This window comes from Eulemur rufifrons, chromosome 19 (genome assembly GCF_041146395.1).
Source record: "Eulemur rufifrons isolate Redbay chromosome 19, OSU_ERuf_1, whole genome shotgun sequence".
Lineage (NCBI taxonomy): Eukaryota > Metazoa > Chordata > Mammalia > Primates > Lemuridae > Eulemur > Eulemur rufifrons.
In genome coordinates this window covers 56165269-56227964 of record NC_091001.1, presented here as the reverse complement: position 1 = coordinate 56227964, position 62696 = coordinate 56165269, and the positions used below count along the sequence as shown (strand labels likewise).

Genomic DNA, 62696 nt, shown 5'->3' with positions numbered 1-62696 from the left:
GGGAATAATTTTCCTTCAGAATTTAAAGGTGTTACTCCACTGTCGTTTCCAGTGGTGTATTGAGAAATCCAAAGCCATTTGATTTCTGCTCCTCATATGAATTTCACAGTGATGTGCCTTGGTGTGGTGTGGGCCTATATTTATCCATTGTTTTGGGCTCTTGGGGAGCCCTTACAATGTAACTCATTCTGTCAGTTCTGGGAAATTGAGCATTCACTGACTTAGTCTCCTCTGCTTCTTCCTGAAACTAGTATTTGGATGCTGGATATCCAGGACTGGGTATCTATTTTCTTACTCCCCACCCCCTTTGATTTTTAGCTTTTTCACTCAATCTCCAACTCTTCTTTGCTATTATATTTTAAAATCTTAAGAAGCCTTTTTGATTTGTGAAAGTTTATTTTCTTATATAGTACCCTCTTATTTTATGCTTTTATCTATGGATTTGTTCTCTTACCACTAAAGATATTCATTATAGTTTTTGTATTTTTTTCTTTTGAAATTGTTTCCTTGCATATCTGTTTTTTCCAAATTTCTTCTTTCTGTGTGTGTGTATTTCTGTTTTCTATATTTTAAGCTTTTCCTGGACATCTGGTAATCCTTCAATCTTACGGTGGAATGGAGGACTGAAAAGCTTGGAAAACCTTGGATTTGTGGGAAGGGGTTGTCCTTAGGGTTATCTGGATGGGCTTTTTTGGGAGTCCCCACCTCCATGTGAATATCTTGGTTTGGTCAGATTCTCTAGATTAGAGGCTTGTAATCTCCCTCTCGCAGGGTAAGGTTCTATCTGCCAAACTGCAACATTCAGCTGCTTCCTTGATCTTGTTCACTAATGGTAGTTACACAGCTATCTCACTACTTTCAACAAGCAGTAGACATGCCATCTTTCACTTAAGTAGGTTATTTGCTGAGATTGCCTCTCAGAAGTGTTAATAAGAGGCTATTTTCTATATTTTTCTTCTCTTGTTAGAAACTTGTTCTTTTTCTACCTTGATAAACACACTACAACCTCCTTGACAGAATGGTAGATGGATATATTTTAAGATCTGAAGCTGTGCAAATGTATGATCAGTTCATAAGCATAGGTGCTCAAAAACACCTGACCAGTCATGTTTTTTACTCTTTAAGTTTAAAATTCTTATGAATTTTTCCCCAGAAATCAAATCTTAATACTTTAAATGTGCATAATATAAACTTTTTTTATTATGGTAGGATGTATATAACAAAATTTGCCATTTTAACCATTTTAAATGTACAGTTTAGAGGTCTTAATTATATTCACAATGTTGTGTAATTATTAAGAGTATTTTCAAAACCTTTTCATCACTCCAAACAGAAACTCTGTAACCATTAAGCAATAACCCCATTCCTCCCTCCAAGCCTGCGGTAATGTCTAATTTACTTTGTCTCTATTAATTTGCTTATTCTAGTATAGATACTTTTTATAGGTGGAATCATGCAACATATGTCTTTTTATGTCTGCCTTATTCACTTAGCATATGTTTTCAAGATTCACCCATGTTGTAGCATGTATCAGAATTTAATTCCTCTTTATTACTAAGTCATATTCCATTGTATGTACATACCACATTTTGTTTACCCATTCATCTATTGAACACTTGGGGTGTTTCTGCCTTTTGCTATTGTAAATAATGTTGCAAGGAATATTGACATGCAAATATGTGTTTTGGTCCCTGTTTTTAAATTCTTTGGGGTAGATATATTGAGTGCAATTGCTAAATCATGTCATATTTTCTAATTTCTCTTGTGATTACTTGTTTAATCTGAATGTTGAATGTGTTAGTTTCCACGTACTTTTGAATTTTCCGGTTTTCCTTTTTTTTTCTGATTTCTAACTTCATTGTGATCAGAAAAGATACTCAGTTTCATTTTAATCTTTTCAGATTCACTAAAAATTGGTATGTGGCCTAACAGATGGTATATCCTAGAGAATGTTCCATGTACACTTGAGAAAAATGTGCTTGTGCTGTCGTTGAGTGTAGTGTTGTATGTATGGCTCATAGGTCTAGTTGGCTTATAGTGTTCTCTTTTTCCTTACTGATCTTTTGTCTAGATATTCTATCCATTATTGACAATGGAATATTGAAGTTCAACGACTTTGGTAGAACTATTCCTTTAATATTGTCAATGTTTGCTTTATATGTTTTGGTGGCTTTGGTGCATAAATGATTATACATCTTGATGAATTGACCCTCTTATCAATATATAATGTCCTTTGTTTCTTTTAAGAATTTTGGGCTTAATGTTATTTTGTCAGATATTAGCATAGCTACTCCTGCTCTCTTGGTTACTATTTGCTTGGAATATCTTTTTCTATCCTGTCACTTTGTGTAGACAGTATGCTGTGTGCTCTCTTGTAGACAGAGTGTATATAGCTGGATCATGTTTTGGTTTGGATTTTCCATTGTGCCAAACTCTAACTTTTGACTGGAAAATTTAATCCATTTAAATTAGTATAAGGAAAGACTTCCTTCTACCATTTTGTTATGTATTTCTGTATGTTTTATACTTTCTTGGTCCTTCATTTTCTTTTTTATTGCTTTTTTGTGTGTTGATTTTTTTTGTAGTGAACCATTCTGATTCCCTTCTAATTCCCTTCTGTGTATACTTGTTAGATGTTTTCTTTGTGGTTAATATGGGTATTACAGTTAACATCCTAAATTTATAACAATCTAATATTAATTGATGCCAAATTACCTTTAATAGCATACAAAATCTCTACTCCTATAATGCTCTGTTTCCTATTATGTTATTGATGGCACAAATTATATCTTTATGTATTGAGTGCCCAATAACAGATTTATAATTATTTGTATGCATTTGTCTTTTAAATCATTTAGGAAATAAAAAGTGGAGTTACAAAACAATTACAATAATGCTGGCTTTTATATTTGTCAGTACATTTACCTTTACTTGAGATCTTTATTTCATTATACAGATTTGAGTTTTTGTCTAGTGTCTTTCCTTTCATTTCAACCTGAAGGATTCACTTGTGCATTCTTGTAGGGCAAGTCTAATTGTAATAAACTCCTTCAGACTTTATCTAGGAATGTCTTAATTTCTTCCTCATTTTTGAAGGACATTTTTGCCAGATCCAGAATTTTTGGTCGACAGTATTTTTCTTTCAGCCCTTGTCAGCCCATTGCTTTCTGACCTCATGGTTTCTGATGAGATATTGGATATAATTTTATTGAAGATCCCTTGTTCACGAAGAGTCCCTTCTCCCTTATTGCTTTCAAGATTAGCTTTGTTTTTGTCTTTTGCCAGTCTGATTATAATGTGGCTCCGTGTGGGTCTCTTTTGAGTTTATCCCACTTAGAGTTTGTTGCATTTTTTGGATTTGTAGATTCATATCTTTCATAAAATTTTGGACATATGTGTCCATTCTTCAGATTTTTTTTTTTTTTTTTTTTCTGTTTCTTCTCCTTTCAGGACACTCATAATGCACATGCTGATCTGTGTGACGGTGTCCCACCAGTTTCTTAGGCTGTGTTCCCTTTATTCTTTTTTCTTTCTGTTCTTCAGTCTTGATCATTGTACTTTTCCTTTTTTTCAAGTTCACTGATTCTTCTGCCTGCTCAAATCAGCTGTTGAACTCCTCTAGTAGTGCATTTCAGTTACTGTAATTTTCAGCTCCAGAATTTGTTTGGTTCCTTTTCATAATCTTATGTCTTTATTGATATTCTCATTTTGTTAACATATCCGTTTCCTAACTTCCTTTAGTTATTTGCCCGTTTTCCTTTAGCTCTCTGAACATATTTAAGACAATTGTTTAAAGTCTGTATAGTAAGCCCAATGTCTGTGCTTCTTCAGGATGGTTTCTATTATTTTGTTCCTTTGGGCAATACTTTCCTGTGTCTTTGTGTGCTGTGTGATTTTTGTGGTGTTGTTGAAAACTGGACATTTGAACATTATAATGTGGTGACTCCAAAAATAAGATTTTCCCTCTATCCCCAAGGTTTTATTTTTTTTATTACTGAAGGCTGAAGTAGTCTACTGTTTTATTTTTGCAAAGATTATTCCTTGCTGTATGTGGTCACTGAAGTCCCTGTTCCTTAATTTATGTTTAATAGTGTTTTGACAGATATTTCCTTGAAAGGAGCTAAAACAAACATCTCTCCCAATCTGTGCAGATTGGCTCTCTGTTGGGTTCCCTCAGCACTTAGCCAGGTTTACAGTGAGTCTAGAGATCAGCCCAAAAGCTAGGGTCTTTGCAGGTCTTATCTGAGCATGTTTCTTGCTCTGTGCATGCGTGTGGCTTTCTGAATTTCCCCATATGTGCTATTGAATGACCTAATTTCCCCAAGAAACTCTTCTGCAGCTTTTTCTCCCATACCTTAGGTGATCTATTGTGTATCCTTTTTTTTTTTTTTTTTTTTTTTGAGACAGAGTCTCACTCTGTTGCCCAGGCTAGAGTGAGTGCCGTGGCGTCAGCCTAGCTCACAGCAACCTCAAACTCCTGAGCTCAAGCGATCCTCCTGTCTCAGCCTCCCGAGTAGCTGGGACTACAGGCATGCGCCACCATGCCCGGCTAATTTTTTCTATATATATTTTTAGCTGTCCATATGATTTCTTTCTATTTTTAGTAGAGGTGGGGTCTCGCTCTTGCTCAGGCTGGTCTCGAACTCCTGAGCTCAAACGATCCGCCCACCTCGGCCTCCCAGAGTGCTAGGATTACAGGCGTGAGCCACCGCGCCCGGCCTATTGTGTATCTTGACCATAATCTTTTTCCCTGGGTATTTGCAGGTTGTTAGTTTACCTTATACTTTTTTTCTAACAATGCCTGCTGCTTTTCTGGCCTGAATTGCAAGTTAGACAAAACAAAGATGAGTGCTCTGTGTTAATACTCAAGTAGATCCCAGACAGGCTAGAATAAACATAAACAAGAATTTGTAAGTTCTCTGCCTCCTCTAGAAACAGGGACTAGGATCCCACAATGGGAGTGCAGCTGCTTGTCTTCCAGGCTGCTGCCACACCAGGGAGGCTGTGGGAAAGGGCAAACAATGTCACAAGCTTTCATACCATTTTAAAGTTGCCCTTCTGCTGATTCAGCATTTGCCTGGTTGCTATAAACTTTTTACTATTTTCCGGAGGCCTGACAAAGGTGGCTGTGACTGTTCCTGCTTGTTTTTCAACGTTTCTGTGTGAGGGTGAGATCTTGGATTTGCCTCCTCTGCTATGTTGCACAAATGTGTACTTTTAAAACCACCATTTATTGTTGTGATGGGACAATTATGAGCTTAAAAGAAATAAATCCCTGGGCCTTTTGTATAACTCACAAGAGTTCAAGTTAGAAGTTTCTCCCATTAGAAGGATTAGAAAAATGATCTATCTAACTTTTACCTTTTCAGGGATAGGCTATGCTATGCCCTATTAGAAGTTTCCTATGTCCTGGACACTGTGCAAGACATTTCATGTCTCTTAATTTTTACAACCACCTTGTGAGATAGGTGTTTTCACTCTTATTTTATCTATTTTACCAATGAGATAGCTTCAGAGAGATAAGCAGCTTGTTTAAAGTGGCCCAGGTGGTGAGGCTGTTAAAACTCAGAAGTATCTGAGTCACATGAGACAGAACTTTTTTTTTTTTTTTTTTGAGACAGGGTCTCCCTGGAATGCAATAGTTATTCGTAGGTGTGATCATAGCATACCACAACCTTGACCTCGAGGTACGGTCAAGTGCAGAGGTCTTCCACATCTTTTTTTAATTTATTAAATTTTTATTCTTCATTATAGTTTTTTTCCCCTTTCAGATCTAGACCTACAGATCTTTCTCTAGAATTGTTACAAGGTAGTTGATGTTTTTGCTACTGAAAATGTTATTTTTAAAATTTAAGTTTCTAATCAGATCATCACTAGCATGCCCTAGCTTTGATTCTTGTTAAGATTTTGCTAAATTCACTTTTTTTTTTGTAGACTCCATAAGGTTTTCTGTGTAAACACTCATATCATTTGTGACTATTGACTATCTTAATCCTTGTGTTTCAATGTTTACACCTTCTTTTTCTTGACTGATACTATGTAAGGCTATGTCCTCAGGAACAAAGTTGAACAGAAATGGTGAGAGCAGACATCCTTGCTTTAGTATTTCACCAGTATGTATGACATTAGGTGTAGATTTTTTTCACAGATTCTCTGTATCAGATTGAGGAATTTATATTCCTAGTTGGCGGGGAAGTTTTTATATTGTGAGAGGATGCTGAATTTAGTCAAACAATTTTTCCGTGATAATTGAGATGACTGCTTCTGCAGTGATTGAGATGTTGGTTTTTTCCTTTATTCTGTTGATGAGTGATTGCACTGATTGACTTTCAAATGTTAAACCAACCTTGTTTTCCTGGAATAAGTCCTATTTGGTCATGATGTATTATCTTCATCTTTAAATACATTGCTGGGTTTAATTTGCTAATATTTTTAGGACTTTTATTTCTATGTTCATGAGGCATACTGGTCTGTTTCTTCTATTTTTCAGATTTTATATCACATGGTATTTCTTAGGAGTCATCTACTTATTTTGTCAAGGACCTAAGAAATGCAAAAATCAATTGTTTTGAGATGGTTTTTCAATCATGAAAAAAATTTTTTTAAAAGTCATCTGTCTGATTTCTGTGAAAATTTCACATTCTTTACGTAAACAAAAAGCTGAAAAAAATCCAGGGAAAGAATTATTATGTGAGATTATTTGCCAACTCAATGTTTTGTTCTTGCTAGTTGTGTTCATCCCCTTCATTCTATTCATTTCATAGTAATAGGGAAAAAAAAATTTGCATTGAGGATTATGCAAGCTTCACAAAATTTTTTGAATTACAGGGCATGATAAAAACTTTGAGGTTCAAACTCCAGGTATAGGGAAATTTAATAGAAAATTATAGCAGTTTGTCAATTTGTAGTTTTGAAAGCCATTCCACTATTTCCATTCTATGAAAAGCAAGGAAATTCTCTCTGCCCAACTTAAAAATATAACTTTAATTAAAAATCCAAAAGTCAGAGGATAATTTCTGTATGTATTTTAATAGTAAAAAAAAATCTACAAACTTCATATGCAGTAAAGTATCTACCATTTATGTAAAAAACAAAGCTTTACATACACATACACTTTTGCAAATAGTAAAAAGGTCTAAAAGGATAACATTAAAATCAAAAGAGCTGTTACCTCTGGGGACAATAGTGTGAGAATGCTAAATGCTTTTCAACAATGGTTTGAATTTTTTAGATGAGATTCTATTCTTGTATAATTTGTGTAGCTAATATTAAAAAATCCTTTACACCAGCAAATCACAAGTCTTCACTGCAGTAGAAATAACACACCCAACTGTTAAATTATATTCAGGTTCAAAAGTAGGGGTGATATAAAAGTAGGCCACACATTCAAATCCTATAATATAAATAATGTTTTCCAATTATCTTTTGGGCAAGAATTAGCAAAACATATTTCAGTTGCCTTTGAGTTATTTAGCAAATAGGCTTAAAAAAATTACTAGTAAACTCTCACTTTGAAAGATTTTCTTAATTTCTTTTTGATTAAATCACCCTTCCCCAGACTTCCTTAATTAGATACATATTTTATCAGAAAATGAATCACATGTTCTGAATACTTAAAATAACCGTTACCACCAGTGTCAAAAAACATGAGCAGTAACTTGCTATCAAGTTACTTGCTATCAAGTGACTTAGTATACAAAAAAACAGCATACACAAAATTAAAAGAGAAGTGGCAAATAAGGAAAACTATTTGCCACATAGCACAGGCAAAAGATCAATATCTTTAAAATATAAAGGTCTTATAAGCCCATAAGAAAAAGGTGGATATATCAAAAGTTATTACATATGGCCAAAACCAACACATGTTCACTCTCTAACAGCCAAAACAAAATAAGCAATTAAAATAAGATTCTTTTTACCTATCAAATTTGCAATGAGTTTAAAAATGATAATACTTTTTGCTGGTGGTGGCTATTCATTGGCACTCTCTTACACTTGTGTTGGTACAATGAATTGGCACAGATTTCTAAAAGACAATTTGACAGTTATCAAACTTCTTAAAAATGCCTTGTTTAATACTTAACAAATAATTCATTCAATTAAAATTTCCACATTTATTTTTAAATAGAGGTAGTTAAAATAAACAGAACTAAAAGACATTTTTACAGTTCAGTACAGAAGACTTAGTAAGTAGCACGCTCTGCTAAGCCAAAACAGCTATAAGCAAGGTTTCTCCAGCTCCCCTCTTAAATTGGTAAAGAAGTCAAAAGAATCAACTCTTACTGTTGATTGAACTCTTACTGTTCCTATGCATTTAATTCCTGCAAACATCACAGAATCAGGCAGCCTTTCATTAGACCCGAAGGGAAAGCATGGAGGGAATGGAGGGGTGGAGTCCTGCGTTTTTCCCATTAAGGGAATAAAGAAGAGGCAACAGGTTTTTATTCAAGCAAATGAACTGAGTGTAATTGTATTAAAATCTCATTTTAGCACTCTTCTATAAAGTTTCCTCAAACGTTTTTAATCAGTGATTTAAGATGGTCTAGGTGATATTCTTCTATGAAAGATTCTGCTTGATTCAACGCTTTTATTTTCACCAGAATAAGAATTATTTCTTTAACTTCATCCCTGAAAGACAAAACAAGAAAATATTTCCCCTCTGTAAAATGCAGTGTATGAGGACACAGTGGTAATTCAGGACCTAATCATCGTCATTAATCTAAAACAATAGTTTACCTTATTAGCCAGTATCTAAAGTAGCATAAAATACAGAGAGATGCTGCCTTCTCCACTTAATTATGAAGTTCAAATACAGGCTACCAGTGGATGTATTCTGAAAAATTTCAATGCTAACTACTGTAAAAAGTAGAAAGGAATAGAGTAAGTCGATAATCAGAAATTTTAGTAGTGCTGCGCCGCTACCAGCTTGTATGGGACATTATGGTGGGAGTATTTACACCATGAACATTAGCAAATGCTACAAATCTGGGCTTTTTTGTTTTTATTTTTATTTTTGGAGAGGTGGTTTACAAGAACACCACTGTATTTATGCCCCTAAACATCTCGTGTTGTGAAGGATACATTCAAAATGGAGATCCAGCTACCGTTGGGTAAAACCAGGCTGCAGACTTGTATCTGACAAGTGTTGAGTCTTTAAAAATGGCCAAGAAAATTAAAACACATTTTAAAAATGCTTAATAAAATTTTAGATTTACAGTTTTAATTCTAAATTGCCCTGTGTTTATGTTAGTTTTTCAGAAGTGCTTATTTTGGAAAACATTTACATTTTAAAATATGAACATGCATGACCATCCCAAAAGTAACCATAAAAATATCAACTAACTCTGTCAAAAGGCTCAACAAAGATTTTAAAGTATAGTAAAAATACTAATCTTTGTAAAAATTGCTGAGAGCATGCAGAATCCTTGAACTATGCTTATGGGGGTGAAAATAAAATATGCATTACCTGAATTCACTTCTAGATAATTTATGCGCAGACTGCAATAAAAACTGAATGAAGTTTTCTAGCTGGGGAATAGATGTCCTCATGGCAGAATTTTCGAACCATTTTTCTGGTAGACATGCTGCTATCTATTAATCAAAACACACGGCTGGTTTACAAATATGACAGTTATCTAAGGACTATTACTAACATAATCTCATAGTGATACTGAAAGTTGAGTATTAGTCTCCCCATTTTATAGTTTATGGTTAAATAAAAATTTTTTAAAATTTCCTTTTTTCAAAGGTTATATACATTTAAAAAAATCCATTCTTCAATAGAACATAAATAGAACATAAATAGACTACTGTGAATGTAAAATAGAACGTAAAATAGACTACTGTGAACATGCCTCAGTATACTTGTCATTCTTTCTATATTCTTGTATTCCTGAGCCATTAAATCTGCACAAAATATAATTTACAACTAAAACCTAGAAACGTCTAGAAACAAGACAGTTTTAGTCAACACAACTATAAAATACATTATTTTTTCATAAAGAAAATGGGTATATGAGCTATATAAACAAATTAGAGTTAAGGAATCAAATGGGTGATTTTACTAAGATACACAGAATGAAAAATAGATTAATTATGGTTTTGATCTTCTACCAATTTAATACATTGTCTCAAATGTCCATGGCAGCAAAGTGAGTCAATGTAGGTACATTCAATTTTAGGGAGAAAAAATAACATTTTATCATCATCATCATCCTAAGAATAATATAAGATTTGGGGGGAAGTTTTGATAAAAACAGAAAAATGTTAACAAAATTAAAAAAAAAACAACAAAAAATTCCTCATAGCAGAAAGAAGGAAAGAAAAAAGAGAGAAAAAGGAGGAAGGAAAACCTGATATCACTATTAAAAGAAATTTCTGGACAATCAAATAGGTTATATTACAGCTGGTAAGGTCAGGATCAATATTTATAGAAAGTAGAGAGTTGGAGAAAAAATTAAAATGTACCAAATATGTATTATAAAATATACTAAATAAAAGTTATGGAATGCACTTTTTCGAAAATAAATCTGGTTGGTTAGCATTAAAAACATGGTTGAGGAAAAGACTTATTTTATTCCTTAATCACCTTTTTTAATTATTCAGAAAAAACAGAAACATTGATTGCCTAAGACAGAAGGTCCTACAGGTTTTGTTGCACAAACTCTCTCTCTTTTTAAAAGTTTTAAAACCAGCCTTAATGACTTGGAATTTAATATCATTTGCACTTGCTTTCCTCTTGTTTGGTATTATAAGCCTCAAATAAAATTCTCATTTAACTGTGTGGCTGTTCCATAATGATCTCAGGACTTAAAGTCATATTTTGTTGGCCTGGTTTTCTAACCACATGTTGTGGACAGAATACTGTGTAAATATATTTCCTCGTCTCTACTTCATAGTAGACAATTATGATCAAAGGGGACAGTTTAACAACATAAAATGGACGATGACTTATATTTTTGATGTATGTTTAAAACTGCATGATATAAAAACTACAGCCAGAAAAATCATGGTTGGCTAAGAACTGATATATAAACTTTCATGTGTTGTTTATTTTTAAAATTATATTATAAAATATATATTTTCCTATATTCTTAAAATTCTTCAACAATATTAAGTTTTATCTTATGAATAGACCATAATGCTTTTTGGGACATTTAGGTGGTTTCCAACTCTCTTCTATTATAAATGATGCTACAATATTCTTTTATCTTAAAATCTATATGTGCATCTCTGATTTTTGACTTAGGATAAATTTCTAGAAGACTTAGTTTGGCTAAGTCAAAGCATATAAATTTTAAAAGTTTTGTAACCATCATGCCAAAATATTCTCCAGAAGAGCTACTGCATCCCTCCTTTCATCAGTGCAGGAGACTGTTTTCCATAACTACCACATCGAACATTCCAGGTGAATGGTGCCCTGGGAATGACGGGACTGTTGTTTCTCTGTGCTTATGCAACACTGGGAATTATAACTAAAACACCAGCCAAAAAATGCTTGCCAACACTACTGGTAAAATAAATATCTTTCTTATAAAATAATTTGCATTTCTCATTATTAATTTGCATTTCTCATTATTAGTATTGTTAATTATTTCCACATGTTTAAAGGTTAGTTTTTACTTATTCTTTTTAAAAAAAAATTTTTTTTTGAGACAGGGTCTTGCTGTGTTGTCCAGGCTAGAGTGCAATGGCATCATCATAGCTCACTTGCAACCTCAAACTCCTGAGCTCAAGTGATCTTCCTGCCTCAACCTTGAGTAGCTGGGACTACAGGCATGCCACACCCAGCTAATTTTTCTATTTTTGGCAGAGAAGAGGTCTTGTCATGTTGCTAAGGCTGGTCTAGAACTCTTGGCCTCAAGTGATCCTTCTACCTCAGCCTCCCGAAGTGCTAAGATTAGAGGCATGAGCCACCACGTCTGGCTTACTCAACCTTTTTTGGTGACTTGACCATTCTCATGTATTTGGGCCATTTTTAATCAGAATATCTGAATTGTTTATTGATTTGTAAAAAGCTTTTTTATTTAATGTGGGTACTAAACAATAATAGCAAGAATAGTATAGTGAACCCAATGAACACATCCCCCAGTTTTAATAATGAACAATTAACCTTTTTGGCTTCTTTTTTTTTTGATCTACTGAAGTTTTACATTTTTGTCTAATCTTTTACTTTTTTACAAATCTTCTTTTGCCTTTAAGTTTAGAAAGGACTCCCTCACTGTCACATACAGTCATTTATCATTTTAGTATACCTTATAGATTTCTTTTTACATTTAGTTTTTTATTTCATTTGAGATTTATATTGATATATAGTAAGAAGTGAGGATCTAACATTCTTTTTGTAAACAGACAGTTGTTCGAGCATCATTTATTAAGTAATTTTTCCTTTCCCTACTGGTGATATTTCAAACCAGTATACTATTACTTAAATACAGAGGAGCTGCTCTGGGTTTCTAATTTGTTAAATTGATATGTCTACTTTTATGTGAATACCACAATTTTAATTATTTTTGCTACAAAACAGATTTTAATAGCTAATTTTTTAAAATGATAAGAATTAGTTCTGACACAACTTACCTGTTTACACTTTTTAACAGCATCTGGCCCAGGTATGGCATTTTGAAGAGCTATGATAAGATAACGATTTAGCAGCTTCACTAGTCCTAACTCTCGCAAGGTGTCATCTGGGAGGAGTCCGTTCCAAAGAAGAATGTTGCTGAAGAGCTAAAATATCAAATATGCACCTTTTCTTGAAAGAGAAACTTTTAACAGTCTCTAAGAAACATAAAGAGTTGGTCAAACTCTTAAACTCTCACTACAATTAGCCCTGTTGGAACTGTCAATTTTAGTATAGAACATCTCTGAATAAATACCTGATTCTTTCCAACCTCCATGTATTTGCTCATCTTATTTTTTTAATATACATATATTTGAAGCTATATCTATTCAAATCTTTTGCCCATTTTTAATTGGATTCATCTTATTTAAACGTAAGAGCTATTTGGATACAAGTTCTTTATCAGATATGTTTTGTAAATAGTCTTGCAGGTATTTTTTGAAGTGCAAAGGGTTTGAATTGTTTTGGAGAAAATATGAACGTTTTTGATTTTGTTGTGTTTTTTTCAATTGTCGTAAAATGTGTATAACATAAAATTTACCATCTTAATCATTTTAAAGTGTACAGTAACGATGTTAATTGCATTCCCATTGTTGTGCAACAATCTCCAGGACGCTTTTCATCTTGTAAAACTAAAACTCCGCCCCCCCCACCCGGGCCCCACTTAAACACTAATTCCCATTCTCCCCTCCCACAATGGTACCACCATTCTACTTTCTGTCTCTGTGACTTTGACTCCATCTTATGTTCATTTCACCTCCAAATCTGTCTCAAATAACTTCACTGGAGCATTTCCAGAATAATAATCTTCTTCCTCAACCCATTCTCTCTCAGAGCCTGGGGCTGTTGAGTATAAGACCACCAGACCCCAGGATTCATAAAGGACTGCTCAAAGTCAGTGCCGCTGTTACCTATGTGTGACCTCGAGCAGTCAGTCAATGCTGAGAGCTTCATTGCTCTGATGTATAAAATTATCTTCAAACCTGTGAGTTTGAAGATAACTTGAGTAAAGTACTCACAATAAATTCTAAAAAGATAAATATCAGTTGTCTTTCCCTCTACTACATTTAGATCTTTCTGTTAATTTTATGGTATTTCCTACTTTCTTTCCAGTACTGTATTACTCTGAGTGCTATCCTACATGCAGTTTTATCAACATGTAATGCTTTTTCACACCTTATGTCATTGTTGATGTTGCTCAGACTTCCTAGAAAGCCTTTTCCTGACTCAACCACATCATAAACATTAATTCACCCTATTGAAACTATTCTTGCTGGGGTTATTTATGTCCTTCTAACTGACAAATCCAATAAACATTTTCAGTCTTTCTCCTCATTCTCTTTGGTGGCATTTAACACTCCTCTTCATTCTTGAAAATCTTTCATTTTGCTTCCTTGAGGCCACTCTCTTGTGACCATTCTAACGCTCACAATTCATTCTAAAGTTTCTTTGAACTACTCTGCCTCTACTTTCTCTGCCCTGCCTCTTCTGTCAGTATTCCCTTAGCCTTCTTCTCATGCTTCATCCAATCTTCTCAGAGCTTGTCATTCATGACCATGGCTCCAAACACTGCCTACATGTAGCTGACTCCCACATTTCCAGCTCAGATCTGTCTTCAGAAATTCAGACTCGAACATCCAACTACTTCTTAGTCCTCTATGTCTCTATATCTCTCACAGATATCTTCAACTCGCTAGTTCCAAAACAGATCTTATCTTCCCTTTCAAACCTTTTCTTCTTCCTGTATCCCCTACAATGCCCTTAAAGAATGTCATAAGTCACACCATGTTGTCAAACTCTGAAACGTGGCTATGGCCCTACATGCCTCACATGTAATTAGTTATCAAGGAGTCCTTTCAATGCTCAACTTAAACATCATTTGAACCCATCTTCTCCTTACTATCCCTACATTCACTGACTTAGCAATAACTTTATCTTTTAGACCAGGGGTTAGCCAACTATGGCCTATGGTTTAAATCCAGCCTTCTGCCTGTTTTTGTAGGGTCCATGAGCTAAGAATGGTTTTGACATTTTTAAATGACATTTAAAAACTGTTAAAAAAATATTTTGTAACATGAAAACTGCATGACATTCAAATTTCAGTGTCTCCATAAGTAAAGTTTAATTGAAAACATAGCCATGTTCATTTGTTTACCTATTTTCTATGACTGCTTTTGTGCTACAGTGGCAGACTTGAGTAGTTCAACAGAAACTATATGACTTGCAAAGCCTAAAATATTTACTATTTGGTCCTTACAGAAGTTTGCTGTTGTTTGTTCTATAGTAAACTGGGTTAAAAAAAACAAAAACCTAGATTTTATTTTTGTAGTTTTTGCTTACCTTTAGACCTGACCAGAACTGTCTTTCTTGAAACTTTGAATGTGGTGATGTTTTGTTTTCTATAGCACTAATTTGAAACAAAAGAAGGAAATGCAAAGAGATGTTATTCTCTCAGAACAGGTTTTTTTAAAACATTTTTTTTTAGCCAACCAAACTAAGCCTTAATGGAATATAAACAGAGGTGCTCTGATGATTACAAATGTATGCGTGCTCTGATCCAACAATTCCATTTCTGAGAATGCCTCTTGTAGATATACTTTACATGGGTACAGAACGAAATGTCTATGAGATTATTTACAACATCATTGTTGGTAATATTTTGCTGCTTACATGCCCATCAGTCATAGCACATCTATCTATGTGATGGCATAATGTGCAGCTTAAAAAAGAATGAGGTAACTATTGATATGGCTGATGACATGAAAAGATCTAAAAGCTGGTTACAACTATTTACACTATACTTCCTCTGCAGTAGAAAGCAGGGGAAAATACGATTACAGCATACCTAAGTATTTACTTCTATTTGCATGAAGAAATTATGGAAAGATAAGCAAAAATTACCAACGGTGATTATTATTACAAGCATGTATGTGTATACAGCGGAATGGCAAACACTGAGTGGAGGGAGGTCAGGGGTGGGAGCAAGAAAAACTTTTCATTTTAAATATAAATAGATGAATGAATAAACCATATCCATACTTTTAACCATTTGAATGTATTACTTATCTAAAACATTACAAAACAAACTTTACTAGGGCAGAATTTTTATATCTCCTCATGACTCAAAATAAATCAGAAAGCTCTGAGGTTCCTTTTTCCCCCACTCAAAGCTCTTTCACCCTGTGAGTACTCACTGGATTGCTATAGCTCATGAATCATTACTATTAACTGATGTCTTCTAAGTAAATGTATGACCATGCATCAAATACTACTTGTTTCATAAAGTGAATACAGAATTCCAGTTGCAGTTTCTGGTCCCTCAGTGATGTTCCAGACCTCATGCTGTGCTTCCTCTCTGCTACGCACTGCTCTGTTCTGAGGACTCTCCATCTCCCTAATGTCTCGTGAGGTAGGCACTAATTTTATCCCCATTTTCTAGATGAGGAAACTGATGTATTGAAAGGCCCATGGTCAAGTATCTACTCATGGTGGATGTGGGCTCTAGAATCTGTGCTTTTTACCACTATATGTCACCTCTCATGTTCCTAAGATACATTAAAAAAAAATACTATGTCCAAGTGCCAAGCATAATGTATGGGATATATTTAGATGGCAAAGAAATATTTGTTGAAATCTTAATTTGCATCTTGCATTCACAGAATGTGTATGCATGTTTTGAAAATACTTACTATAGCTTCTTTTGCATTACATTCTTAAATCTGTATTCTATGTTTAGCTATTTCAAACAATCTAGAAATTAACAGCTCTTACCTCTTTGGATAAAGAGGAATAAAAACATCATCTTCTATTGCCTTCTTCATTCTTGAAACAATCGATTTAAATAAATCCTATTATTTAAAAATTTCAAAAGCATCAGTTATAGTTCGTCATAGGTAGAAATATATTTACCAAAAATATAATTTTCACAAATTTTTGCAAACAGAATCAGCTGTTAAAATAACTGTCAATTAGATTTTCTTGTACCTTATTCATCCATGTTGTATATGGCTATACTTGGATCATTTTCATTGCTGTATAGTATTTTGTTACATAAATACTACTGATGGGACACTTAGATGGTTTCCAGTTTGGGGGCTAGTACAAATAATGCTGCTATAGAAGTTCTTGTATATGTCTTTTTTTTTTTTTTTTTGAGACAAAGTCTCGCTCTGTTGCCTAGGCTAGAGTGCCGTGGCGTCAGCCTAGCTCACAGCAACCTCAAACTCCTGGGCTTAAGCAATCCTTCTGCCTCAGCCTCCTGAGTAGCTGGGACTACAGGCATGTGCCACCATGCCCGGCTAATTTTTTTCTATATATATTTTTAGCTGTCCAGATCATTTCTTTCTATTTTTAGTAGAGACAGGGTCTCACTCTTGTTCAGGCTGGTCTCACACTCCTGACCTCGAGTGATCTTCCCGCCTCGGCTTCCCAGAGTGTTAGGATAACAGGCGTGAGCCACCATGCCTGGCCTGTATACGTCTTTTAGTATGCATGGGCATACATTTCTAATGGGTCTATACATAGGAATGGAATTGCTGGAATATACCTCATGTCCATATGTCCAATTATATATTACACAAAATACCAAACTGTTTTCTAGAGTAAGAACATAACAAGCTGTTGAAAGAAGTCCTGTTTCTCCACATGCTTATCAAAACTTGATAATTTTTTTGTTTTTTAATGTTTGCAAATCTGGTGGGTATGCAGTCATATCTCATTGTGTTGTTTCAATTTTTATTTCCCTATTGTGTGATGTGATGTTGGGCATCTTCTCATATTCTTATTTGCCATTTGGCAAGCCCTTTCTGCAAAGTACCTAATTAAGCTGCTTGTCTATGTTTCTATTTTTTTTAAATTAGATTCTGTCTTTTTATTGATTTGTAGAAGCCTTTGATATACTCTAGCTATGGGCCCTTTGTTGGTTTGTCTGTGTCCTATGACACAGCAAATTCACTTTGGCGAATTCATTTTGTTTGTATATCAAAAATTAGAAACAACCAAACCATTCAATCATAGGGAATTTTAAGGGCATTATCTTATATCCATCCACTGTATGGAAATATTAATTAGCTAAAGTTTATGAAGACTATAGTAATATATAAATGTAAATATGCAATAAGATAATGTTAAACAGACATAGGATACAAACTTACTTGTCTATTAGGGTTATAACTTTGAAAAAAAAACTGGATGAAAATAACCTATAATGGTATCAGTCCTTCTATTAGGATGAAAAGATAATGGGAGTTTAAAATATTTTTTCATGTATCAGCAGTATTTCTATAATGACATTCTTAAAAAAGAATCCATATTTGAAAGATGAAAATGGCATACTATACACTAGACTAAAAGTTATTTTTTAAGTCAATGACAATATATGTAGCACAAATTAAGCTGTTACATACTTTATACTAAATTATGCATAAATACAGAATTCAACCAAACATATTTTCTCATGAAAAGTATACTGAAGTCCTGTTTCTCTTTCCACTTAATTATCTATAATGTATTCCTCAAGCGGCCATATATCAATATTTAATTAACATTAAAAACAAATAAAACCTCTGTTTTACTTCATTTCTTAAACATTATGAATTCTGTTAAAAGAAAAAAAAGATCATTTTCTAGACAATATCTCTAACAAATAGTATCTGAGGTTTATGTAAATGTTTTTTATTTTTGGTACAGGATCTATGTTGCTCAGGCTTAAGCAATCCTCCACCTCAGCCTCCTGAGTAGCTGGGATTATAGGTACACACCACAGCACCTAGAAATTACTGAGTTATGTGTCTGTTCTAGAAAAGAAAGCTATGCTTTGATTTCATTTAATTTTAATAATTTTGAATGCCAACTTTGACAAATATTTCCATATTGTTCAAATTTTGTTTCTGAAAACAGTTCTCTAAAATAATGCTATAATGGACCTTACTGAGTCAACTGACAAACATGGACTGTGGAAGGTAGATCAAGTGTTGATAAATTTACTGAAATTGCTAACTGCACTATGGTTATGCAACAGAACATCCATATTCTTGGCAAATATGCACCTTATTCTCAATGTGTTCAAGAGAAAAGTATCATTTGTGTATAGATATAAAATGGGAAAGCAAATGGGCAAAATATTAATGACAAGTGAATCTGGATAAAGGGCATATGGGCATACTACTCTTATTCACGAAACTGTTCCGTAAGTTTGAAATTATTTCCAAATACATAGATTAAAACAAAACATAAAGTCACATATTTTAAAACTATGAGTTCATCAGCTTTTCTAAGTATTAAAATAACATCATATATTTGGTGAAAAAAAGGTTCTCTCAACAGTAGTTACGACAAGCATTCTGAACCGCATGTTCAGACTCTCACGCACACACAGTTCTCTGTATTTATATATGCTTTAAAACAGCTTTGAAGAGGCACTTATATACACTAGCTGGTGGTTTTTGATGCTGCTCTGTATATCCATGGAGGTAATTTCAGGGGGGCTGGGGAAGATGTGGGGTGGTCAGGGAAGAATGAGGGCAGGTGCTTGCTATAGCAGAAGCAATTTTGCTTTCGTGTGTATGTTTGTGTGCTGGGTTGTGTAAGATTTATTTGAAATAGGTTCTGCTGATTAAAAAAAAGTTTGAAAATCACCAATCTATCTGAACACCCAACTGATGGTTAGATTCATTTTCATATCTCTACTAACTAGCCAATCACCTATGCCCAAAAACATTTAGTGATAGGGAATCACTATCTCTTGAGGCTGCCCACAACTTCGGACAGCTTTTGACTATCAGGTTTCAGTTAACAGTGAGAGTTAACAAACTTCTCTCTCCTACACCTTCCACTCCTTGGTCTTAGTTTACTTCTTGGGATCATACAGAATAAATCTGATCCCCCTTTCATATGACAATTCTTCAGATTTTGAGATTGATATCATACTCTTCTATATCTTCTCTTTTCCATACCATGTTAAGGCACTCTTTACTTAATATGCTTACACCCAGAATTAACACAATATTCCCAGGAAAGTCTAATTTGTGGGGTAGAGCACATACATACCATTTTTACTCAAAACAGAACACACCTAGTAGGATGAACTCCCATTAATTTTTCAGTTACTCAAATGACACTGTTGACTCATACTGGGTTTATTGTTGATTATTATCTCTCCCTAACCCATGCTGCTTCAAACCTGTGTCTCTCCTATCTTTTATTTATGCTTTAAATTTTTAAGGACAAGGGTAGGTGCATTTATTCCTTTTACATCTTTTGGGTATCAGTCCATTTTCTCCAATCTTTTGAGATGCTTTTGGATTCTAATTCTACTATTCATAGGTCTATGGTAGAATTCTTTAGCTTTTGTCATTGAAAAATTTTATTAGCATATATTTTACATCTTTATCCAGTTCAATAAAAATACTAAACAGGGCAAAGCTGAGAAGATACCTAATACTTACAGACTCCCCACAGGCAGCCATAGCCCTGCTGGTCAGAAATCTTTAGGTACATTCCACTAGTTTCTATGTATCTAACTATACCACTGCAAGCTTATACTTCTCCATTTAATCTACAAGAATAATCATAACACATTAAATGCACTTTCTACTGTACCATATCTATAAGTAGGTAACCTTATTTATCAGTGAAAGTAAGCTAGATAAAATGGGAGAATTTGCTTTGAAAAACAATGTTAAGTATCATTTGTATTTAGGAATCCTATCAATGACTGATCATAGTAATCACTGCTTTTTTTTTTTAAGTGTTCATAATCCACTTCTGTAATAATTTACTTTAGAACCTTAACCAAAATGAAAACTATTCTCACCAGGCATTAGCTTACAGAATGCATTTGCTCTTTACTTTGAAAATAAGAACTCTGCTGTCTGACTCCATTCTTCAAAACTGTTCTCATTCTCTTCTGTCACTGGAAAAAATACAAGGGCCTCACTGACAAACCACATTATGTAGTCCATTGATTCCCCACCAGGAGTCATTTTGCCATCTCCAGGGAATATCTTACGTGTGGAGACATTTTAGGTTGTCAAAACTGGGGAGTGTCACCAGCATCCAAGCAGACAGAGGCCCGACAGGGGTGAGGAAACTGCAGCCTCAAGGCCACAGTGTGGCCCTCCACATCCCCAAGTGAGACTCCTTGACTGAGTGTAGACTTTACAGAACTCCTTGTAATAACTGGATTTGTTCTGTGAAGTTTGGATTCAGTCAAAAGGCCGCACTCAAGGATCCAGAAGGCCATATGTGGCCCCAAGGCTGTAGGTTCCCCACCCTGATTCAGTCCAAATGTCAACAGTGCTGAGATTGAAAAACCCTGATGTAATCCAGCCTCCTGCTAATGGAAAGAACCCATTTTCTACATTCATAGTGGAGGGATTTCAGAATAAAAAATTTCTAGTATAAAAACTTCACAAGTGAATCTGTAACAATGGTGAAAGGCTTTAGTGATTACAAAGTGCCAGGTCTGCCACTTAGTACTCCAGTGGTCTTTTGCAAGTGACTTAGCCCTTCTGGGCCCTGGCTTCTTCATCAGTAAAATGCAATTAAAATCAACACATTTCACAGGGTTATGAGGATCAAGCGAGACAATGATAATGTATTTAATAACTGGTAAAGTACTATTTATATTTAGGTTATAATTACATGGTCCTATATAGAAAACAAATACAGGATTATATATCTGCTTCCTTGCAGCTTTTACCTACTAATCCTGGTTCTACGCTCTGTAATAACACAGAATACATCTATTCCTTCTTTGAATACAAACACCATCTCCGTGCACATCTTTTAAGTCAAATCTAATTCCTGCAATGGTTTTCATATATTTTCCTTGTGTTTTTATCCTTTGTAGGTAAGCAGGGAATATCTTTTCTCTATTAGTTGCCACATGTTCAAATACTATCCTTCAGGTCCCAGCTCAAGTTCCACCTCTAACATAAATTATTTCCTATTCTCCTCTGCTGAAAGCAGCTTCTCTCCCCCAAAGCTTTACAGCACTTTATCTGTGCAGCTCATGGGGAGCCAATGTGGTCAGTAAGACAAACTTGGGCTTTAGAGGCAGACTAACCAAGGTTCAAAACCTAGCTCTAATTCATGGTTTACTGTGAACAAGTTTTCGAGATTCATTTTCTTCATCTGTAAAATGAGGCTATCACCCATATTTTATAGGGCTGCTGGGATGAAGTGAGATGACAAAGGTTCAAGACCTAACAGAGTACATAGCAGGAATTAGGTGTTTCCTATCTTCCCTGCTTCTCCTTCTTCCACTTCTCGCTTCCTGTTTTAAATTATAGTTTATGTACATCTTACTTCCTCTAAAAATACACACTTCTTGAAGGCAGAATCATGTTGGTATTCCTCTTCTCCCTTTCACTTATAGCTTTCCTCCGTTGTGATCACAATTCCAACGGCTAAAATTCAATGGCATTCGTAATATAAATATGACATGCCTCCTTGCTTTTCAACCACTGCAGTCATTCTACTCTGGGTGCTCTTCAGTCTGATCCCTCCTTTAATTTCCTAAAGCTCAACATAAAATCAGTTTACTCATATTACTGCATGAGAATACAACAATCTCTTCAACAGAAAAATAAAAAACAGAATACCACAATGAAAGTGAGATTCAGCAGGCACTCAGCAAGGCCTCTGTAAAAAGTACCTCGATACGGTCATATGTTTCATAAACTCAATTCTTGATCACTGTAAAATGAAGATCTCACCAAACTTTAAATCTTTAAAGAGATCACTACTTTTAACCTTAAGAGATTACAAATAGCTAGTTAATATAATGAATGTTAGCCTAATTTTGAAACCATTATTATAACAAGGCCACAATGCCACTAGATTTTTGCCAAAAGAACAAAGGTAATGAGTTTTGTTTTGTTTTTTTCTGGAAGAAACGAATTTGCACTAATGCATTTATGCCTGTTCATCTCTGCAGGGCTAATGTATATTAACAATCCTGAAAGATGGTTGTCTAGGCCATGAGAACAGAAATCAGATCATTAGAGAGAAAAAATAAGCTAATCAGAGTAATAATCTGGGTCTTATTACATGTATCTGTATACTTTAATTAATAATGATTATATAATTCCTGTTACAGCATTCTTTCATCTTATTATTTTAAAGAGGAAAAATGGCCAATCCTAGTTTCTATAAATCAGAAGTAAATATATATTTCTCTAAATAGTTTCTTGACAATTATTTCTGCATCTTCTATAAACAAAGATCTGTAACAAAATTAAATTGATTTACAAATAAATCAAGAAATTCATAATTCTAGAAATCATTACCTGTTTGCTTTTACTAACTTCATTTTCATAAGTGGAATGTTCTTCAAGAATTACTCTGCAGTGCGTTATTAAACTTGTTGTCTGTGAGGTTGACAAGGGATCCCAAATGAATTCTACAAAGTCTGAAACAAATATTTCAGTGGTACACAATATATTTATTAGATTGTTTTGCTTCTCACATACAAGTAACTGAGGGCTTTAGCAAAGACTGCTTCCCTCCTCAGTTTAAAATCCATGACCAATCATTAATTATTTTCATACATCGGCAAATTCCTTGTCCTTCTTGGACTTTGCTGAACTCATCTGGCTAAACCACAACCCTGGCTAAATTTTGCAACCATGCAGCTAAAATGTGGCTAGAAAAAAATCATACTGATTACCATAAAACTCGAGCCCTTGATGCTGCCCAGCAATCATATTCTCTCTCCCTGGTCCTTTCACTTTCCCTCTTGCCTCGATGAGTATTTCATACCGTCTCCCTCCGTCCTTGCTCTCACTCTCAGTTGATGGATTTTACACTTCTAGATGACTTTTTTTTTGAAACAGAGTTTCACTCTGTCACCCCAGGTAGAGCGCAGTGGCGTCACCACAGCTCACTGCAACCTTAAACTTGGAGGCTCACGTGATCCTCGTGCCTCAGCTTCCTGAGTAGTTGGGACTACAGGTGCGCACCACCACGCCCAGCTAATTTTTCTATTTTTGGTAGAGATGGGGTCTCGCTCTTGCTCAGGTTGATCTTGAATTCCTGCCTTGGCCTCCCAGAGTGCTAGGATTACAGGCGTGAGCCACCTCGCCTGGCCGATCATTCTTTCTTTCTAGAAACACTTTCTTTACTTGGCTTGCAGGATACCACACTCCTGGTTTCCTGCCTACCTCTCTGGTGTTCTTTGCTGGCTGTGTGTTACCTTTTTATTCCTAAATGCTGCATCACCGCAGGATTCAGGTCACTTACCTTCTCTTTCCTATTCACATTCACTCACTTAGTATTTAAAGTCAGTTTTATGGCTTTAAGTGCCATCAACATGCTGATAAATTCCAAATTTATACCCCTAACTGGACCTCTGCCTTTAAGACTCATTTATTCAACAATCTACTTGACATTTCCATTTAATTACAGGCATCTGAAACTCAACATGTCCCAGAGACTGAGCTCCTGATATACCTCCCAACTCTAAGCTTATTCCTTAGTCATTTTCCTTTCAGAAAATGGCAACTGTGTCCTTGTAGCTGCTCAAGCCAAACCCCATAGAATCATTCTTGATCCTTCTCTTTCTCTCTCACCCCACAACCAATCCATTAGCAAAAGTGTTGGTGACACCTTTGAAATAGTTGCAGAATTCAACCACTATAGGAACCCAGTCAGTATTAATTTCTCATAAAGCAACTTATCTGTGGAACTGTTTAATCATATGTATTTGGATTTTTTTTTTTTTTTTTTTGAGAGACAGGGTCTTGCTTTGTCACCTAGGCTGGAGTGCAGTGGCGTGGCAGGATCATAGCTCACTGCAGCCTCAAACTCCTTGGCTCAAGTGATCTTCCCACCTCTGCCTCCTGAGTAGCTCAGACTATGGGCATGTGCCACTATGCCTGGCTAATTTTTTTTTTTTTTTTTTTGTTGAGACAGAGTCTCACTTTGTTGCCCAGGCTAGAGTGAGTGCCGTGGCGTCAGCTTAGCTCACAGCAACCTCAAACTCCTGGGCTCAAGCGATCCTACTGCCTCAGCCTCCCGAGTAGCTGGGACTACAGGCATGCGCCACTATGCCCGGCTAATTTTTTCTATATAGATTTTTAGGTGTCCATATAATGTCTTTCTATTTTTAGTAGAGACGGGGTCTCGCTCAGGCTGGTCTCGAACTCCTGACCTTGAGCAATCCACCCGCCTCGGCCTCCCAGAGTGCTAGGATTACAGGCGTGAGCCACCGCGCCCGGCCTGCCTGGCTAATTTTTAAAAAAAAATTTTATAGACATGGAGTCTTGCCCAGGCTGGTCTTGAACTCCTGGCCTCAAGTAATCCTCCTTCCTTGGCTTCCCAAAGTGCTGGAATTACAGGCGTGAGCCACTGCACCCAGCCAGTACTGGGAATTTTCTGAAGAGTGCTTAAATAAGGCACATGTATTCTATCGCTAGTAGAGCCAGTTAAAGTAGTAACTTTATACCCCACAAATGCACTGTACGTTTCTAAAGTTTAATCGAATTGGCTGAGAAGCAATATAAAGCTGACTGCTTTGTCATTTAAAATAGAGTTCTGGGCCGGGTGCAGTGGCTCATGCCTGTAATCCTAGCACTCTGGGAGGCCGAGGTAGGAGGATTGCTCGAGGTCAGGAGTTCGAGACCAGCCTGAGCAAGAGCGAGACCTCGTCTCTACTAAAAATACAAAGAAATTATCTGGACAGCTAAAAATATATATAGAAAAACATTAGCTGGGCATGGTGGCGCATGCCTGTTGTTCCAGCTACTTGGGAGGCTGAGGCAGGAGGATCGCTTGAGCCCAGGAGTTTGAGGTTGCTGTGAGCTAGGCTGACGCTATGGCACTCTAGCCCGGGCAACAGAGCAAAACTCTGTCTCAAAAAAAAAAAAAAAAAAGAAAAAAGAAATAGAGTTCTGTAGTCTATGCTGTCAAATTCTTTCTCAGTGACATTGTGAAATAGATCCTTATTAAGTACAATTTCAGAGAGACCGGATTAAGTATGAAGCACGAGCATTAACATTAAGTGCTTACAGTTGCTAGTGGCAGGTATGAGGGAAATGCAGTAGTGTCTTTTAAAGAAAAGGAGAAGAAATAAAGAAAAGAAACAATGAGAGATGTTAAGGGAAAGAAAGAGATGTGTAGTATACGTGGAACTGTGCTGCCAGCAAACAACTGAAGTGTCACAGATGCAGCAGTAATGTCACAAATAGTAAAGGCTCAGAGCATGAGCAGTTTGGTAGTACTTGCACAAACAAGCATTTTTTAAAATTCCTTTTATTTTTAAATTTCAGAATATTAGGAAGGTACATACATTTTGGTTACATGATTTGCTTTTGTGCAGTTTGAGTCAAAGTTCTAAGTGTGTCCATCACCAAGATAGCGTGCACTGTTACCTGTTAGGTGTGTATTTATTTACCTGCCCCCCAAAAAATAAGCATTTTTTTTAACCAGCTTAAATTTGGCACTTATTGAGTTTTACTGCATATGACATTCCCTGTTTCAAAAGCTGAAAAAAATACATGTGAACGTAACAAAAATTAATGACCTTATACTCTGTCAAAAAATAATTTAATTTTATCAAGATTATGAAGCAGTACCTGTAAGTCGGGGAATAACTGTTTTGTTGATGACAGCGGACAAGATTTTTTTATCTGAACTATCTTCCTTCTTTGAATCTTCCATAAATTCTTCTACAGATGTGAACCATGGCATCTGTTTTAAATCTATGGAATCCAACTTACAAATGAAATGATAAAAGTTATAAATAAATTCTTAAGCATACTTTAAAATAGTTAACTTTTTCAGTAATCACCAGACCCTTTTCCAAGGATCCAAGGAGAACAATTTCATATTTTAAGACTGTATATTGCACTAGAGCACTAAGGCTAGGCAAGGTGACAAGACTATGACATGTTGTCTAAGCAATATATAATACCAAGAAGCTGCACTTCATGCATTCATTCGTGCAGTAAACACCAACTGCCTACTGTATGCCAGAACCTTGAGAACCTACCACATGGCAAGTACTCTGTTAGGAGCAAAATAAACACTTGTTAGGCACTTGAAATAGCCATGGAATTTTATAAAAATTTATTCACTTCAAGCAAAGTTTACTTCTGGCCCTTTCAATTCTCATAAACATAAACATGTAATTTGTATGTAGTTTAGCTAAAGGTCCTGGCACACAGTAGGCGGTTGTTGAGTTCATATCTTTGAATTTTGGATCTGAAATCAGTGTAATCTCTAGCTCCTGAACTAATATTTCTTCTTTTATACCTTACCAAGCACCTTTCCCTTTCTGTCTCCTCCTGTTAATCCTATATATCCTTTAAAGCCTCACTTAAATTTCCCCTCCTCAATGCAAGACTGACTAACTCTTCCCAATATGTCCTCTCCAACTTTAGAACTCTTGGAACAAGGCTTGCATGTCTAATTTCTTCAAACCCATTTTCCCTTGTAATTTTGCGGGGGGATTTCAAACTTATATATAGAAGCAGCTGAAAAAATGTTTGCTTTACTGATGTTTAGTGCTGCTCAGCCTTAAAAATCAAGTGAGAGCCAAGAAAAGAAGAATGTAGCATAAAGTACACACTTCCCCAGACTACTGTTCCAAAGCTCTAAACTTTAGCTCCAACTCTAGGTATTTAACAGTTAACCTGATAGCAAAGAAACTGAAGTAACTAATGTGATAATTTCTTGCATGTTAAGCATAAATACCTTAAGAGGATTCCAATGAATCAACTGCAGTCGTACTAGGGGATTTAAAAGCTTTGGTATGCATAAACTAATGAAAGCTTCATAATAGGAATCAGGAAACTTTTCTCGCCATTGCTGAAATTTCAACAAAATATTCTGGATGTTACAAAAATCATGATGCACATCTTCAAAAACTTTCTTCTGATTCTGTACAATGGCATCTGTAAATAAAATGAGATTCTTTATATTACACATTTTAAGTTTGTGAACTTTAAGCTTGCTTCCTATAAATAGTCACACATGACTGTAATCAATTGAGCCAAAAACTTTCCTTTGGTATTAAGATATAAATTCATTTTTATTAAAAAATTATCACTTTAGCCACAAGCATAATAACATCAACAGTAACAAAATCTGTGATTTACCGAGCCTCTGCTGTTTGCCAATCTATTATAAATACACTAATCTCATTTCTTCATCATAACTATGTTCCCTACAATACAGGTAAAGCCTGCTTTTGTACAGACAAACAAAAGAACAATATCGATATTAGGTCAAGGAATTTGTCTAAGATCACATAGAATAAAGCCAATAAAGCCTGTCTTTGAACCCAAGTCTACTTAACTCCAAAGGCTAGAATCTTTCAGCTATACACATTTTACCTTATAATGTTAAAAATGGTTTTGCTAAATTCAGTTGTTTCAAATTAAAAATGATAATATAGGAAGTATGTGGTAAAGAAATGAAACTAAAATATTCATTTGTAATAGGAGAAAAGCTGAGTGAAAAAACCATAAAGATGTAAGAATACTCAATGATACTCCTCCTCCAATTTATTCCATTTTTCCAGAGGTAGGAAAGGAGTCTTAAAGGAGAAAAAATTTTCCATTCTTCCTGAATTTTCCAAATTGTTTCATATAGCTTATGTATTTAAGGGCAATAATAGGAAGGATTCCCACCATTTCAATACTTCAAACCAAGACATATTGGAAAGTTGGTAACTGACCTTGGCTTTTTTGGAAGTCAGTCATCTCTGCTGAAGATAATTCATCATCACTAGATGTCCCCTCCTGATGGTTGCAAATCCCAGAAAGCACCCTTGCTTGTCTTCTTTGTGTTCTATATGTTGCAACAAACCAAAAAATAAATGAAAAGCAAATAGCTCTTGATGAAAATAAATGCTTTTTAAACAAAGAGAAGTAATTTTATCATTTGCTTAAAATGGCCAGAAATATATATTAGCACACTTAGTATTTTTGACAGTTTTGTAGCTTCAAAACTTAGTTTGAGTTGGTGGTTCTCCCTCTTTTTTTCTCATATTTTTTTTTTGAGACAGAGTCTTGCTCTGTCACCTGGGCTAGAGTGCCATCTCAAACTCCTGGGCTCAAGCAATCCTCCTGCCTCAGCCTCCTGAGTAGCTGGGACTATAGGCGCATGCCACAATGCCCAGCTAATTTTTTCTATTTTTAGTAGAGACGGGGTCTCACTCTTGCTCAGGCTGGTCTCCAACTCCTGACCTCATGCAGTCCTCCCGCCTCGGCCTCCCAGAGTGCTAGGATTATAGGCATGAGCCACGGTGCCCAGCCAAGACATTTCTACTTAGGACATTCCCACGGACTGATCAGACTCTGAAGAGGGGGTAACAATATAATTAGGACTGCCTTCTAGCTACGAGCAATTCCTAACCTGGTAAAAATGTCATTTTACCCATTCCTTCCAACTGATGCAAATATACCAGTGTGTCTTTAAAGCAGTCAAAAACTGCTTAACTAAATTTTGGTTTTATTATACATTATTTTTACAAGTTAATACTGTATGTCAGGTGTGGTTAATTATATCATATGGTTAATTATATTTAAGTAGTAAAAAGTACTTGCTCAATGATGCTTTAAGTCTTCACTTTATATAGCTACCTTCGAGATTCAATCTCTTCTAAAATCCATTGAGTTTTTTCATCTACAGCCAAGCTTCCATTTGTTGATGTCTCCTCTTTGCCTGTTAATAAATAAAATTGATTTTGTACTATAAATTCTCAAAAGAAAAAAGTGAAACACTTTGAAAATAAATAACATGGATGTATATACATACTAATATATGTATATATAAACACACACACATAATATGCTTAAACTGCATATTTTCACCAGTTTTCTCCATAGCCAAATGCTAGAAATATTAGTATTACCAATACAGTATCCATAGGGGATACGTCCCAAGATCACCAGGGGATGCCTGAAACCATGGATAGTACCAAGTCCTATCTATACTATGTTTTTTCTTATATATATATTCCTATGATAAAATTTAACCTATAAATTAGGCATAGTAATAGATTAACAACAGTAATAAAACAATTATAATACACTGTAATATAAGTTATATGAATGTAGTCTCCCTTTCAAAATATCTTACTACCTATTACCTATTTTTTGGACCACAGTTGACCTCGGGTGACTGAAACCAGGGAAGGCAAAACTGTAGATTAGAGGGGACTGCTGTATTTTATTTGTATTTATTTTAATATGTACTGATCCACAAAATGTCATGTGTTTGAAAGTCACTTTGCCTTTGCTTTTATTAGCGACTTGGTTATGGTCTCATCTCTTTTACTACCTCCTGAGAGCACTTTAATCAAAGGAAGACATCTCTGAAAATACAAAACCAGTGTGAAAATAAAAGGAAGCATCCAAATCTCATAATAGAGATCTTACAGATAAATCTATACTGAAACTCACCAGAACCAACCTGGGGAAGGGGAAGGGCTGTGAAAACTGTAAAGTCAGATCTCTAACAGAGTCTATAGATTTATGTGAACTTATCTCAAAACATTCAAATCCTTTTCTAAATATTTTGTCTCAAATACTAAATTATTATAAGTTATAATGTTTATGTTTTGGTCTTACACTTAATTTAAGACATTTTAAAACTCTACTTTTAAATGTTTTAGGTTTTTGGAAGTGGGTAGGTAAAGGTTAGTGGGAAAATACACAAAAATCATTTTTTATACAGGAACAAAAATATTTTTATTCTTCAGATAATTTAGCTTAATGAATACATCATATTGAATATGAAAAACACTAACATGATAACTGTTGTAAATACGTTGATTCGTGTTTTAGTTCATCTTGCCTGCGTTTCATAAAGGTCATAGCTTGTTTTAAAAGGAGTGCATGCATGGATGATTCTATTTCTTGGATGCTGATAATCTGAAATACATATATAAGTGACATTTTGCAGATCATTGATAACGAAATATAAAAAATATGAAAAATATTTAGAAGCTATATAAGCATATGTATTAATATATGCTCAATTCTCATAAAAAGAAACATTTCCAATACTACCACATCTCAATTATAAACATTGTGAGCAACAGGCCTAGTTGCCAAAACTATTATCAAAAAACAGAAAATCAACTTACTGTCCTGGAACAGCAATAAATATCTCAGATAATGAAAGCAAATGGGATGGAGTCAGGAACATGGATAAGAATGATAGATAAGAAGGATTCTTCTTTGTTTGAGATAAAAGAACAGGAGGAAATGAAAGGTGCAGCTGTTTTAACAGGTCAAGGGGGTGGACAATAGGTGGGCACTTGTAGAATCTGGTGAAATCTGAAAAAATGGAGAATGCAAGAAATCTAACCAGAGACAGGTGAGAAAGTTGTGATACAGACATGAGAGACTAGTTAAAATTAGAACTCTAATTTTTTTTGGCAACAATTCCTTCCATTCCAATGATGGTCTGGCAACTGTTGCTATGGATACATCAATGCATAGGCTGACAAGATTTTAACAGTGTAATTCTTTAAGGATTAATGAAGAAAAATATTACATTGTAATAAATACTCCAGAACGTAACTATCCAGTGATATTAGAACGTAGCCAGTTTAAAACAAGAGGGGTCAGCATCCAAATGTTTAGAAACATTTTAAGTAAAAAATAATATGGAAAGTAGAGTATAATTTATTTTTAAACGGTTAATATATTTTCTAAAAAAGGACAATTGAAGACCCCAACGTAAGAACTCAGTATGCATAAAACAAAAACAGAAAATGAAAGTGAAAGATTAATAAATCTGATAACACAAAAATTTCAAAACATTTGAATGTTAACCATCACAAACAAAATAAAAAACCAAAACAAACTGGTAAGTTTACATCAAGTAGAATAAAGCACTAAAAATTTTAAGCCATAAAAAGTTATTCATCCACATTGAGAAAACTAAAAAAAAGTAAAAACGAAAAAAATCCCCACTAAGAATCAAAAAGGTGACAGGGCAAAGGAGACAAATACAAGAAGGAAAACTACACATAGCTAATAAAGGGTTCACTTGAGATCAAAATACAAAATATAAACACAAAACTCATTTTGTCTAGTAAACTAATAAAACTGGCACAATTGTTCTAGAGGACAATTTGGCAATATGTTTCACATGAGCTTTAAAAATATTTAGACTTACTTCATTTTCTTTGACTTATTTTATTTTCTAGGAATTTTTCTTCAATGGATGAAAGTTTAACAAAAATTTAAATATAAAATTTTACACAGTGATACTTATAGTAGCAAAATAACTACAAAAATCTAAATGTCCAATATTAAGGGAATGTTTAATATCATAATTTGTTAAAAACATGTAGGAAAAATACTAGAGAAAAGTATTTAATTTTAAGATGTAGACTTTTTGTAACTGTATGGTAAGGGGCAGTTCTCCAAAAAAGAAAATGATATAAATATTTACATGTACCTTTTCATTAAGGCAGTCAATTACATTTTCCACATAAATTTTCATGCTTTTATAGAATTTATAATTTAGAGTATGATTTGATGAACTTTCTAGGTGCTGGATCGTACTCTGCGAGCTCTTGACATCTTGCATGCATTTTTCATATTCCCTCAGATGTGAGCGGTGTGTGTCCTGTAGTAATGTTAATCTAAATAAATAAAATAAAAATTGCTTTATTTTTCAAACTTTTTTCCCCCTAAAGTAGCAATCTAATGCAAATGTTTTCAAAGACCACCAAGGAAACTAATAATCACATAAACCTGCGTTTATTAGACTTGCTAAGCAAAGGAGAATATCACAATAAAAGAAGTCTCAAAGGGGAAAAGGAGGAAAGGTTTTTAGGAGCTGGAGCTAGTTTTAGAGTAGAAGTTAATGAGCGTAGTTTTAGCTCAGGATTGAGCAGAATTTATAAACTAGGTGAGTTGCAAGAGCAATCAATGCTCTTATATTTGAAATACAGGAGTCCATGTGGAGTTGCTGTTAAATCAATTTGTGGTCATTTTTGGAATATAGGTGTCTGAATGAGCTGATATTAAAATCATTGGAGCATGTTATGGTTTGGTATAATTTATCTATTTTGTGATTCACAATGCCTTCTGTTTTGTCATTAGAATTTGATGTTCCCTGAGGTACATTCCATTTTGTTGATGCTCTGTTGCATTTCCCTGTATGCTGTTTATTAAAGTTAAGACACCCACTTTCTTTTAACTCTTGTGAATATCACATGTATCAGATGATGTTATATGAAAAAACTGTCAAATTTAATGACTGCTTAGCTTTTAAAATTCAATTACCCTTCATATATACATGCCAAAGGAGGAATAAGAAACTCCCATTATATCTTTAAAAAAATCTGGAATGAGTTTTCTAATATTTGACTCTGTAAATACCTTACAATTAGAGAATCAACCACAAATGAAATAGCACATTCATAGTATATGAACTAGAATCAGACTTATATTTTTAATTTACCTCCTTGGCTAACCTGCTCCATAATTGAAACTGTTTAGCATTTGCTTAGGCTAAGTATCCTCTCTCCAAATTTTCTGCATTTGTCTTTCAGTCTTTCCTTGCTTTACGTAAAGAACAGTGAGAGTTAAAAAATAAATCAAGATAATAAAGTATAGTAGGCATTAAAATGTTTTACTTAAGTAGAATATTATTGGCTATAGCAGTAAAGCTGTAAAAACGTATTATGCGGACAAAGCTAGGTACAGAACAGGGTATAGAGCATGCTTCTTTTTTTGTATAAAAATGGGGCAATATATAAATACATATGTGCTTGTATAGCTATACATACAGACCACTTCTGGAAGTAAATACCGAAACTGGTAGCAATGGTTTCTTCAAAGGAAGGTAACTTCCCTTTCTCTGTGTAAACTTTGTACTGGTTGATTTTTTTTTTTTTTTAACCGTTAGAGTGTATTTTCTTTTTAAAATAAAAGAAACTAGTTAATAAAAAATAAAATACAATAAAGTTAGTTAACAGTTACCCAAATAAAATAAAATACTAATCTAAGTCAGTGATCTGCTATCTTTTTTTATTCTATTACTCATGCAAGATAATTCTCTTAAATAAAATCTTGTTAAGAACAACCTTGTACGTTCTGGATTACATGCATTTTAGATGCAATAGCTGTAATTTTAGCTGTCTTGTTCTAACTAAGGAAAGCATATCAGAATGTTAGTAAATGATAAAGTTATTACAGAAATAATCTTGAATCTGTTAAAGTAATCCCACCATTTAACATCACTATTGGAAAACATCGATCTAGAACAGGGTTGCCTCCCTCTCTTTCCGCCTCCCCCCAACACATAAACACACTTTCATTCTGTCTTTCTACCATGTGAGGACACAGAGAGAAGATGTCCATCTGCAAGCCAGGAAGACAGCCCTCACAGAATCCAATCATGCTAGTATCCTGATCTTAGACTTCCCAGCCTTCAGAACCGTGAGAAATAAAGTCTATTGTTTAAGTCCCCCCCACCCCAAAAAAGAGACAGAACAGCAATTGGCAAAAACATTTTTTTGGAAAAGGCTGGACAGTAAATATTTTAGGCTTTAAGGACCAGATGATTGCTGACGCAACTACTCAGTTCTGTGTTGTAGCATGAAAACAGCCATAGATAAGATGTAAATATCAAAGTATGGCTGTGGTCCAATGAAAATTTATCTAACAAAACACAGTGTGGGCTGGTTGTTTGCTAACCCTCTAGAATACAGAGATAACTCAGTATCTAAAAACTGGTACATCGAAAGATTTTCAAATATTTAATTCGTTGTACAATGCTACAAAATGTCCTTTCTAGGTCAAATTCTCATTTAAATGGCCAACATATTTTAGTTGCAGTGTGATTAAGGAATGAAGCTACTTTAAAGTTGATTCATAGAAAAGATAATACGGAAAAAAATTTTGAACCTATTCTCAGGTAATAAAAAATGCATCTTGAATAGCAATAAAAATGTTCTTTAAAAATACCTGCTTTGGCATGAGAATCAAACTCTTTCCTTGTATCAATCTGTTATAGGGACTAACAAACTTTTACCATCATACTTGTTCTTTCGTACATCTAAAGATACACACTAGATCCTGAGTAGTACAATTACAAAATACAAACATTTAAAACAAAACTACTAATGATGAGGTTTGACTTAGTTTTAGCAAAAATACCACTTGTATTAAAATTAATACTAACTATATAAGAGATAAGTATTTAATATTAATACTGGTAGAATAAAAGATAGCTGTGCTTTAGAAGGGCAATCTGTACCAAGAGCTATAGTAATATGACCTTTGCCTGGAAATTTACCTTAAGAAAAAAAAACTGCAACAAATTAAAAGATGTTCATTATCTGTACCATTATCTATAATAGAGAAAATTCAGAAATCAAAATCTCCAACAGAGAAATACTTAAGTAAATTATAACAACTATATGAACAAACATGATAGCTTTTGTAATGTAGAAAAATGCTTATAATTATAGTAAGTAAAATAAGTAGAATTTTATATTTACTGATTTTAACCATGTAACATACATCTGTTATAAAGACTAAAAGACATACAACAGTCCCCTCTTATCCACAGGGATATGTTCCAAGACTCCCAGTGAATGCCTAAAACTGTAAATAGTAACAAACCCTATACATACTCTTTTTTCTTTACATACATACCTATGATAAAGTTTAATTTATAAATTAGGCACAGTACTCTTGCACTTTGGGGCCATTATTACATAAAATAAGGGTTACCTAAACCCAAGCACTGCGATACTGATAACCAAGTCAATCTGATAACCAAGAAGGCTACTAAGTGACTAACAGGTGGGTAGCCTAGAGCGTGGAGATGTTGGTCAAAGGGGTGATTCCCGTCCTGAGTGGGATGGAGAGGGACATCTCGAGATTTTACCACACTACTCAGAAAACCATGCAATTTAAACCAGATGAATTGTTTATTTCTGGAGTTTTCCACTTAACATGTTTGGAGCACAGTTTGACCATGGGTAACTGAAACCAGTGAAAGTGTGGATAAGGGAGGACAATTGTATACAAAAATAAAATCAGTTGTATGATAATATATATATAAAAATCTGTTTAAGATTAACATTTAATAATTTAAAAGAATACAGTGCAATTTTTTCACTATTAAATGCCTAGGACAAATGTAAATTTCAAAATGAATATTACTTACCTAGTATTTAATTGCTTCTTAATAATTTCTAAATTGACTGGAGAGAATGAAATGGAAGTATCAAACTTCCTCACTGTTTGAGATCGACTGCTGCGGGGAATACCTATGTCTCTTTCCTAAAAATAATATGAAAGTTGATTTTTTAAAAACCATTTCATTTACCTTACAAATGTTAAGAGCATGAAAGGAGACTAGATGATCCAAGGTCCCTTGCAGCTCAAAAATTCTATGTTTTGGTAATTTTTCATGGTCACAATGAAATGCTTTCAAAATCCTCAGTTTTAAAATTTACAAATTTAAATTCACAAGTAAGAGGCAAATATTAAAAATTGGGTTTTTAAAAAAAACTTAGCTCTTGAGGTTTTCAAAGCTAATTTTATTTACAGTCTAATGTACTCTCAGAAAGTCATGCAGTTTTTGAAGCAGCAGCAGTCCTTGGTAAATACTACCTTGTGTGGCAGCCACAGCTGTCTGGCTAACCGAACAGCTGTTTCCACGATAGAAATAGCTATTTAACTCCAAGACCATCCTAGTCAATGAAGAGTAAATGGAAGTCTGCTGGACGGTTTCTTAAGTAAAGCTTTTATCTTTCTTTCAGCCACTGCTATTTGGGTTTTCTGTTACTTGTAGAGAAATGCATTACCAACTAATACATCCTGTAACATGGTATATTTCACATTAGTGTCCTCTGACTAATTACAGCTCAGCAACTCCACTTACAGCTTGGAACGTTCAAAAGATCCTAAAGAACCTCTATTTTAGACAACGACATATGAAGAAGTGGACCAGATATTTAGCCACGTCATTGGCTTAATTGTCCCTTTTACATTTTCCATGAAGCATCATTTCTTATTTCAATTTTCACCAAGTCTCCCATCCAGCTCCAATCATATCTACAAATTCTCAAACACTCCAGATATTTTCAGTCTCAACTTCCTTACATGATAAATATCTTCCAATGGCCCATTCAAATACCACCACTTCTGTACGGGCTTTTCCAAACCTCCCCATTTACTCTCCCTTCTATAGAACTGACCACCCACTTGCTCCTTTGTGCTATCTCAGGACCCTGCACAGAGTTCTGTCATAAAACTTGTAGAATATCACGGTAATCTCCTCCTGCAAAGATTGTACATCATTGTAAGTGGCTGTAGTAGACTAATGGTGACCCTGTACAAGACATCTTCCTATTCATATATTACCTTATATGGCAAAAGATGTATTTAAGTTAAAGATTTTGATTGGAGAAGCTTATCCTAGATCATCCAACTGGGGCTTACGTGCAGATGGAACAGAGAGAAACATGGTCATAAGCCAAGACATGCCAATAACCACCAGAAGCTAGAAGAGTCAAGAAATGGATTCTTTTCTAGAGTTTCTGGAAGGAGTATAGCCCTACTAACACTTTGTTTTTGGACTTCTAGTCTCCAGGAGTTTAAAAAATTCTGCTGTTTTAAGCTACCAAGTTTATGGTAATTTGTTATAGCAGCCACAGGAAACTAATACAGTGGCAGATGGTAGATTGTCAATAAAGGAATCAGTAAATACAATCACATTAGTAATAAAAAATGCAAATCAAGTAAGCACGGGATTCTATTTTTGCCAACTAAACTTGTACCTAAAGCTGGCAAGACTGTGATGAAACAGTCCCATGATATTGGTGGCATTACAGATTGAGCTAAGTTTTCTTTAGAAGGCAATAACGTACTAAGTGCCATAAAAAAAGTTCATCTTCCTTGATTAGTAATACCACTCCTGGCAATTACTACAAGTCCAAAAACAACATATCTAAAAAAAGGAAGAAAAGGAGGGAAGGAAAAAAAAAATCTAAATATTCACTGATTCTTATTAATAGAAAAAATTCAGATCGCAAATAACCTAAAATATTCAAAATTAAGAATGGTTAAGAAAATTATGATTCACTGACTCCAATGATTATGCAGCTATTAAAATTCATTAATATTATAACTATGTAGAAACAGGAAAAGATATTTATAACATGCCAAGCAAAGAAATCAGAATTCAAAATTATATGCATACTGTGGTTCCCAAACTGTGTGCAAAGACATCCTAGCCAAGGGGTGAGATGAGATATTTTAAATTTTTCAGGGAAACAGTGCAATATTCAATTATCTCTTGGATTACTAGCTCTTAGTAGGATGTGGTATATTCCTTTTGATAAAGTCATATTTGTAGAGCTGGGTTTTGGGAGGGCACAAAGATTATAAAAACAAGTATTGTGTGAAGATCAATATGGAAATGAAAGTGGCAGTGTCCAATCTGACTCCAAGGTTTGAGAAGTCATGCAGTGCCCAACAGGTACACACATCCCATTAGTAAGTAATTTTGGTTATTTAAAAATAAAAAGATTGTATGTGACCCTTGACCCTGACTGGGCCACAGACCCTAAACAGAAAAACATTTTTTCTTCAATTTATCTGTATTATTTTTCCAAATGGCTATTAAGTTATTAAATGTTATTAAGTTAAGATTTAAATCTTACTATGTCTTTGGACTTAACTACTTAATAAATAGAATTGTTTGGTACTTCTTTCAGCTTAGCAGTACCATGATAAAATTACTGAGTCACTAAGGGCACATGAATGAGAAAGTCTGGGAACTTTTAATGTACACTATGATTGCAAAGAGGAAAAAAAAAAAAAAGAAAAGAAAAAACGAAAGCACATCAAATACAAAGAAATTATGCAAACTTGTGTAGTTAAAGACTGTGGCATGTTTTTTTCCAAAATATTTTTTTAATGCAGCTTTTACTAAAAACGGGAGAAGAAAACCTAAGCTTGTTATAGTCATAAAAACAGTCCTCTAAATCATTTCTCTTGTCAGATACTCCAAAATTACAACCATAGGCTTACCTTTACTTAGTTTTTCAGTTTTGATAACACGGAAATCTTCCAATATTTTCTTACTTAAAAGAACAAATAATCTCTCAGAGCATTCCTTTTTTTTTTTTAAGGAGACAAGGTCTCACTCTGTTGCCCAAGCTGGAGTACAATGGCTTGCTCATAGTTCACTGCAGCCTTGAACTTCTGGGCTCAAGTGGTCCTTTTGCCTTAACTTCCTGAGTAGCTAGGCCTATAGGCATGTGCCACCACACTCGGGTAATTTTTAAATTTTTTTTAGAGATGGGGTCTCGCTATGTTGTCCAGGCTGGTCTTGAACTCCTGGGCTTAAGTGATCCTCCTGTCTCGGCCTCCCAAAGTGCTGGGATTATAGACATGAGCAACTGTGCCTGGGCTTCTTCGAGCATTCTTATTAAAATGATTCAAATATAAAACCTAATATTTTTGTGGTATTATACAGGTTATAAGCACTTTGACTTACATCATTATGATTTTAAGCCTTACAACAACCTATTCAGGTATGTAACATTATCATTACCATTTTATTGATGAGAAAACTGAGAGAGACATTAAATGATTTGCTCAAAGTTGTACAAATATTTATTGAGCACTCATAACACTTGCAACTGCTGGATATAACACTGAACAAAACAGTTAGTAATCTTGACCTCGTGAAGCTTATAGTCTAGCAGCAGACCCAGAACCCATATCCAGGACTTTTAACCCCAAGTACAGTACATTTTTTGTTTGTTTTAAACCTCACTATTTAAACTTTACTTTTAAATACCTGTTTTGTATAATATAAAAGTGTTAGTATATAATTAAAGGCAAAAAAAATATGGTGCCCTCAAGTGGAAGGTATTTATAATTTAGTGGAACAAGAACATAATATGCGTGGTGTAGTGGGTTGAATGGTGGCCTACCAAAAGATAGACCTATGACTTAACCCCTGGGCTGTGTGAATATGACCTTATTTGGAGAAAGAGTCTTTGTGGCTGTAATTAACCGAAGGATCTTAAAATGAGATCATCCTGGATTACCTGAGTGGGCCCCAAATCCAATGACACGTGTCCTTATGAGAAACATACACCATAGAGACACAAAGAAGGCCATGTGGAGAGAGAGAGAGAGATGCGAGTTATGCAGTCACAAACCAAGGAATACCTGGAGTGACCAGAACTTGGAAAAAGCAAGGAAAAATTCTCCCCTGGGGCCTTCAAAGGAAGCAAAGCCCTGCCAACACCTTGATTTCAGATTTCTGGCCTCCACATTGTGACAGAATAAATGTCTGTTATTTTAAATCACCAGGTTTGTGGAAATTTGTTACAGCAGCCATAGAAGTCTAATACATATGGTATAAAAAATTATTACCTCTATGATTTTAACTGCTTTCTTCATTTGTTGATGTTCCCAAATATCTTGACTTTCATCTTCCTGACTTTCTTCACTTGTTTCATTTCTGCTTGCTAGGGAAAAAAAAGTTGACACATAAACATTCAATATTTTTCCATTCCAATTGTAGCAGCCAACGTCTTTTGGGGGCTTATTATATGCAGGCTTACCACCATTCTACATGTTATCTTTTCTTCACAATAATTCTGGGAAGAAGGCACTATTATTGCCTTCATTTCACAAATGAGGAAACTCAAACACTGGGAGTTCAAAAACTTGAGGACTATGTTGAAGCTGGAACTTGAACACAGAGATCTGACTCCAGAACCTGTACTCTTATCACCAAACAAAATACTATTGTTCCACATACATAAAAACTAAGAAAGAATGAAATGTTTGGTTTTCTTTATCAAAGATCTCTCAATTTCTACCTGAGAATCCAAAAACTTAAAAATAGTTTCTCAGTTATAAGGACAGCAAAGTCTCATTCTAAAAAAAAAAAAAAATTTTCAAGTAACAAAAACCTTAGCAAAATGTTTATATCATAAATGAGAAATGTGTAAATAGTCCTTTGAGGGTAGGATTATTGGTAGAGGAAATTTTTTATTACAACAGAAGGATTTTAATACATCACACCTAAAATCTCTATAGACTCTTCCATGTTAAATAAAAATTCTTTATAAAGATGACAATGATAGTTTTCAATATTTCAAAAATAAGATACTACACGATTTTTTTTTTAACCCATCAAAGAAGATCAAGTGGGGGTCAAGCATTAGTAAACATTATTACACATACCCTTTGATAACAGCATTTTGATACAGATACATCTTTTAAAAGCCATAATGTCATGGACCAAACAAAAGCCAAATCAACAATCTTTACAATATGAGACACCACATTACATTTTTATGGCAATTTTATCACATAATGTTATATTCTAATGAAAAATGCCTTAATCTTCAAATGCTGGTAAATAAATACATACTTGTCTCTTCAGCCATTCTTTGCCTAAGTGTTTGAGGCTTTGGGGCAAATGGTATCCTCTTTTCATGGTCATCAGGCTCACTCTCAGGATCGTCATCACTGTTTCTCTTCGTACCAGAGATGGTGGTGGGATGTTTTACATCCAAAGAAATATAATCACCTTGGGCCCTGGCCAATTCACGTTTTCTGCGGGCTGCCTGAATAAAAGCTGCATCAGGGATCTTAACTGAAAGTAACAAAAAGGACACTGAAAACCAAAGACCAACAAATAAATATTCCTCACATTTAAACAAAGAAAAAAGGCACAATTTCCCTAAATTTTTCACTATTTTGATACATGCATGTGACTTTAATGGCTCAAAATCTAATCAGTAAAGGAAGAAAATTAATTTAATAGAGATTAAATACAATTTAGAGAAATATAGGAAATTTAGAATTACCAGAAAACATACTTAAATGACTCCATTTTATCTTTTACTTTTTTTATTTATCAGGTGCTACTCTCTGTTGAGGGCTAGATATTTCTGACTTCTGGAGGCTCTGAGATTGTCAGGTGGGGATGTGGAGAGGGCTGAGCATGGAGTTCCTCAGTAACTGAGAACTGCAGAAGTTAAGAAGATCAATGGCATGCCAGTCTGACTTAGCAAGAGAGGTACTCCACTATGATGCACCCCTCCCCTGTGGGCACCCACAAATAGAGGGAGTGAGAAACAGACTACAACTGGTATGAGGCCAAGTCAGCTTTTGACATTCTGTGGTAAGTCTCACATGAATAAACATGAGAAGTTAAAAAGTGTAAAGGAAATAGGTTCATTTACCAGGTGAAAAACATTTAAACGGCAACTCTTAATAGAGGCTTATTTTTTTCTTTATTTTATAAAGAAAAACCTCATTAATATAAATGCTTCCAATTCAAAACAAGTTTCTTCATGTATGATCTAAGTATTTCTTAAAAAAAAATACTACAGGTAAACAAATGGTAAGAGAAATTTTCACCATTTCAAGCACCTCAAATTATTAAAGAGACATCAAGCCACTGAGGCTGAAGTAAATTTTCTAAACTTTCCCACAAATTGGTCCAAATTCTTTAAGAAATAAATAGAAAACATGCCATATGCCTGGAGATGCACAAATGCTCCAGTGTTTGAAATAAACAAACAAAAAAGGAAACGGATTTTAGAAATCATAGATCAATATGTTTGGCATCAGTCCTAGGGAAAATTTTAAAGTGCTTGAGTTAATGATGAAGTAATAAATATTGATCAGGAACAAGTAATATAAAATCAAGTGATCTACTTTTTTTTGACTAGTATTTATTTTTAAACTATCAGGGAAATGATAAAGGTCAGGTGTCTCTTCATCCACCCAAAGCATTTAACAGTTGGAGTCTTTCCTTGTGGCTAATGTTAAAATATGTGGGGTAAATCATAGAGTTCACTGAATTCTTAACTGGTTAAATACTAAAAAAAAATGTTGATTATGAAGCTAAGTAAGGGACCTGCCACTGAGATCTGTACTTTACCTTGTCTAGTTTAATGATTTTATTGTGATAGGAATGAAGACAAGATGACATGTCTTTAAAGCTGAGAGGTACAGCCAATATAAGCTAAAGCAGAATTAGGATTCAAAACCATCACAGCAGGTTACATTTACAACCCTGGGTAGATATTAGAATCACCTGAGAAGCCTGACAAGCTACTGATACCCAGGCCCCCATACCAGTGATTCAGCTTCAGTTGATCTGAGGTAGAGCTGAACGGCAGTATGCTTTTATAGTCCCTTAGGGAATTTTAACGTGCAGCCAAGTTTAAGATGATACATTTAGGGTCAAATATTCAAGTGTATGACTATAGAAACTGAAATACTTTTATGGAAGTGATTCACCTGCAAATGACTTAAAAGAGTATAATTAATAAGTCACAAACAATGTTAGTCACTAGTGAGACACTAGTGCTATATAATGCTCTCTCAAGCTACAATAAAGAAGTAAAAGTTCAAGGAAGAGTAGAGTATTTTTGTCTGTCCTGTTTCTCCATATCCAACACCTAGCTCAAGGGTTCCTGTTAGGCAGGGACCAAATCTGCTGGTGGCAGACACAGGCCAGGAAATGGTTCCTAGGGATAGAGAAGGACTGGGGAAGGGACTGTAGGAAAATGCAGCTAATAACCACAAGCAGCAGGAACTTGAGGTTTTGAGGCATACACACCTGTGGAGCTGCAACTTTGTTATAAGCACACCTGTCAGTCATGTATATCAATCATATGGTAACATTCCACATCTCCTGTAAGCCCTCACCCGGACCAGGCCAATAAAAGGAAAACACCTGAGAGTCCTAAACATCTATCTCCACTGGTGGAGACTGACCCGTTCCTCTCTGGAAGTACTCTTGCTTCGTACAGCCCCTGCAGTTTTTCTGCAATAAAAGCTGTTTGTGTGGAATTGCTTCCTGTCTGGGGTCACTCCACGTCATACTGACCCTGCTTGTGAATTTTCCAAGCAACGAGCCAAAGAACCAGGATAACAGTCCACCAAGAGGCGGACCCAACAGTTTCCACACAGCAGATGCTGGGCAGACATGGGATGAATTGATACAGTTAGCATACTGTTTTACAATAGAAACACGATGTTTTTACAGATTTATAACTCAAATAATTTTTCACATACATCATCCTATTTGATACACAATCATCTAAGGAGGAGAGATGAACTATCATCTTCCATTGGTAACAAGCAGTCTCTGCCACCAGGAATATTTCAAGGCAGATATTCTATTACTGGATCCTTCTAATAATTCTATTATCTGAACACAAAATAAATGCACTCCTTTCGCACACCAGTCCTTAAAATTATCACATTCCTCTGTCTTTTCTTCTCTAGCCAACACGTCCTTTGCACTTTAAGTGTTCCTCACAGGGCAAGTTTTCAACTTTAATCAGTGTTTCTCAATGGGGCATTTGGGGCAGGGGCAGTTCCTCACTGTGCTGAACTGTCCTGCACTGGGCAGGGCATTTATCATCTCTCCCCTGCAGGCACTATGTGCCAAGCACCACCTCAGTCACTGTGATCATTAAGAACTATCCCACACATTTCCAAACACTGCCCTCTCTCCTTTGGTGGGCAGTGCTACTAACACCATTCTATCCAGAATCTAGACAGGGCTTCAGTTGTTTACCAGGCTTCAATTCTTAGTATTGGCTTTATCATGCAGTACTCCTGTACCTTGTGAATGCAGATAGGGAAAAAAAATAAATACAAGGCTAGAGAGCTACTGGTTGTTTTTATTTAATGGATTAATACAGAAGCACTTATTACTATATTAATCTTTTAAAAAGTACTTTAACCATTTTATTTCAATATAATTTATTTCCTTTATAAAGCTAAATATTTGACTTTATTAATTTTCCCAGATGGGGTCTTAGGTTTCACTAGACTGAAAAAGCAGTCCACAGTACAAAACAAGTTATAAAACCTTGCAAAGGGCCAGAGAAATGTTTTTGACTTTGCAGGCCATAAGGTTTCTATTGCAACTTCTCAACTCTGCCACGCAGTGCAAAAGCAGCCACAAATAGTAAGTAACTGAAAGAGTGTGACTGTTTTAATAAAATGTTATTTACAAAGATAGGTGGTGGGCCAGATTTGCCAACCCCTGAATTAGAATGGTGGTAATTTGCCAACATCGTTCTAAAACAGAACAATGGTATTTGTAGAAAATTTTCAGTAGTCTGCCAAGTCCCATATAATCTGACTCCAACTTGTCCCTCCTGTTTTCTTTGTTCCTTTTTCTTAAACTCCCAAATATTTTCAGCCAAACAGAACTATTTTAAATCCTCTACACTTATCATATATCTTCTCTAGAGTTTTGGATATGCTACACCTTACACCTAAAACATTCTCACTGATCAATCTTACCATCCTTTAGGTATCAGCGTGAATCACTCAGTATAGCACCACAAAGTTAAGAAGAACATAGGTCATGGAGCAGATTGCCTGGGTTTGAGTCCTAGCTCTGCCTCTTAAAAGCTATTTGACTTTGGGCATGTTACATAATGAAAGTGAGCAGTAAATTTTGGCACTTTGACAATAATTTTTAATGACCAACTTACCCACGCTTTACTAGAGTTTGTTGGGTTATCAACAATAAGAATCACTAGTATAGAAAGTACTATATTAGAAATAAAATGTTTAACCAAAATTACCAACCTGTTGATGAAAATTCTTTTTCTTCTAGAGAGCTAGAGCTGTCAGAAGATGAACTCTGATCATCCTTACTTTCTGAGGAGTGATGTGTTGCATCCTCTTCATCTGTTGAAAGATCAACTGTTCTAGATTCTAACAGGACATCTGTTGTTAATAAGAAAGAATCAAAATAGTGGAATCAATAATTAAAATTCTGAACAACACACGGCATATCTATAATATGGTATTTTAATCCTACTCCACATATTTGAAATACACAGATATTTCTCCAACTTCCAGTCTTTCCGAAATAACTGGATGGTCTAATATATGCATAAAGATTTACTCCATTTGTATTATCTACATATCCAGTAAAATATTTCCAGAAGGATGCAATGAGAAAAGGAAAAGAGAAGGAAACATTAGAGAAAAAATAAAGGGACAAAAATTGAAGCAATATTTAGAAAAGAAAGACAGTGGCAGTGAATAGAAAAATAGTGGTAGTAAGTAGAAAAAGAAAAAATATTTAATGGACACTTGCTATATGCTAGGCACATTCAAACCTGTCTTACATGACTTATTAATATTTTGTTTAATTCAGTTCTATAAAGTAAATGCTATTTCCGATGAGAGCACTTAATATTGATAAGATTAATATTAATAACGCCAACTTAGTAAGTGGAGAAGCAGGGCTTTCAACTTAATTCCATCCAACTATGGACATTATTTCAATGTCTCGTGGCAAGAAGTACTATAATGAGCACTTTGGTCAAAATTAAAGCGTGTCTATTTTTTCAGTGTGGTTGGGAAGGTCACTTAGTCTGTTAAGCTCAATTAATCTATTAAGCAAAGACAACATTACAACATAAAGCCCACAGGAGTGTTGTGAGAATTGAATGAACAAAATATAAAGGAATTCTTGACATTACTGACAAGAAAAGATCTATTAGTTCAAAATAATTTGCCAATCTCCATGAGTAATCTTAAAAAATAAGATTACATGGTATTTTTTAATCTTAATATTTTACCTTAATTAGAAGACCTACATACAGTTTAAAGAAGTCTAGAGTAAAATTAAAACTTAGAAGACTAGAGGAAGATAGTTGCAACTTACATCTATCTTAGCTACTGCTATTTATGACAATCCCTACGTGTGCCCAAAGTGTATTAACACTAAAACAGTGCTTTTCAAGGTATGGCCCGTCCATCCTTGAAAGTCCCTAAGATCCTTTCAGAGAGTCTGTGAAATCAAAACTACTTTAATCACAATACTAACATGTTAGCTGTTCTTTTCACTGTGCTGACACTTATAAAACGAAGAGAAAGCAGTAGTGGGTAAAACTGCTGGGCCCTTACTATCAATCAAGATTGTGATGCCAATTTGAGGTAGCAGTTACTGTATTCTTAATCACCACGCATTGGGAGGGGAAAAAAAAAGTTTCACTTATTTCACTTCATGAAGCAATGAAAACTTTTTAATTTCATTAAATCTTAATCCTTGAGTAAACATCTTTTTAATATTCTGTGTGACAAAATGGAAGTGTACATAAGGCACTTTTGCTGCATACTGAAATGCAATAGTTGCCTTTAGGAAAAGTATTTTTGTGAGTTGCAAGCTGAACCAGCCATTGTTTTCAAGGTGAAATATCATTTTACTTGAAAAAATAACTAAAAAAACCAATCTGGTTACTCAGACACAGGTATCTGACAAACATCTGCTTAAACGCAACCCAAGTTGTGCCTATCATTTCAAGAATGAGAGATTTGAAGCGAAAATTGGAATTCTGGAAAACCTGTATCCTCCACTAGGAACTTCACAGTTTCCCAATACTTAAAGACTGACAAGATCAGTGCTAAAATTAAGTGATTTTTTTGATATTGTATAATGTCCAAACATTTGCAAGATCTGCAAACCTAGCAAATGAATACTTTCCCAATAATCAATGCACAATATTATCAATCACTCATGAGTAAAAGATCCAAAATGCCAAACAGACCAATGAATTTTAATGTAACAGAGAACCAAAAATTTACTGACATGGTTTAAGATTCCATGTTGCAACTAACCTTAAAGAAACTATTACTTGTTAAGCTTTGTTGTAATATTAAAGCACAACACCCTCAATAATCTAAAAAGGCTGTTAGATACTCCTCTTAGCCATATATCTGTGAAAGGTTGTCTTTTCTTCAAATACTTCAATCAAAACAACATAGCACAACCGATTGCATGCAGAAGCAGCTGTGAGAGTGTTCAGCTGTTTTCTACTTAGACATTAAAAAGACTTGCAAATTGAAAACAATGCCACTTTTCTATTTTTTGGAAAATATTTTTCACAAAAATGTTACTTAGCCTTACATGTAATTTTTAACAATGAGTTAATAAAATTTTAATTTCTAGTTTGGTAAGTATTGATAGATACAACATACAGAAACAAAAGCTCTTTGGGATCCTTACTCATTTTTAAGAGTATGAAGGGGGTCCAAAGACCAAAGTTGGAGAACCACAGCCCTAGAAGGCAAGAGAAAAGGCAATTCCTGGCCTAAATTCTCCTTACTAAAGTTTAACCATATGACTGACATATTTTAGAGTACAAAAACAAATATAAAAGGTCATAACAAACACCAAGAAACCACTAAGATCATGAACTTGGAGGATATTATGTTAAGTGAAATAAGCCAGGCACAGAAAGACAAACACTGCATGATCTCATTTACATGTGGCATCTAAAAAAGTGTAAATCACAGAAGCAGAGAGTAAAGTGGTGGTTACCAGGGGCTGGGGTTGAGGGCGGTGGTGGTTGGGGAGATGTTGGTCAAAGGACACAAAATTTCAGTTAGGAGGAATAAGTTCAAGAGATCTACTCTACAACATGACTACAGTTAATAACAATGTACTTTATACTTGAAAATCTACTAAGAGTAGCTTTTAGTGTCTTACCACAAAAATTATCTGAAATAATAGACATTAGTTTGATTTAGCCACTGTACACAGTTCATACATTATGTTGTACACCCTAAGTACACAAAATTTTTGTCAATTAAAAATTTTTAAAAATCATTGAGATCACTTTAATAGGAATAAAAATTGAAAAATTTGGCTCTCAAGACTAATCCAAAACCGTATTCCTTATTAATCTACAATTCAAACTCACAGCAGCACATTTTTTGTTAACAACTGTGCTGCCTGAAATGTTTATGTAAGAACTTAAAGGTACTTCAAATGACTACATTGTATTTAAAGCCATTACTGGTATAATCTACAGCGTCATCAATTTATTATGCTATTTAGTGTTGTATATGTTATTATCGGGTTTTGCACATAATTGGTGGAAAAAGAAAAAAGAGAATTTTCCAAAACCGGTCACAGAGTTTTTAATGTACTAGTCTGGTTATGTGTTTTCCAGAAAAATAAATTCGTCAAGTTTCCAAAAGGTACATGTAACCTTTGCCTACCTAACAGCATTAGAATTACTGAACACTTTCGTGACGATTTAGGTTCTTCATAAACATCAATCACTGTCCTACAGCTATAATTGGTGGGGTGATCTGATAGTGAAAACAAAAACAGAGCCACCAAAATGTATAGGATTCCCCTGAGTCCCCCACGGCGCCCCGTATGCAGATGCAGGCAGCGGGCCAGCGCTCGAAGGCGGGCTGTCTCGCTGGCTGTCGGTAAGCAGCGGGTTACAGGAACCACTAGAGAAGCACCGAGGGACTTCGTAACCCCTTCCCGCCTCCCCGCGTCACCTTGGACGCCCGCGCCTGCCGCGCGGGGAGCCGCTCCCGGGGCGCGCCGGGAAGTCGCCCACACCGGGCCCCGGCCCCGAGCGCCCCGGACTCGGCGGGGCCGTTCCGCCACCTGCGCGAGGCCTTCTCCAGAGGGCGGCCCTTCCTCCGCAGGGCCGGAGGTCTCCTGTTCCTTCCGTGTTCCAGGCTCAGCAGACGGCTCCTCGGCGCCGTCGCTGTCGCTGGAATCGGCCGGGCGCTGCCGAAAAGTCCTTTTCGGCCTGTGAGCCATAGCCGAGGCCCGAGCGCCGCGTGCACCCTCAACTCCCACGCACACCACCCCGGGTCTTTAGTAACCACCCCGGTGCGCGCGCCCGCCTCGCCATGCTGCAGGGTGCGCGCGCCCGTTCTGCGCGCCGTAGGCGCCCGATTGGCCCGGCGCATGCGTACTTTGACTGCCTGGATTTGGTCGGCCAAGTCCTCTTCCCAGGGCTGAAGTCACGGGAGGCAAAGCGTTGTTCTCCGCCAGGCTGAGTTGCGTGGACCGTTGCCGAGAGATTTCCACAGCCTCCCGGAGCCGAGTCCCGCGGATAGCAGCACTCACGTGCTCTGCTTGTGCAAACCCCATCTAGTTATCAGGCGTTGTGCTCTCTGTCCTGGACTGGAACCAGATCCATTATCTTCTATTTTCTGAGAAAGCCCCTTCCATCCAAGAATTAAAACCAAACCCCCAGCAGTCTGTGGGGGGTGGGGGGGTGGGGGGAGATGCCTCTGAAGGCTAAACGGTAAAATCTACGCATAAATGCGTACGGATGAGTAAAAGTTTGCTCACGGATAAGCAGAAATCAAGTGATTGCTCCCAGGCTGCAGGAAGTGTGGTTGGGATAACATTAGTAAAAAAGTAGCAATCACTTTGAAATAATTCTTGCACCTGCGGTATGGTCTTGACTGACAGCAGAGCTGATTTTCACTTTCTCACTATTAATAATTGCAAAGATAACTCAATCCAGGACAAAAAAAATCACTTAGAGCCTTGTATCACAAGAAATTATGTATAACATAATTATACAATTTTATAAGGAAATATCAATGGATCAACAAAAGACTTTCAAGCGTAAACTGCATTAGGTAAAATGTTGTAGGGAATAGAAGTATAAATTGAAGGAGAAAAAGCAATGATGCAAAGGTTTTGTGTACTTATTAATGATATTGAGTATTAATAGGTTTGACATTTAGGTTACACTAGATACGTTTAAATGAGTGATATAATTTTTATTTAAAAAGTCAAATTGTATTCTTTGCAACTGTCAAAACTTACAATTAAAACTTAGAGATGTCTGTCTAAAAATGTGATGGGGTAATGAATTTTTAAAATTCCTAAAAGAATGGGCAAGCAAAAAGGTATGAAACCACCATCATAGAGGACCATTACCAATTCCAACCTTTTCAGCTTCTTTCTATTGAATATGGATGTTCTAGTTGCTCAAAAAGCAGAAAAACAACATTTCTTTCCTGGGAAGTCTCAGAGGGATTGTATTTTAAAATTGATCCGAGAAGAGTCATAAATAAAATGGGCATTGAAGTAGTTTTGAGGAGTATACCCTGCCAGTAAGCCAATTCTCTGGAAATTTCTCCCCCATCTGGTTTCTGTAGCCATGTCTACCTCCTGGAACAAGGCTAACAGGATCAGAATAGACGCCTGAATAGACACGTGGTAGACTGAGAGCCTTTCTCCAGGATATTAGCTTTGAGGATGAGTCCACGATTTATTCCCTGCATGTATCAGGAACCATAGCTTGTGATTGTCTAAGCTGTGAAACAGCCTTTAAGTGATGGGCTGGGGTCAGCTCCTGTGGACTCTGGGGAGCTGGTTGTAAAATGTTCAGAAATTGTGGGAACCAGTTGTTAAACACAGTCATTATTGAAAATTAAATTATATTATCTGACAACTTAAGTATATTATGAATAAAGGTAATAACTCAAAACTTACCACTTCCTTTTACTGCCTTTTACTGTTATCTGTGGTGCTGAGGTTTATGTCAAATGTATCTATATGGTAGGAATGTTGTCTAATGTTGAGCTAAAGCACACCTATTACCAGCTCCATGTTTAGTGATGTCATGCTAGTAGCTTAAATCAGCCACAATGGGAATATTTATACCAGAAATTTGAAGACCCTACAAATCAGGTATCTCTTCTCAGATATTAAACATTTACCATCATATCACTGACTACATTTCACCAAAGGGATAGAGAAGGGGCAGAGTAGCCCTGATGGATCTGGTTCCAGAACTCTTTTTTTATGGCCTTTCTCAGTGAACTAATACTCCCAAGAATAAACTTGGGAAATTCTATAAGAAAGTATTATCAGTTATTCATAATTTAATAACTTATTGTAAAGAAAGCCTTCTCTTTTTAAATACAAGTAAAGTTAGGGCACTGCCAGAAAGTTTTTTCAAATGGTATGGAAAGGATATTTCTGGAGAATAGAGATACATGTCGTATGTGAAATCACAGCTTCCTACCATGGCCGAATGTTTCTTGTAACTAGAATAAACTCTAAAGACTGATGGTGGAGGGATGGGTTCCATTCAACTCAGTGCTTTTCAGTATACCATCTTTCCATGCAGAATTCCCAAGTCCTGTATGAATAGTGCACTATTCTCCCATATCATAGGAAGGTGTCTTTCTAAATCATACCAACAAGCTGTTAATGCAAAACCAAACAGCAGACTATGATTTGAAGATGGTGAAGAGAATGAAGAAGATGGTAATGATTGCAATTAGAGGGAAATTCAGTGTTCTCTTATGCAAGATTAAAGAAACATATTAATATATTGCACAGTTCAGTCATCATTTGCTATGCACCTGCTAGGACAGACACAATGCTAGGCCTTAGACTAGTATTCCTCAAATATAACATTCTTCAAAGCACCCCGGGCACTGTGTGGACATATAGATGCTGATTGAACAGCTCCATGGTGGGACCTGAGAGTCTTCATTTCTAGCAAGCCCTCAGGTGAAGCCAAGGATCCTTGTCTGAGGACCACACTTTAAATAGCAGGGTCCTAGAGCATATAGTAAGAAATAGTAATCACTTTTACGAGGTTTAAAATAAATGTTCCAAGTAACTGAATCATTGATGAACTTCATTTCAGATTGTAACAGCATGTAAATGCTATTGTGTACCTCAAAATTTGGAAACTAGTCCTCAAGAAAGAAAACTATTAATAAGAATCTATTCATAGTGATTGAGGTTATTTAAGTCTAGAAGTTATACATGAAAAGGGGAAATCTGCCTGCACCTCCTCAAGAAGGATTCTCCAGAGGCTCCAAAATCACTTTAGGTGTCTATCTCAATTTGAAAGATAGTCATCAGGACAAAATTCACTCCCAGCATTGCTCAAAAGGCCGCAGTTTATTTAAGGATACTCTAATTGTGATGTTGGTGTACTAGCTGAAAGTCAACTCACAAACCATATACAACCAAAATGTGAAAACATTAGGTAGAGTTTAATGTTTTCATTTGAGTTCTGAGCCATCAGCTAACATGGACTAGTTGCTTGCTTTCCCGTTTTAGAAGACACCACCTCCCCCGACAGGGCCCTTCTCTTACACATCTTGATGTCCCCATAACTATTAATAGTATAGTGTCTAGTGTACAGTTAACATGAATGCTGCTGAGATAGAAAGAAAAAAAAAAAACTCTACTATTTAAACATAAAGCAAATATTTAAGGGACAGAGGTGAGACAAGTGAGTTTCTTTGGGTGTTGCCTAGATGGGAGAGGATAAAGTGAAGAGAATTTGTTTAATCAAGCTGGAGGAATCCTGAGTTTTCTCCTCTGCCGCCAGGGAAAGCAGAGTCAAGGCTCTGGGGTACCGTCGCCACATTTAGAAAAAATATAGGATGTCCAGGAAAATCTGAATTTCTGATAAACAAGGAATAGTTGTTTTAAATATAAATATGTTCTGTACAATATTTGGGACATACTTGTATGGGACATTTTGGAACTCTAGTCTTGGGTAAGGAGATGTGAAGAATTTCAAAGGGTGGAGGGTGGGGGGTGGTCATGGTTCTGGCACTGAAGGAGAGATGACTGTCAGTGAGAAGTTCCCAGTTACAGAGTGGGGGTGGGGGGAAGAGGGGCTTCTAAGATATGGTACTGTTTTCTCCCAACCGTTAGTAAAACTTTGCTCCACACACAATCTTAGCACTGCTGTTGAGAATGAAGGGCTTGGTGGCTGAGGTTAGGGTGGTAGATGAGGAAGGGCTGGTGCCTCCACAGTGTCTGAGCTGCGAGTGTCAAAGGAGAAGGAGTGGATGACAGGCAGGGAGCAGGCTGCTGAGCACACTGGCTTAGGAATGGCCAGGAGACAGCCCCCTTGCCCAAATGTACCCAAGAAGGTGCAACTTTAAAGGGAAGATGCTCTGTAGGGTTACATATGGACACAGGAAAAGGGCAGCCAGACAGCAAGAACTGTGTTTCTCCAAACAGACTTTCCAGGTACCCATGTTTATCGCTGCCTTGTATTATTCCCTTTTCTTATTCATGAATACTAAAAATTATTGCCCCCCCCAGAGGATAAAGATAATACCATAGCTCTTATTTGCCCTACACTGTGCTTATTTACAGTATTAGCTTATTAATTAACTGGCTGATCATTATGAGACTTTGCATTATTCCCCTTTTATGTAATTTAGAATTGTAGAAGTTAACAGTTGAAGAAAATTGACATGTAAAAAACTCCAAACTTCTGAAAATCAATGTCATATTTACCCAAGCAGACTCTTTTCCCCCTAAAGTGAATGACAATTTAGTCAGCTTGTTTGCCATTTAATGGTGGGTTCTGAGCTCCCTCTAGTGAGATATGTGCTACTTACAGAAGAATTGTATAACATCATCTTTTAGAGATCACCTCCTTTCTTATTAGGCAGCTATTTTTTCATTCTCTCTTATAATCGATGGATATATTTTCGTTTTTAAGCCAATTTATTTCAAACTTTCTCAGAGGAAAAAATTTTTGGAAGTCACATTTATAAATAAAATATCACTCTTTTTGGGAATTAAAAAATTATTGTGAAAACACATCCATTGAAATATGCAACTAATTGTGCTTTCATTTTTTTCAGCATCTGTTTTTTTTTTTGAGCATTTACTATGATAAGAGCCCTGTGCTGGGACCCTGTATGACCAGAAGGTGATAATACATGGGGTCCTGTTCCCAAAAGTTAGGTTTCAGGAACCAAATTAGCCCTAGGAGATGGCTTATTGGAAATACTTTATGATATGCTATAATCTCAAGTATTGAGAATTTTCTCAATTTTAGATCCTAACTTTCAGAACAACTAGATGTCTTTGAGCTGCCACTCTTGTGTGCTTGAACTAATCTATTGATTAACTGTTAAGTACCCCAAGGACCACCAGAAAAACCTATTGATCAAGCAAAGCCAAGTTTATAATATAAACTACAGTAGTGGAGAACACCATCTTGACAGAGTCTGATAAGTGTCTGAAAATGGAGGAATAAGGCAGGATTTTTACAGGATTTCTAGAGCCTGGGATGGATTTTTTTTAAAAATTCTATTTTATCGTGGTAAGAACACTTAACATGAAGTCTACCCTCTTAATACATTTTCAAGTGTATAATACAGTATTGTCAACTGTAGGGACAATGTTGTACAGCAGATCTCTAGAACTTATTTATCTTGCATACCTGTTGATTAGTGACTCCTCATTTCCCCCTTCCCCAGCCCCTGGCAACCACAATTCTACTCTCTAATTTTATGAGTTTGATTATTTTACACACCACATATAAATGGAATCAAACAGTGTTTGCCCTTCTATGAGTAGCTTATTTCACTTAGCATAATGTCCTCAAGATCAATTCATGTCATCTCATATTGCAGGATTTCCTTCTTTTTAAAGGATGAATAACATTCCCTTGTATGTGTAATAACATATTTCCTTTATCCATTCAGCTATTGATGGACAAAATGGTGCAGCCACTATAGAAAACAATATGGATATTCCTTAAAAAATTAAAAATGGAGTTACCATATGATCCAGAAATCCCATTTCTGGGTGTTTATCCAACAGAATTGAAATCAAGATCTCAAAGAGATATTAGCACTCTAGTGTTCATTGCAGCAATATTCACAATAACTAAAATGGGCTGGGTGATTTTAAGGTGGGTCTTGTAAAGAAGAAAACTTGTTGGGCTTGGGCAGAGTTTATGATATAATTGCTTTGGAATAGTGGGCATGGGGAAGCCAGGCCTTAAAGTAACCCGAATGAGCAAACTGTTAATCTTGATAAATACATTGTTTTTATTAATAGTTGGCTCACAACTTATCTTCCAGGAGCAGGCACCTCTAGGAATAAGTACTTTTGTTTAGTCCTAGTGTGGTTTAGCACACAAAATCGCAAAGTATGCTTCCTATAATAATTGCTTAGTATAGGGACAAGAAAGTGTATCTGATCCAGTATTGTTTAACATGGGGACCGGGAATTATTTTGATTTCACTTCTCCAAAGAGTTAGCAGTTAAAAGCATTGATTCTTGGTAGGCAATGAAATAATAATAGCAGCCAAGATTTATTGAGCAACTATTGATTTTATGTTCAGGTACTGTGACAAGCACTTCACATAGATAATCTCATTTTATATTCATAGCAACCTAACAAGGTGAGTTGTTACCTTGTTTTACTGATGAAGAAACAGGAACAGAGAGAGAGAGAGAGAGATATTAAGAAAAGCTCCCAAGTCAAACAGCTAGCTAGCTAGCAAGTGGTGGAATGGAGATTCAAATCCAAGGCAGCATAATCTGAAGCCTTTAGTCTTAACTACCACATGGCACATCATCAGGGCAATTCCTCTCAAGGAAAAGGAGTCTTGTGGAATAAATCAGACTGTGCTAACTGACTACAACCTGTTCATGCAAGGAAATCATGTTAAGGTCAATATACATGGCAATTTAAAAGGTTTAAAAGGAAATGATGTCACAGAAGGTCAATGTCAAGGGTAATTATGGGTGATTTTCTTCATTTTGAACCCTTTGCCTTTTAGTTCTAGGAAAAATTCTAGAGCTTTCCTTTTATTCCAACAAATGGGTTTCCTAGTTTCATTTTAATGCCTCTGCTGGAGCTTCTCATTTGAGGTATTGAATGAAAAACCTTTCATTCAATATGAAATGTAACACATATACAGAAAAATGCACAAAACAAAAATGTGCAGTTCAATGACTTATCAAAGAGCAAATCTCTCTGTAACAACCCCCAAAACCAAGATATAGGAGATTGCTAGCACCTAGCAATCCCCTTTGTGTCCTCTCTCAATTATGTCACTCTATGCCCAAAAGTCGCCACTGTTCTGACTTTTACAGTAATAACTTTCTTGTTTTTTTTAAATATTTTTACCATTTAAGTATGCCTACTCAAACACTAGGGTATAGTTTTGTCTGTGTTTTTGAACTTTATAGAAATGGAATCGTATCATGTTTATTGTTTTGTGCTTATTTTTTTTCTTAACATATGCTTGTATTATAATTTTGTGTTCTGTGTAAATGTAGTTATTTTATTGCTGTGTAGTATGAATATACACAGTTTATTTATCTATCCTAATGTTAACATTTGGTTATTTTCATTTTTTTGCCATATTACAAGTAATGTTATTAACATTCTTGTATCTGTCTCAGGGTCATGTGCATGCAATTCTGTTGGGTATAAACCTAGGAATGGAATTGTTGGGTTATAGAGTATGCATATCTTCAACTTCAATAGAAAATACCAGCTTCGAAAGTAGTAGTTGCCTAAATTTACACTCTCATCAGCAGTGTATTAAAATTTTCCTGGCTCCTCACACTTGTTAACACTTGGTATTGTCAGTTTTCTTAGTTTTAGCCATCTGGGTATGTGTCTTTGTGCTTTGAATTTGAATTTCCTTGATTACTAATGAGGATGATCCTGCTTCATTACATGCATATATGTGCATACACACATACACATACATATGTGCATACACTATATGTATATAGGCTATCTAGAATTCCTCTTTTGTAAATTGCTTGTGCAAGTCTTTTACCCATTTTTCTATTGAGTTGTCTGTTTTTTTTTTCTTAATGGTGTGTAGCTCTTCTTTCTGTATTTGGTATATGAGTCCTTTGACTGATATATGTGTTACAAATATAGTCTCTTACTTTGTGCTTTGCCTTTTCACCTTATTAGCAGTTATTTTTTGGTAAAGAGAAATTCTTAAATTTTTAATGTTAATGTAATACAATTTATTTAATCTTAATCTTTCCTTTATCATTTTTTGTTTATGTGTTCTGTTTGACAACTTTTTCTCTACTCCAAGGTTAAGAAGATATTCTCTGCTATATTACAGATATAGATGTATATTATACCCACATGGTTTTTGGTTGAAGCAAAATGTCAAATCATTTTATATGTACATCCAATTGATCCAGTTTAATTAGAATTACATTATGGAAAACTTCCAAATATCTATACTAAGTGGAAAGAACAATTTAATGAACTCTCAACACTCAGCTTTGACAATTTTCAACTCATGGACAATTTGTTTTATCTCTACTCCCATTCACTTCTCTTCTCACACATTATTTTGAAATAAATCACAGATATGATATTTCATCCATAAATATTTCAGGCATCTCTAAAACATAAAGAATATTTAAAAAAATAAAATGTAATCACAATACAATTATCATACTTGAAAAGCAACAGTAACTCTTAATATTATAAAATATTTAATTAGTGTTCAAATTTATTAATTTTTTGTAAATAAATAAATATACATACAAAACCATTTGTTTCAATCAGGATCCAAATGAGGCCCTGAAATTTGCACTAGTGGATATGCTTTTTAAGCCTCTTTTTTAAAAATTTCAGAATATTACGGGGGTACAAACATTTTGGTTACATAAATTGCTTTTGTAGAGTTTGAGTCAAAGTTATTGTACTCATTAGGTGTGAATTTACCCATGCCCTTCGCTCTCCTCCCACCCTTTCTGATGAGTGTTATTTCCATATGTGCACATTAAGTGTTGATCGATTAGTTCCAATTTAATAGTGAGCACATGTGGTGTTTGTTTTCCATTCTTGTGATACTTCACTTAGAAGAATGGGCTCCAGTTCCATCCAGGTTAATACAAGAGGTATTAGTTCACCATTGTTTTTTTTGTGGCTGAGGTAAGCTTCTCTTAATCTGTAATAATCTTTCTGTCTTTCATTTTTGTTCTCACTTTCCAAAACTCCTTACATTCTGGCAATTCATTTGTTGAAAAAAACCAAAGATTTTTTTCCACAATCTGATTTTGGCTGATTTCATTTACACAATGTCATTTTTAACATGCTTCTCTGTCCCCTGTATTTTCTTTAAGGAGAGGCTTGCTCAGATTCAGGTTCAACTTTTGTGGCAAGAGTATCTCATAGGAAGAGTTATTTTCTTCCATCAAGAAGCATATAATGTCTAGTTGTCTCTTTGTGTGTGCATATATATGATGTTAGAGGCCATTGATGTTAAATATCAATATCTAATAATTCATTAGGGCTTGAAAAATGGTGACAATCTATCATTCCTCTTTTATTTATTAGTTGGAATACTTTTTTAAAGAGAAACTTCTCATCTAATATTGGGTTACTCAATGATATAATTTATGTAGAAAAGGGAGTATGTTTATTCCTTTCTCTTTAACGGGTTTTAAAATAATAAGTTGCTTCACAGCACCCTCCAACAATACAGTTAGTATTTCTCAAAAGTTTTATATGTACTCATGTTTTAAACATATTGGGTGTGTTTTGAATCACTACAGTTATTATTCTACTTGATAATCAAGTTATCCCAACTTTGACCAATGGAAGCAAATAGCATATACCAATTCAAGCTAGTTTCACTCTACTCCATTCCAACTTTACCTTTTACTCAGAATATCCATGATCCTTTTCATCTACAACTTCAGGAAAAAGGAAAAGAATTCAGACAATTCTAAAACTGTAACTATCAAGGCTGTAAGAAACATCAAATACCCAAAGCCCAAATTATTGCCATTAGCCTTGATGGCAATACGATCAATCCTCTCTAGGAACCACAAGTTATCTCCCTCTGAGTTAAAAACAGGTTGCCTCATGCATTTGGGCATTATTTCCAATCCTAAATTCTACCATATTACAAGCTGATATGACTAAACATTACAAGAGATTCATATGATACCTGCAGCTTTATTATCAACAAGCTGTATTTCTAAAACATTCTCCTAAGTAGACTCTCTATGGTCTGAAACCTGGACATGTAGTCTTGGAAAGGAGGTGCTAGAGGAAAAGCTGCCCTTGAGCCTTTCTAGAATAGGCCTTACCTGGTAACGTTAACTGGCATACTAGCAAAACTTCAAGGTGTTCATCCCAACTTAAAAATACACAACACTGTCTTCTGACTACTGAATGGCCATTCCATTCAGAGACCTTAAATTTAGGATTCTGTGAACTTGTCCAGAAGCTTCTAAGTACAGAAATGAATTGATTACACTCAAGATGACAGAACATGTTGCTGACTATAGAAAAAGCAGCTTCCACCCAAGACCAGATTAATTTTCTGATTCTTTATCACCTATTTGCTATTTCTTTACCATTAATATGACTTATTATTGTATTTGGATGCTCTCTATTAACTAACTAAAAGACTTTTCAATATGATCTCCCTTATCTTCATTTAATTACTGTTGCCTCTGTATGATCTCTGGCCATTTAAGGAAAAACAAAACATCCTGATGTGTTTTTCTCAGGTCATAGCTATGGCTATGAATTTAACTGTCTGCTGACAAGATTTAATTATTGTTCCCTCAAATACTTTAAAAAGTAAATTATCACATCATTAATCCCAACCTTTATTAGTCTTATGAAAATTATACCTCTAACAAAATGTTTTTGCTAAAGTTGTTACAACTATATCAGCAAAACCTAACCTTTCAGGGATAAGAACTAATTCTCATTATGATACAGGAAAGTAGATCCCAAATCTGGGGTCTGGCCTAAAGGCCAAGAGGGTTATTGGCTTTGTGCAGGAAAGAATTCAGGAGCAAGCCAACAGAGCAAAGCAAAAGCAAGTCTGTTGAAGTAACGAAGAAACAGAAGGAAGCCTTGCTTCGTAGGCAGAGCAGCAGCTATCTCTCAGCAACAGAGAGTAGCACTTTGTGAGTTTTGGGGGTCTTATTTTGTACCTTTTATTTAATTTTATGTTAAGCAGGGGGAGAATTATTCTTAAGATTTCTGAGAAAAGGGTAGGGAGCTCCTAGAATCGGGGGTTCCTCCTCTTTTTGAACCATATAGGGTAACTTCTGGGAGTTGGCATGGCATTTGTAAACTGTAGTGGTGCTGGTGGGAGTTTCTTTTAGTATGCTAATACATTATAAGCAGGGTTTAATGAGCAGTGAGGGTAACCTGAGGTTGTTTTTCTTGGCCATCTGGATTCTAGCTGGTTTTGTTCAGCATCTCTACCACATCCTGTTTTATCAGAGACCTTGGTTTGGGACTTACTGAGCAGGGCCTGCCAGTTCTATATCTCAGTTAGTTCTCACTGTGGGCCATTTTTTCCCACAACAGTTGGAGATACACCAACCTGCTTTGCAGGAACTATCTGATTTCATCTAAGGAATCTGCTCAACTTGAGGGACAAAAAATCGGCCTGCTCCTATTGTACTAAATAAATTATACTTCCACTCTCAATATAATCTCTCCCTACTAGAGTACTACTTATGTGAACATGGCTTATACCTGTCTGCCACACACTAACCTGTATGTTCAAGATAATTGTTAGTGATTTTCTGGTATTTTAAAAGTAACCATAGATCATGTTTCCTTGAAAAGAATGCCCAGAAATCTCCCCAGATAGGTAAGTATAGGTTACTTGAAAAAAATTCCCTGTAGGGAAAATTAACTCCTTCTTTATGCATACGATATGGGCTATAAGTCTCAGAGTAATAAAACAAAACAGGCCTGGGGCAGTGGCTCACGCCTATAATCCTAACACTGGGAGGCAAGAGGATCCCTTGAGGCCAGGAGTTTGAGATCAGCCTGGCAACTTAGTGAGACATCATCTCTATCAAAAATAAGAAAAATTAGCCAGGCATGGTGGCTGGCGTCTGTAGGCCTAGCTGCTTGGGAGGCTTAGGCAAGAGAACCACTTGAGCCCAGGAGTTTGAGGCTACTGTGAGCTATGATTGTGCCACTGCACTCCAGCTTGGGCAACAGAATGAGATCCTGTCTCAAACCACTCCCCACCCCACCAAAACCCAAAATAGCAACAAAAACAAAAACAACAAAAAATCACTACTGGAAAAGGATGTCAAAAACTTGTCTTTGAACCTACCAAAACTTACAAACTATACAACTTCTCTGGAAGCCTGATAAATCAGTTTAAATCTAAATTTACTAGCTAGAGTTATCATGGATAGTCACATAGCCTTTGAATTATTCTTAACTAGCCCAGGAAAAATTTATGCAGTAATAATCACTTCTTATTGTGCTTATAGAAGGCAAGTAGAACAGTACACATCTAACCCAAAATAAAAATTTACCCAGTTGGATGTGGTAGCTCATGCTTGCAATTCTAGCACTTTGGGAGGCCAAGGCAGGAGAATTGCCTGAGGCCAGGAGTTTGAGACCAGCCTGAACAACATAGTGAGACCTCATCTCTACAAAAAATAGAAAAATTAGCCAGGTGTGGTGATGCGTGCCTGTAGTCCCAGCTACTTGGGAGGCTGAGGCAGGAGGATTGCTTGAGCCCAGGAGTTTGAGGTTGCAGTGAGCTATGATGATATCACTGCACTCTAGCTCAGGCAACAGAGCAAGATCCTGGGTCAAAAAAAAAAAAAAAAAAAAAAAATCTACCTGACTCTCTAAAACAGGCCCAGATGGATTCTGGGACATATTTTCATTGTTTGGGTTTTATATTTTAGGCCCCTGGCTTTGAGACTTGTGAAGGTGAATCATTAATAATTTTTTTCCGGTTATTGCTTTTTTTGTAGTTGGCTGGTATATCCCACTCTGAGTCCTAAATATGACTATACAGCCATTGTCAGGGCAGCTCATCCTATGACAAAATGAGATAGAGGAGTTTTCTCTAATTCAACTAAAGAGTCTCTGCTCTGGGCAACTTTCTGATCTTGATTAGCACAATCTCAGCAATGGTGAAAACCTAGATATCAGAGATACCATCTTTCCTTGGTTAAGAAGGGAACTGAGAAAAATAAAAGCAGTCCCTGACATTCAGAAGCTGGCCTGATACTGACATCAGGCCATGATGTTGTTAGGTGCTGACCTGGCACTCTTAGGTGGGCCAAAGTGTTCTTCCGTTGAACATAAGCAATTTCACAGAGCATCAACGTCAGACAAGGTCATTCTATGGCCAAAATAGATCAAGACAAAAACAAGACCACCCTGTAATCATGTCCATGAACACTGTGCAAATCACATAAATAACTAACCATCCCCTTATCCTGGCTAATATGAGTGACTGCTGCTTCTTTGCCAGTTACAGGGTTAGCTTCACTCTAGTCTTTCCTCCTGGATGAGGTTTCTTAAGATACCCAGTGGTGGAATTGCTTCTGTTTCCTGATAGCATCCAATTCCAAGCAAAGCCCTGCTTCCTTACCTCCCCCCCATCAATCATATAAGATAAACTCAAATCCTGTAATGTTTTCTAACACCTTCCTACTGAAACATCCCACAGTTCTCAATGGTATGAGTTCTCCCTCATTGCAACAAGCAATA

At 35.6% G+C, this 62696-nt stretch overlaps 1 protein-coding gene across 3 annotated transcripts; it reads right to left on the bottom strand.

Moving 5' to 3' along the window:
- Positions 1-7712: 7712 nt before the first annotated feature.
- Positions 7713-49231, bottom strand: GCFC2 (GC-rich sequence DNA-binding factor 2). 3 transcript variants are annotated; one of them, XM_069494398.1, is made up of 17 exons: positions 48943-49231; positions 45211-45339; positions 41012-41236; positions 40003-40097; positions 35771-35886; positions 32042-32228; positions 30378-30501; positions 29209-29290; positions 28302-28414; positions 27317-27516; positions 26197-26335; positions 22912-23033; positions 16391-16467; positions 14960-15026; positions 12580-12726; positions 9467-9591; positions 7713-8628 (listed from the first exon to the last, which is right to left on the bottom strand). In XM_069494398.1, the coding sequence occupies exons 1-17, from the start codon at positions 49202-49204 to the stop codon at positions 8511-8513; spliced, it is 2328 nt and encodes a 775-aa protein (XP_069350499.1). In that variant the 5' UTR covers positions 49205-49231; the 3' UTR covers positions 7713-8510. The 3 variants fall into 3 exon arrangements, with proteins under 3 accessions (XP_069350499.1, XP_069350500.1, XP_069350501.1); XM_069494399.1 differs by having other exon boundaries at positions 41126-41236; XM_069494400.1 differs by lacking the exons at positions 7713-8628; positions 9467-9591; positions 12580-12726; ... (7 more) ...; positions 30378-30501; positions 35771-35886 and having other exon boundaries at positions 32181-32228; positions 48943-49229.
- Between the last annotated feature and the right edge of the window lie 13465 nt (positions 49232-62696).

Excerpts from the sequence above, each read along its gene's own strand:
- GCFC2 (XM_069494398.1), bottom strand. The coding sequence starts at position 49,204 with ATGGCTCACAGGCCGAAAAGGACTTTTCGGCAGCGCCCGGCCGATTCC. Across the intron at positions 41,237-45,210 it reads AAAAGAATTTTCATCAACAG|TTAAGATCCCTGATGCAGCT; the intron begins GTTGGTAATTTT and ends TGTTACTTTCAG. Across the intron at positions 15,027-16,390 it reads ATTCCTCTTTATCCAAAGAG|TGCTATAGAAAACAAAACAT; the intron begins GTAAGAGCTGTT and ends GTTTCAAATTAG.